Source organism: Symphodus melops, assembly GCF_947650265.1.
Source record: "Symphodus melops genome assembly, chromosome: 10".
Taxonomy (NCBI): domain Eukaryota; kingdom Metazoa; phylum Chordata; class Actinopteri; order Labriformes; family Labridae; genus Symphodus; species Symphodus melops.
The window spans coordinates 25418036-25485795 of NC_136700.1; the positions used below are offsets into that span (position 1 = coordinate 25418036).

Below are 67760 nucleotides of genomic sequence, written 5' to 3' on the forward strand. Positions count from 1 at the left end.
GATTCAGACAGGTTAAAGGTGGAAAGGTGGGGTCAGAGGGGACCGGGACCTACCTGTGTGTTCTTGTCTGTGTGTGTGTGTGTGTGTGAAAACACGTATTTGTGTGTACTTGTATGTGTGTGTTCTGTAGGAGGTCCAGGCAGGCTGCATCACTGCTGACACACTGCTGCTGGTAAATCCAGCTTAGTGTGTCTAAAACAGGACTACGAAATCTGCCACAGGGCCCCTAATGCTAGGGCCGCTGTCACCCTCAATCACTCACACACTCCTAATCCCCACGCCGTGACCCAACACACACACTCACACAGACACACACACACACACACACACACACACACTGGCTGGCTACCCGGTGTTCTGGGCCCATTCAGCTTGGCAGGCAGCCCCAGTACCAGGGGACACCAGCCACAGGGTCAGCGTTTCACATCAGGGAGGGGAGTCAGAGGAGTGTGGACAGTGCAGACAGACGTCGGGGTGGGGGGTGGAGGGTGGAGGGGGGGGGGGGGGGGGGAGCACAACAAGGACTCTACGGTGGCTACGGTGCTCTAAGGGTGCAGACTGGTTTTGAGGAGCATGGGTGACTTTGTCAGCAGCCACACTAAACAACAACAACGCGTTCTTTAGCGTTTCATCATGATAACGTTTTTACTTCTGAGGTGTAGTGGAAGTCTGCAGAGACTTCGTTGGGACCTGGAGGGTCTCTGGTTTAAGTCCCGGTCGGATAGATGGATTCTGAAGCCCTTGAGCAAAACACTGAACCCCAAAAAACTGCTTGGGGACGGCGCCAATGGCATAGCGGTTATATGTTTGGCGCCCGGCTGAGGCTTTGAATTTGAACCTGAAGGAAACAATGTGAACAAAACACCTGGATGCGTCCTGATTCTTAAAAAGCATCCGACCAGTCTTCCTCACGTTCTGTTTCCCACAATGCAACGCGGCGTGCAGCACGGTCATCGTTTGATCTAGGTCTTTTTGTTTTCTCGATCGTGTGGGAAGACAAAATCGTCATCGTCATTGAAACTCGATGAATTGGTCGGCACAACCGACTTGAGTTCCCTTTCAGCACGAGTTGTGCAGATGTTGTGATGTCATACCATGTTCCACGCCATTATTAGCACGCCACAGATTCCCCTTCACAGCCGCCACTTTGCCTCCTGACAGAAACGGGAGACACAACGCTCACCTTGAGGAAGACGTCTGTTTAACACTTGCTTGGTTCTTACGGCGTCTCTTTTTCTGTGTCCCTCACAGGTCATCACACAAACGGAGCAGCTGATTGGAGGAGGGAGAGGCGAACGGGAGACGGGTCGAACATCGAGGCATCGAACGCTCAGATCCGTTTGTGGCTCTTGCAGAGCGCTCGCTCGCTCGTGCTCGCTCGCCCTCCTGTGAGGTGCACGTGTGAACAACCAGACCTGGAGGATTTCAGAGGCGGCCCTCCTGAAACTCTCTAAAAAAGATCAGGAGCGCAGCAGGTCAGCAGGTGGCGCTCTAACGTCACGCCATCTTGTCTTTCAATTAATGCGCAATCCACATTAAATTCCAGAGAATGAATTCTCTTAATTTATTTTGCCTCCGCAGCGGGCGTTAAATCTTTCTTCCAAAACGCTGCAGTGTAACACCTCAGCCTGTAAAAAGACAGAGACGAATTAAGTTAAGAGGCCTATCAGTATAACTTGGGATCGTCTTGCACTTGTAGCTTTAAGGAGACTAGCGGGGCTTTTTACTGCTCCGACTGTAAATCACTCTCAGCTCTAAATCCTAATTGTGTCTGCAAACAAACGGAGGATCCACCATCCATCCGTTTCTCCTCTCGGTCCTCAGAAGTCCTTAAATCTGTGCAGTCTGATGAGGATTTTTTAAAATGATCTATAAAATCAATCGGCCTTTTTTATGATGGTTTTATGGAGCGTCGACGCCCGGCCTGCAGAATTACACCACGTTGTATTCGTTATTTTATTTTGCATACATGTTTACACTGTTATCAAGAGATGTGCTTCTCACACACACACACACACACACACACACACACACACACGTACGAACGCGGCCTGTGCACACGCACTAACGACGTCAGAGTGGGGCTGCTATACAGGGAGCGGTTGGGGGTTCACTGCCGTGCTCAAGGGCACTTCTCCAGCCAGCAGGCCAATCTTCATATTTCCGGTTCCCAACAACCCAAGTCCCTCTGAGCTCCTGCCGCTCCCCTTGTTCACGCATGTTTACCAAGTTCAGCGTTCAGTTCAAGGTGACAAGTTGAAATCAAATCAACACTCTGAAGGTGAGTAAGAAACAAGCGTGTGTGTTATGTTTCAAAAAGAAAAGCCTGTAAATTAACATTTCTGTACTGCATTTTAAATAAAGCTTAACAGTTGTTCTCCGTCAGTGTGTGTGTGTGTGTGTGTGTGTGTGTGTGTGTGTGTGTGTGTGTGTGTGTGTGCCCATTCATTCACACTGCACTCAACGCTCAGTAATTGGACTGGACAGTGATCCGTCACCTAAGATCTGAGGGTCACTGCTGTGGAAACTCAAGAGCGACGGACACACACGGCCAGAAGCGCACATAACATAAGTCATGCCAGGATCACACACACACACACACACACACACACACACACACACGTAATGTCCGAAGACTCGGAGGCGTTTTTGTTTACAAAGATCAAAATAGTTGTCCGCAAATAGTAAAGTAGGCTACACATAAACAGCAGGTAGGAGGAGGCAGAGACACAGCACTGCCATCTAGTGGTTAATTGGTGTATTTCATGTAAATTCAGAGTGCAGACATTTGAGGACTACAAAGAGCTCACACACTGTGCACAGAGGGATCTACTCTGGAGTATTCCTCATTAAATGATAGCTCTGAGTCAACTCATTGACAAATGACAAATATCCTCTCCAGATAATAATACAGCCCCGAGGAATAACTCTGTTCATCTGCATTATGCCTTAAAACATGTAATAATATCAGGTTCAATAAGATTCGAGGGGGGGGGGGGGGGGGGGGGGGGTTGGTACCCCAGAGGAGGGGGGGCTCTGAATGTGGACCTTGTTTTGTTCGTCTCCTTTTGTTTTGTAAAATCTGTATTTATTTATTTTTTATGAAATGCATCTCGTTAAAAATATCAAACACTTGAGCCTTGAGTTCTCATTAAAGATCGTCAGCTGCGAATCCTTCCTAAAAAATAAAAAATAAAATAAAGCATGGCCTCGTCAGGACTTTCTTGTGTTTTGGTTGAGTCCGTATCAAGAGGAATTATTCAAAGAAACGACGGACACCTGCACAAACACGCAATGCATAAAAACACACAAGTCATTAATCAGGAGAAACCGGCGCAGTAAACGGGAACGACGTGATTGAGGACTTCGTTTTGGTGGGAAGAAATGTTCAAAGATTAAAGTTAAAAACTGTCTCTCATTACCTGCTTGTTTTCATATTTAGCCTTTTGCTTAATTTTGTCTCCTGATTTCAACGTGGTCACTTTAACGTGCTGTCCTGTTTGGATTCTAGTTTACAGTTTATTTAATTCATACTATTTCATATTGTAAACTGTGCCTCGATGTGCCTATTCTTTTGTTATTCACCCTCACGTGCACGCTCTTCTTCTTTTGTCCCTCTGAGGATCAATAAAGGAATATGTTGTCTTTAAATGAGTGCGTTATGTTGAAGTCTTTGAAGGACGGTGCAGCAGAGATCTGTCGTGAGAGGGTCCGAGGAGTGAGGCCTGCTGCAGCCCACGTTACTGTCTCTCTGGCGCCATCTGCTGCTTCATCAGGGGAGTGTTGCTGATTGGATACAGAGTAGGGTACTTTAAGCGGAAGTTTTTTGTCTTTAGTGACAGAAGAGGAAATGCTCCCCTCAGTTAAAAAAAAAAAAAAGAAAATCAGAAAAGACTTTTGTTATATTTTTTATTCAATTCTATTCATGAAAGTCTGAAAATGAGTCGGGATGATTTTATTTATTGCTTCTTCCTGGTTGGTGTTTTTAAAAACATGTCGTATGAATTCAGACCCTCGGGAGACGTTCTTCATCTTTGATCTCTAAAATAAACTTTTGTCCACTTTGAGAAGCACCGAACTTGAATCTGATGCACCGGTTGGGGAAATCAATACTTGAAATAACAATTTAGCTGATCGCGACTGATTTCACGACTGACAGTGAAAACAAGTCAACAGGTGACTTCAGCTGCCCAATAAAAACCCTCTTTTGTGAATCTTTTCATTGATTGGTTGCAGGATGAACATGTGAAACCTTTCTTTTACTTTTGGCTGTTTTTAAAAGACGTGAAATGAAAAAACTGAAGCTCTGAGTTGAGTTTGTGAGGGAACCTTTACTCCCGCTCTGCGATGGCGACCAGGTGAACTTCTATCTCCGCCTCTGACAGCGTCCTGCAGGAGGAAGACAGACGGGTGCGAGGGAAGAGAAGGTCATCATGGGAGTCACAGCGAGGAGATTCGAATGAAACAGAACAAGAGAGAAAATGATCCGAGATCAGATCAAACTGAAATGATTCAAACACAACATAAAGATAAATGTCATGTCTGCAGCCGACTCCTCAATAAATGTTACCTGAACTTTGAGCTCTCCTTTGTGACCAGCCCGACCTCCAGCTCACTGGCCTTGAAGTCCAGGGACAGGACCGAGGACAGACACGAGATGGCCAACTGCAGAGACGGACAGAAAAGAGCGACTCTGGTCAGTAACTGTTCTTCCTGTTCAAGGTGGGTCACACATTTGGAAAAGAGCGCCAAACAGCAAAAGATGCTCGGTGGATACGGGGCTGAAATGACCCCCCCATTAAAACAACTTTATACTGATGATGAATAATGACGTGAAGGTGAAGGCCTTCACTTTCAACCAGGCAGATAAAATTATTTTTTTAAAGAATGAGCCGAGCTCCAACCTGTACGGTCCGGTCATGGGTCAGCTCAGGCTTCTTCTTCAGTTTCTTCTCCAGGTAGCTGTTAGCCTCCGTTTGTTTGGCCCCCACTGACGTCGCTCTGAAGCCACAGAAGTAACCGGCGGGGTCACATTTATACAGGACAGGACCCAGCTGGGGGTCTATGGCCACCATCATCATACCTGCAGAGAGAGCAGAGATAAAGAAGCGGCTCTGAGAGGAGACGGGGCAGAACGGCTCGGAGCGACCCGATGTGCTCAAACTTTGAATTCGAGAGGAGGATGTGAAAAGAGGCCGACTCACAGCAGCCGAGGGGCCTCATCTCTGCGTTCTGCGTGTAGACCTGGGAGATATCAGCCAGCCTGCGACACAACGAGTCCACCGTGATGTCATAACCAAACTTGTACTTCCATTCGCCGGCTTCCACCCGAGCGCGGTGAACCTGAGAACGACTGTCCGCTGCAACGAGCGGAGGAGGAGGAGGAGGAGGAGAGCGGAGCTTTACAACGGTGTCGTATCAAAATCATCAACAAACAGAAAAGTTCATTATTTGTGTCAGGAGAACGACACACGCTACGGTGCGTGTGTGCGTGCTGATAAATACCGTTATGCCCGGTCATCACACAGCCGATGCGAGGGGTGAGTTTGAACATGTTGGTCACGGTTGAAGAGTCCAGCAGCTTGTCCTGCAAAGGAGGGTCACATCCAGGTCAGCACATGAACCCTCAGCGCCAGAGTCAGAGAAGGGAGGACTTGTTTTTGAAATAGAAGTCGCGCAAAGCTTCGCTAGCGGCTTCACAGACGTACAACATGAACGCAGAACATGAGGAGAGTGTACGGGAGGGACGCAGGATGACAGCGGTGAAGAGTTCTCAGGCGTGGAAATGTGAGAGCGTGCTGAGGAGTCCGGACTCCTGCGGGGCTTCACTGTTTCGCTTGAGATCATCTGAGCGAAGGTTTGAGTGTGTGTGTGTGTGTGTGTGTGTGTGTGTGTGTGTGTGTGTGTGTGTGTCATTATCTTACAGGTATCTTCTTTTGCGTGACCACCACGACAGTGTCTAAACCCCGGACGCCCACAGACGTCAGCCCACTCTGGGAGATGGCTTTGAAGGCATACTCTGCAAGATACAGACATTTCACATCAACACTGAACACAACGTACAAAACAAAGGAAACACTCAAAACATGGAGCTAAAGTTTCTGATGGAAGTTTCAATAGAGTACTTTTATATAAATATAAAAAACCTGTGAGTCGTTTGGTAGTTTAAAAGTTATTTTAAATAATTATCAGGCATTTTCCCTCATCATTTTTCATCCCACTAACGTCCTCATGGGGCTGACAAGGTGTGTGTGTGTGTGTGTGTGTCTGCAGGGGACATTTCATGTGCTATATATATTGTTATTTGTTACTTGCTGAGTGATGTATGTTTTTATTAATGTAGTTTTGTTGACTGCAGATGTAAATTAGCCTAAAGCAGGGGAGTCCAAAGTGCGGCCCGGGGGCCATTTGTGGCCCTTGACTTCAAATCGAAGAATCAGAAGATTTTGGCCCCAGGCCTCATCCGATGGCATAATTTGTTCTTTTTCTTTTTCATGTTAGCGAGGGAGACCTATAAAAGCCTGACTATTCTTTCCAAAAAAATTAGAACACAACAGTTTCCCCACTGCAGTTAGTTATTGTGTATTTACATTATTTTTTGAAGAGGTCAAAATACAAAAAGTTCCTTCCAATATTTAAAAAAACAAAATAAAACCCTGTGGCCCGTGAGCGATTCTAACGCGACAATTTTGGCCCGCAAGAAAATAAGTTTGGACACCACTGGCCGAAAGACAACTGGTGCAATGCATCACATGGTCAATTACAAATAAAGTTACATTGACCTGAATGATCATGACCAACTGCTACTTGAACCTTTCAGTCATGCAGGGACTCCACTCTTAGGAGTTCAATAAGGCTGAAGTGTTCTGAACTTCAGGTGTAATGCAAACAGCATTCAATCCAAAAGCTAACCACTTTAGCAACATCATTAGACTACAGTAACATATGTTGCACTGGACCTGCTTGTTCTCTTGTTGTTGCAGAAATGATTGATTGATTGATTGATTGATTGATTGATTCTGTGTTAGAGACAGTGCGCTCCAGCAGCCAGTCTAACACATACCCGCCTGTTCATGAGCGACCCTGTGTGTCTCTTACCGACTTGGTAGAGGCGGCCCTCCGGGGAGAAGATGGTGATGTGTCGGTCGAAACCTGCGTTTGACCCGCGCGACATAGTTCGGCTCCGCTCGTGACCTCAGGTGAACTTCAGGTAAAAGGTGACTTCACGTCTCTTCTTCTAGGTGATCCTTAATCTTGGAGATGATGTTGTCACCTAGTCAGAGAGATAAAGGCCGCTGTTAGACGACATGCAGTGTAATAATGGAGTCACTTCCCTGAAAGGTTCTTTTTTACTTTCTCTTTCGTTGTTGGCTGATGCGCAGCCGAGCGCGCGGCCTCCCTCTCCCTGTTTTATTGGACGGAGGCGGCAACAAGGAACCTTTTGAATATTTAACATGTTCCTTTCCTTTTTCCTTTTTTTTTTTTTTTTTTTTTTTTTTGTGGTTTGAGTGTTATTTAGGTGGTGGGTATTGTAAATGTTGTGTGGTTTAACCTACTACCTTTAACTTTTATAAGTCAGTTGAAATAAACGTTTGTTTTATCTTTAACACATGAATATTGAAAAAAAAAATAAGACTATGACGATATTTGCCAAACAACCACTTTTAAGAAACAAGAAAGGGGTTGGCGTATGAGCCTAAAAAAAAAAAAAAAAAAAAAAAGCAACAAGGAAGTCGAGTGACCCCCCCCCCCCTCTCTCTCCCCACCTGTAGCCGAAAAGTGATCAAAAGCTGTGGAGGAGTGAGGACAGTGAGGGAGGAGGAGGAGGGTTGGATGGAGGGCAGGGAGGCACAGACTGCTCTGACTGAGTGGCTCTGGTGTCATTCGGCTGCTGGTGGCCCCCACACTCACACAGCCCTCTGTGCTCTGACTGAGTGGCTCTGGTGTCATTCGGCTGCTGGTGGCCCCCACACTCACAGCCTCATGTCAGGCCGCAGGGTGGGCTTCTGTCTCAGCCAGAAGAAACGCACGAGGATGAACCTGGACGCGTTTCGAGAATTCTGTGCGTAAGTTGTTGTCTTAATCAGTTACTGGCTATTTCTTTGTGTGTGTGTGTGTGTGTGTGTGTGTGTGTGTGTGTGTTACAGGGGCCCTTGTTTAGTATTTAGTGCATTTTAACTTACACATTCCCACAGTGAAGGATGATGTAACAGTGACTTTTAACACCTGTTATTACAGGTGACTGTGTGCAGCCTTACTCATTGTCTGTGAAATAATCGGCTTTGATAGATAAACATGTTCTGTTTCTCCTGCAGGGAGCACGCGGTGGAAGTGGTGGAGGTATGTGTGTTTGCATTCACTTGAAGTTCTGATAAAAGACATTAGACTTTTAGACTTTTTATTTTGTTGTCCCCGAGGGGAAATTCTTTTCCACAGTGTACAGTTTTAAGGGCAGCGCGCCGACAGAGGGTGAACACAGGCACAGGGAGATACATGTGGGACAACAGGACATACATGTGGGACAACAGGACATACATGTGGGACAACAGGACATACAGTGATAGGGCATACAGTGACAGGACATACAGTGACAGGACATACAGCGACAGGACATACAGTGACAGGACATACAGTGACAGGACATACAGTGACAGGACATACAGCGACAGGACATACAGTGACAGGACATACAGTGCATATGGTTATGCAGGAAGTGTTTGGTTAGAAGTCAGGAGACATCCATGAGTGGAACAAGCTCGGTGCATGTGTGTCATGTTCAGATGTCCACGACAGGTGATCCATGTCACAGCCACCTGCAGCTCCCTCCTCGAACTCAGAGAGCGAAGGCTGCAGCCATGTTTCACAGCATGTAAAGATCAGTGCAGGGAAAACCCTTTCTGTGGACACAGATCAACACAAATTTCACTTCACGTTACATCATAAGAAGTTCGCACAAATATCAGTTATGTTCAAATTACAATAAACTGAAAGATAATCAGACTTCATGCTGTAATATCGGTCTGAACCGCATGGTCACATGTCACAGGAAGCTGCGGCTCTAAATATCGAGAATGGCAAACAGAAAAATGTTTCTTGTTAAAGTCTTACTCAGTGGAGAGTACTAATGAACTCATGTTAAAGTACTGTTACTTTATTAAGATTGTATTTAAGTAGAAATGTACTCTGGTAAAAAGTCACTTGTTTAAAATGTAGTTTTAGTAAAAGTTACTTTTTACACGTCAATGCATGCAAAAAGGACGAGAGGATTTAAATCTCAAAGATTTTTTTTTCAATTAAAACTAACTGAAACTAAATGTGTTTAAATCTCAGTAGGCGACACTGAAGCTTCAAGTCGACTGGTTTTATTTCCACACATCTGAGAGGAGTTCAGTTGCTGCAGCTCATAACATCCATCTTCCTGATGTCTGCTTCAAAATAAAAGCACATCGTAGCGATGGCCTTTGTTGTGTTCTTCTTAAACGTCTGTGAGGGTTCAGGAGGGATTTAAAACAGACTAAAATCCCTTCATGCAGAATATTTTGTATTCTGAGCATCAACATTTGTTGACGATTTGAAGCTTGAATTTATATCCTGCCAGTATACTGCAGTGTCTATATTTACCAAATGTTACCCATGCTTGGATGAGTATTGTTGTACTGCACGATCCTCAACATGGGTGTGAATTGATTTTTTCTCCCTTTGTCAGATTGACCTCACTCAGCCGCTGGCGCCTCAGGGACCCTTCGACGTCATCGTCCACAAGCTGTCGGACGTCATCGTGGAGGCTGAGTATAGCAGCACATCGCAGCAGCTCCTGACCAACTTCCAGGTACCGCTGCGTTCTGCCTGTGCCCGACATCCCACCAGCACAGGACACACGAGTGGAAGTCATCCCTCCTTCTGTCTTTTTACAGACTTATGTGTCAGCTCATCCCACGACAGTTCTCCTGGACCCCCTTCCTGCAATGACTCTGCTTCTAGACCGCTTTGCCTCCTATCAGATCATGAGCAAGCTGCGCAATTCTCTCCGAGGTAAACTGACATGAACTGAACTGCATGTTATAGTTTGTTTTAATTCCTCTCCGTCTTTCTTTGTTGACTTTCATGGCCCCTCTTTGGTTCTCACAGTAAATGAGCATGCACGAGCGAGTGCTGTCACAAGCTGTGCACATTTAGGGCTGCTGCAGCAGTCGAGGGGCCCCCTCCTGGGACGGGGTCCCAAGCAGGTGCCCGCCCTGCCTGTTCACAAGCAGCGCCTCCAGCACAGAGAACAGTCTGCATCTGCTCTTTATCTTAAAGTGTCTTCAGATTACTTTTGATATGAATCGGTGCTCGACACTTAAATATCGATTGATACTCTGAGCTGCACGGTGGTGAATAGATATAGAATATTTATAGATTAGATTCCCTCATTCTTGTTATGAATCGACGCTATACAAATGAATAGCGTCAATTGAACCCGAGTGACCCTGACTCTGAAGATCATCATAACGGATGGATGATTGATTTTGCTCCCTGTGTTCGTTTCCAGTCTTTTCTCTGTTCTGTCCCAACAGACTGGCGTATCTGCAGTCCTCCTCACCTCGAGATCCACAGCCTCAGCGACCTGCCGTCCATTCAGCAGGCTGTGACGACCAAAGGCCTGAGCTTTCCTCTCAGTCAGTTCTCCTCCGTCGTTTAGCTCTCATCCTTCAGTGATACGTTCCTCCCAGGAGCTTTAAAGAAACCCTCACCTCTTCTTCTCTGTTGTCCAGTTTGTAAAACCAAAGTGGCACATGGATCCCTTTCCCATGAGGTGAGAGGTTTGTTTCACTTCTGCTCGTGGTGCGGCTCTTTAGGTACCTTCATGTGTGTGTGTGTGTGTGTGTGTGTGTGTGTGTGTGTGTTGCAGATGTCGCTGATCTTCAGCGCAGGCAGTCTGGCTGATGTGCGTCCTCCCTGTGTGCTCCAGAGCTTCATCAACCATGGAGCAGTCCTGCACAAGGTGTTTGTGGTTGGAGACAGACACTTCTGCGTAGAGAGACCCTCACTCAAGAACTTCCCCTCCGGTCCATGTGGTCAGTCAGAAGTCCCCTTCCTGTCTCGTCTTTTCACTTCCTGTCTCGCCCTGCGTTGTCCTCTGTTATGCCGCCTTATTTTATTTGACTCTATTTTCCCCGACATTCACCCAAACTGTGATTTCTCTTTACCTCCAGACAGAGAGACGATCTTCTTCAACAGCCATCAGGTGTCCAAACCAGAGTCCAGCTCTGACCTTACAGAAGTAAGTGCAGTAACATGTTAATATGACCCCCTCCCCAAAGTGCTAAAACTGCTTGAATAATCGGAGAAGGATCGTTTAAGGTAAGCGTTTAACTTCTTCCCTACTGTTCAAAAAACAGGCTTAATGTGTTACTGTTTTTAAATACGTGAAGAAATGTTGTCTTACAAAGATCACATGTTAAAAAAGGGCTTTAAACACACCTCCGTCCTCGTCCTTGAAGCTGGACGAGCAGATGCCGTGCCTGCCCCCCCCCAGCTCGGAGGCCGTGGCCGCCCTGGTCAGAGAGCTCCGCGTTCAGCTCGGCATGGCCCTGTTCGGCGTGGACGTCATCATCAACATACGCACACACACCCTCACCGTCATCGACATCAACATCTTCCCAGGTACTGTACTTACACACACACACACACACACACACACACACACACAGAGTGATGTTCTGATCCCCGTCTTCTCTCCGTCAGGCTACGAAGGAGTGCCGCAGTTCTTCTCCTCTCTGCTCAGCCTCATCCAGTCGGTGTTGGATGAACAAACCTCCACCGGTCCTCAAGTTACCGACTCTCCTGAGTCGACGCATCTTCTGCCACCTCCAGCCTCGACCACAGCGAGCTGATTCTAGAACCGCTCTGAGGATTATCCGTATATCACGTTCTCTGTGGGAAGTTCTCTTAAAAACGTTCCAATCATGCGCAGTGCATTATCTATACCGCTCATCTTGTTTGGGGTTGTGAAGCGTTGTGACGATCCCAGCCGCCATCGGCCCGAGAGGCGAGGTACATCTACGCACAAGGGGGGGGGGTTGTCTTTGTTGGAACGTTTTAGGACGAACATGTCGAAGTCTGTCGCCTGAAGAGAGCCCCAAAACATCCTTAAAAATATTGCACCTTTGGTAGACGCCAACTTCCCCCAATATAATGCAATGTGCTGACAGAGTTTATTTTGTAATTGCTCACTTAAACGTACCAGTGAATATCAGAGAGAAGTCATTTTTCTCTGTCTGAATCTGTGTAAAATGATGGAACTGGTACGAAATGGAGGTATTACATGTATTTATAAATGTGGGTAATATGTTATGGACTGGCTTTTGTACATCTTCCTGTGTTTTATCCGTGTGGTATAAATAAAAAGCTCCCACATGTTGCACCTAAATGTTTGTTCCTTTTTTTCATAGTGAAGAAAAGTGAAAACTAAGAAGCAAAAACATTTCAAAAAGACGAAAAAGGAAGAATTCCTTGATATGAATAGACGGCGGCGTTGAGGGTGAGGGGATCAGTCCGGAGACTGTCTGCAGACTGTGTGGGGGAAGAAGAGGATGAGGAGGGTGAACTGACGAGGAGAAGAGAAAACCTTCGCTTTAAAACAAATACAAGCCGCCGCGTGGACTCGACCTCAGAGACAAACCAAGCAGGCGACACGTAACGCTTTGATAGAGTTTCAGTTTATTGATTAACAGGAAGCGTAGAAGAAGATACAGCAGGCACAAAAGACAGCACTCTGATTGGTCAGTAATATAACAAATGATGTTGTTTTCCTGTTTGAAAATGTCCTCTGTGCCCGTTATTTCACCACCGCCCCCGTCCCACGAACGCGGACATTTTCAGCATCGTTCTTGCTGGTTTGTCAGAAACACATTTTTCACACTTCTAAAAAAAAAAGAAACAGTTCTTTCTCTGTTTTTATATTTAACAAAGCTTCAGAATATAATGAGCTCCTCTGTGGTGACTGATTATTACTTCCTGTTTACATCAGCTGACTGGATATACCGCCAGCGTAGTTTGGTAAATCTTGGCTGTGTAGAAAAAAGAGACTACACCTGTTCAGAGTACAATAAGATGCTTGTTGATTACATGTTAAAATACATAAAGTTATACAGTATTTGGCTAACGAGTGCATTCACATGTGCTGTAGTCTTTATCGTGTTATTGCATTAAAAAATTGGCCTCCATTTGTAACCCTGTTTACCCTGCATTGCTTGCATTTCTACTCAGTGTCCTCTTGGGGGCGCTGTTGCTTAAAATTTCCAATGACCTTGGCTTACAGACCGTGATAGCTCTACATTTACAAAAATGACACGACAGCCATGAAAAGTGTGACGTAACAACACCGACGATTAATCGACGTTACGGGGAAAAAAGACGGCAGAATGGCTTTAGTGTCTCGCTCTCCTCTCGACTCCTCCTTGGCTTGTTGAGATAAAGAGTGCAAAGCTCGCTGAGAACCCGGAGTGACACTTTTAGACCTTTAAGCTCTAAGCACATCACACCCTGTCGTCACCGCACGCGTAAAGACATCCCTCAACATCTGTCACGTGCGGCGTGTGGTCGTCGGTTTTTGCCGTGTCACCCTGGTTCTTCTCAAACAGTCTGGATATAACAGTGCGTGAGCCAAATGAAACACAATCGTTTGTTTCTACTCTACGTCAAAGAGTAAACAAAGACTCCTGTGGAGAGATATCAGAAGGACGTATCGTATCGTAACAGTCAGCAGGAAACCGCCTACACACAGTTATCAGTTATTGCACAAAATACACAATGAAACACACGTTTAATTCTAGCAGAGAATCTGTGAAGAATACACCTTCAGTGTTTGTACCTGCAGAGTAAAGAAGCACTGATGCTGGATGCTTTACAATCCATGACGACGAGTACAATCAGCTGTCTACGTCACAAACAGTGACGACACTCACAGGGACCCAAACAAGCCGGACTCACGTGTGTGTGCGCACGGACGCCACTCAACTTTAACCCAAAAAAATACCCTGGAAAAATGCTTCTCCTTTCCCTCCACACTCAGGTGGCTTCAGGTGAGCATCGTGGAAAAGGTGAAATCTTTCTCCGGGCGGGAAGTGTGCAGGTTTTTACTAAAGTTTCTACTGAAGACATTTCTCTGAGTGCTGAAGGGATTTAAAGGCTGGTAAATGTGTGTGAGCTGAATGTGTGAATGCAACAGAGGGTTTTGTCTGACAGCGGTGTGTGCGTGTGTGTGTGTGTGTGTGTGTGTGCGTGTGTGTGTGTGTGTGTGTCTCATCCCCTGCGAAGCTCCCTCAGCTCTGCGGCGACTTTGCGCAGCTCTGCTTCGATCTCCAGCAGCTCCTGTGGGAGGAAAAACAAATATTTTAACAGAAACTCCAGATTGAACATTCAGCTCACGCGCGCGCATAAAAAACGAAAAAGAACAGGAGGCGTGGCAGCTTTGGTTCAGCTCAGACTGAAGCCTGATCGTGTTTGAGCGGGCTGTAAGATGGAGTCAGCTACGAGACAGTCAAGTGGCTGTTTGTCTAAAAAAACCCCGAATTAAGATGAAATCATAAACAAATCACAAAAACTGGACAAACAGCTCCGTTAAGGTCTCACTCAGGTCGGGAATCACTTCTTCTTTTAATCTCGATAACGCAAACAATCGTTTCCTACTGCTTCCCATTCACCTGGAACACCTGACGCCCTTCCAGGTGCTTCCACACCTGCAACATTTAAAGGGATCATATCGACCTCAGCGCCCCCTGCTGTTCACAAACACACAACAAATCACTAGAAATGTTCATTATTTATTTATTGTATATTGTTTTTTTATCCATTTACCTTGTATGTAAAGTGTCTTTGAGTCTTTGAAAATAAGTGTGTCATCATCAAAGGGAAAGACAACAGGACGCCTTTATGTGTCCCGCTTTCTGAGTGAAACTTTTTTTAATTTATTTTGACAGACTTTGACTTTTGACATCGTCCTGTATCATGTTTTACAGAATCACATCACTTTGTATCCCGTCATATTTAACCCGTCGCGTCCTAAAGTTCGACACAGTCCTGAAGGGTCCGTTATCTGGACTGGTTCTGCAGCAGCTCTGCTCAGAATCGAATACTCGACAAACACGCGACTTACCTCTCCTTCGTCTTCGTCAGCTTCTCCCTGCTCACCGTCCTCCTCGTCCTGCCCGTCCTCTCTGACGTATTCGTCCTCGTCCTCCTCGTCCTCATCCTTGAGCCTCTCCCGCTCGAACTGCCGCGTGGCTTCGTCGCTCGCCTTCTCCATCACTCTCTTCTGCTGCGGCTGCTTCACCTCCCCGGCGTCCTCCTTCGTCTTGACGTCCTTCTCGGTTTTCTGCCCCGCCTCCTTCTCTTCTTCTCCCGTCTTCTTCTTGCTGGTCTCCTCCGCCGTCCTGTTTCCCGCGCTGTCGTCTTTCTTCACATCCTGCGTCTCCTGCTCCGCCGCCTGCACCTGTTTCATCTTCCTGACGAGTTCTTCCAGCTCCTCCTGTTTCTCCTTCTTCTTCCTCTCCTGCTCTGGCTGGCTTTTGCTGTCCTGCTCTTTGAGCAGCTCATTCAGCTCCTTCTCCACCTTCTCCTTCTCCACCATCAGCTCCACCTCGCTCTTCCTCCTCTCCTCCATCCTCTGCTTCTCCAAGTCCGCCGTTCTTTCTGCCTCCTTCTCTTTGTCCTCCTTAATCTTCATCTCATCCTTCTGCTCTGTTTCAGTGCCTTTGTGGCTCTCCCTCTCCTTCACCGCCTCGTACCGTTTCTTCTTCAGCTCTTTCAGCAGTTCTTTCAGCTCTTCATCGTTCCTTTCCTCCTTTCCTTTCTTCGTGATCTCTTCGGCGAGCAGCTCCTCCAGCTCCTTGGCTCTCTCCTCTTCGGTGTCCCGCCCCGCGTCTTCGCTCGGTTTATCCGCCTTCATCTTCTCCTTGGTGTCATCTTCTTTCTTTTGTGCCAGGTCGGTCACGTCTCCCTCCTCCTCCTCCTCCTCCTCCCCTTCCTCATCTCCACCCTCGAAGTCGCCCTCGTCTTCAGCCAGGTCGTACTCGTCGTCATGTTCTACTTCTCTCTCTGTAACAGATTCCAGGAGTCAGCACCGTGTGATGTTAAAATTCATCCGAGCATGACCCGTCTTTCCTCAGCTTACCATCACCAGCGAGCTTCTGCAGCTCTCTGAGCAGACCCTGATGTCTCTGCACCTCGTCCAGTTCCTCTGCCGAAAACCAACAAAAAACAAACTTCAAATCCAGTCGTGAAAGATGCCTTCAACTTTTTATGAAACACACGTGCCATCTCTAAACTGTCTGTGTCTTTAAAAGAGTTGCACGATGTCGAGGTAGAGCAATCAGAACATTTCTCAGATGTTGTGGGCTAAAACGTTAGCGCTGAATATAAGACTCAAATAAAGAACAGATACGCATGTTGACTTTGTTTCTGTCCACCGCTGCCTTAACCACAGCGTCTTGAAGCTGACGCTGATTCTGTGATAATTCAAAGATATTTAAAATGTGCTCATAAAATGTCCCTCCTGGGCTTCGGTTTGTAGAAGCCGCTCACAAAGATGCAGAATAATTCTCTGTCTCAACATTCAGATTTTTAGAAAACAACGTCCAGACGTGTCACCTGCGAGCCGCGGGCCGCACTCGTGATGTGAGCCGTCGTCATTCAGCGTCTCCTGGATAATACATTCCACCTGAAGACAAAGTCATAAAACACACACACACACACACACACACACACACACGGTTGAAGATTTGTCATTTACTGAGTGATGAGGGAAATGAAAGGCACGTCTTTCTGACCTTTGCATCATCGAGGGGTGAGGTAACCGGCCGGCTTCCCACTGAAAACACACACACACACACACACACACACACACAAAAGTGAGGGAGGATGGGAACACTCATGTCTGAAACACAAATATTTCACAGTGCAGCAGGGTTGAACTAGTTTGTGTAGAAGTGGTTTGTCATGCGCTGGCATGTGCTGAGCCGCTTCCTCATTAAGGTAAGCACCGTGATAAAGCGACACAGCAAAGAAGCTTAAACCTCTCTCTCTCTCTCTCTCTCTCTCTCCAGAGGGCTTTAGCTCACAGGTAGTTTCCCACCTGGGCTAAATCAGTCACGGATCAACGCCAGCCAGTAATTCATTAAAGGCACACTGAACAGAGCCATCTGGGCCTTCTTCTCACAGGGAGGCACTGAAACTAACAAGCTGCTAAAAGTCCAAATAGATCAGCATCCATGTTGGGCCTGCAGACGCCAAACGTTCCTCTTACTGAGTTTGGTGCTGAAAGTCTTTGTGTATGAGAATGAATTAGTGATGTTGATGAAGTCAAAAGTGTTTAAATTCTCCATATAGAAAAGATTCTGCATGCTGGTGCAGTGGTTAGGCCTGACAGGAGCCGCTCTGCGTGGAGTCTGCATGTTCTCGCTGCGGGTTCTCTCTGGTCCAAACACATGTTCGCTACCTGCTGTACGTAGAGTGCTGGAAGGACCTGCCTGTCAGGTAGGAGGCCGTCCTTCAGACTTCATCACTTCACCAAACTCACCATACCATTCTCTGACCATTTAAAAAATCAGATTTAGTTTTTTGTTCTCTCCACGAGAGGAGCTGATTGGAGCTTCTCATCGTGCTGTCGATTAAACGCTGCATCATGTCGCTCCTGCGATTTGTGCAGGTCCCCGTCTTCTTGCAGAAATTGCGCACAGCTTTTGCCTCGCCTGTTTTCGTCTCAAAGGCTGAGCATACATTCAAAAAGATGTCGTCATCATCAGGGTCGTCCTTCTGACTGCAGTGTGTTTACGTGACATCAGTTCAGACAGTTGACAGTCACTGTTATGGTTCAAATTTTAGCAAAAAAAAAGTTGATGTGTAATACATGAATTTATAAAAAAGACATTTTTACAATAACAAAACATATTTTGCGCCACATGGGACGATGATGAAGCACCGAATCAAAGAGTTTCCAAGTGACTGCTCCGACTTGAGCGTGCGTTCGTGTGCATTTCAGAACTCATCTGAATAAAACGTCTGTGCTGTGTTTGGATCCAAATATGAATCAAGCAGCAGAGGAGGTTTGTGACCCTGTAGAAAACGGTCCGTTTTGATGTGTGTGTGTGTGTGTGTGTGTGTGTGTGTGTGTGTCCAGTTTGCCAGTAGACTCCTCACTCCTCTGTAGTGAATAATAATGGTGGACCTGCACACAAGTTTTTCTCCAGGCTGGGGGGGGGGGTGGAGACACCAGGGGAGGGGAGATTTTTCTTTTCTTGAATCCCACTGTGACGTCACAAGGAGAGCACATTTGCGACAGAGCTTTTCCCTCTGTGTTGTAAGACTTATGCAGACCACAAACAAAGGACTGGATGGGTTTATTTCAAATTGTGTGGGTCAGTAACTTAGGCTACCTAAATAAATGTTCAAAAGCACTGAATATATAATCACATGTCACCTTTAATGTTTCTGTCGTTTCAGCCTTTAACATTTTAAAGCTCCATGTGGATCCTCCCGCTGCTCGACACTCCTGCAGACGGATAAAAGCTCTGTCTGTGTGGGTGGAAGATTTCCTCTCAATCTCACACTCTACATTGAAATAACCCACATGCGCTAAAAGTGGCACGCGGACGTCACCTTAAAGAGATCACGCGCATGTCGCCTCCTGTTTCCGCTCACCTGTGAGCCTATTTATTTATTTTTTCTAATTCTCATTTAGCTGTAAAATGAGACAGTTGTAAGTTTGTGTTGAGTAAATGGGCGCCTGTTTAAAATCCCATCCGGTGTGAGAGCAGCATCTTCAGCTCAGGAAGGGAACAAGGTGGGCGAATCATAAATGATGTAACGCTGCTCTCGTTGAGCCTATTAGTCTAAAGCCCTGCACATATTCAGTTCACTCCTGTTTTAATGCATGCACTTTGGTATGTTTTCACCTAAAGACGGTGGCTCAAAGGAATAAAACATGGCATCAGCTGAAGCAGGAGAGTGTGAGAGATGAGGCTGTGCCATCACTCGCATTTTGTACCGTCATGTCACACTGAGCTCCGACAGTCTCCCCAATGAACGACAGAAACACACTCACCTCCGACTGCAGCCCAGAGAAACACTGCGGCGACCAGGTATCCCATAGGATCCGAAAAGAGACGCTCCTGCTGCAGATAACCTTGAAATGACGGGCTGGCTCTTTTCACACAGCCGCGGCGCGAGCTGGAACCGAGGCACCGTGTGTGTGTGTGGGTGTGTGTGCGCGCGCGCGTGTGTGTGTGTGTGTGTGTCAGGTGACCAGGACCAGATCAGACCCTGTTGGGTGCCAGAGATTGTCAGCTTACCGTCCTGCTACCTGCTGTAGATGAGGCTGCAGAATCTGTCCCCTCTTTTAAATGCATCCAGAAAAATCCCTTCAATAAACAATCTTTGATATGTTAATAATAATAAAATAATAATAAATGTTGTTTACTATTATTTTGTTAGTGTTAATCTACACTATTCCTTGACTTTACCCTCAGATTCATTGTGTGGCTCTTACTGCTGTTATTCCTTTCTGTCTCTTTATTAAAGCGTGTATCTCCACTCACATTGATTTTCTCTAACCGCTCGTGTTTTTGTTTTTACAGTTGCTTTCTTTCAGTGTCAGACATCTTAAATCTTTGGCCCTCTTAGTCTCAGCACGTGTGCTTGGGATCTTGTGACGGTTCTTTGATTGGTTCCTAGTTTGGGTCTTTCGAGGTCCTCTTGTGATGAAGGGGTTAAATATGTTCAGAGATTCTTCTTGTTGTTTGGCTTCTTTCCTCTTTGTTGTTTTTCTGTATCAGCTTCATCTCAACACATTTTGTAAACTCCAGTTTTCAAATGGTACGATGTGAATAAATTTATCTTTTGTGTTGATATTAATGCTTCACCAAGCCTGACCTTTTGACCTTTGGCCCATTTGGAGCTCATTATAAAAAAAATGTCAACATATTGTACGTCTCTGTAAATCCACTTTATCCAAATCCCATTGAATTGGGAATTCCCGGGGCCAGTGCACGCTACGGGCAGCAGGATCTGAGACACCATAAAACATCATCCAATAACAATAATATGAACTGTAACAGGTAAACACAGTTTCTATCTCTCGCTGCTGTTCTTCATGTTTGCAACACGTCACTCATGAATCCAAATATTTCTAAATAAGCAGTTTTACTTTGTTAATTAGCACCAAGAAATCTGAGCGTAGCGAGCTTCCTTCATCGGCCTCCAGCATCCTCTGGGTGACATGTAGAGCTGCTGAGTGTTTGTTTATGGTCGTCATCGAACAGTAAACATCTCCTCTCAGGCTCAACACATCGTCTGTGAAACAGTTTGACAAACACAGGATGAGTTATCTTTATTGTCTTCTTTATTTACCCTCATGGGCTTCAACAAGTGATGATATAAATATGTCTTCAGACACAGCAGAACTGATGCTGCGAACATTTAAGGATTTATTTTGTATGAAACGTCATGTGTTGAATGTCTTCCTTTCGTTAGTTCAGCGCAGCGTGCGACTGTTATTCAGAATGTCGTCTCACACTGAACGAGCCGATGGTCGACCTTCAAACGCCCGCTGGACGAGTTCAATTAGTCTCAGATGCACGGCTCAAGTAGACGCTGAATCGTAGCAAACACAACCTGTCGGCTGGAGGTCTGCAGATGTCTTCTGCCAGCAATAACATAGGCATACCCGCTGTCGTCATGGTGATTCTGTACGCTGTCCGTCAGGCTGCGTCAGCAGGAAATAAAGTCTCAGCTCTCACAGTGCGAGTGGAGCAGCTGACCGTGTTCCCGAGCCGTACGACTCCAAAGTCTGGTCTCAACTGGCCTGCAACCGTAGCGTGCACACTTCCCTCGTATTTGGATCATCTGGTCTTCGGAGCAGGCCTGGGGGGTCGGGTGTGCTGGTTAGGTCCGATGTACTTCAGGGGAGCGTACTTTGGCTTCTCAATGACTTCGAGGCCCAAATAAGGCTGCAGAGCTCGGGGGACACGCACCGCTCCCTCCTGAAGACACACGAAGAAGCGTCATAAATAACTCTGTCACAGATCTGCTTCCTCGTGTCGTCTCGGTTTGTGTTTCTGGAAGTAAAGCGTCCTCAGGTCCCTGATCATAATATGATTATTTCTTTATTTTAAGTACAGAACTACGAGCCGGAAGCTGGGTGAAGACTCTTCCCTTCAGAGCAACACTTCTATATTATAACGACCTGCACCAAAGAGTGTGGCGTGTCTTACTTTGGTCTGGTGAGTCTCCAGGATGGCGATGATGGTTCGAGGGATTGCACACGCTGTAGCGTTCACCTGCAGAATAAAAGAAATCCCATCACATCCTTTATTTGATGAAGCCGCTGAAAGCCAAAGCTGTAGCGATGCACAGCACTCACGGTGTGGGCGTACTGCAGGCTGCCGTCCTCTCGCTCGTACAGGATGTTGAGGCGTCTGCTTTGGTAGTCTGTGCAGTTTGACCCACTCGAAATCTGGTGTTAAATATAAAGAGAGAAATGATCAGACTCTGCAGCAGCCTGGTTTTTGTATTTTTCAGATTTATTTCAGGGCTTTTTTGTCTCTAATCAGAAGAGAGAGAGAGAGAGAGAGAGAGAGAGAGAGGATGACATGAAGTAAAATGAGCTGCAGGTCTTTTCTTTCAGACTTGATAATATTATAAAAAGTGGAAGTAGGTATCAGTGATTTAAAGAGACTGACTTCTCCATAGCTGTCCCTTCCAGGCATCCATGCTTCGATGTCATACTTCCTGTGTGCAGGAGGACCCAGCTCCTGCGTCGGCATGTCCAGCACTCTGCAGAAAAACACAAGACAACAAATGATGCACAGCTCGTAGCGAACCTCGTCGAGTCTGAGCCGAGTCCCCACTGCCCGAGTCAGATCCTCAGTTCGAGTCGTCCGTCGTTGATTGTGAGCCGAGTTCTTCACACAGAAACATTCACATGTTCAATCGATGACGTCAAAAGACTCCAATCTGAGCATCACCACCGCACATAAAGTGGCTGATCAAGATGGCATGTGAACACTCGTGCACGCTCGTGCACGTGAACACTCGTGCACGTGAACGCTCGTGTCAGCATTCACTCCAAACTGAATGAATCGTTAGGGCTCTCATTAAGAACAACAACAACAAATGGAAACTTATCAGAAACAGAAGTCTGAGTCCTCCTGCACATCTTCAGAGTCCAAAGTCTCGAGTCCAAGTCAAGGCCTGAGCCGGACTCCAGTCCCAGACTACATCACAGCTGTGCAGCACTGGTGCGTCCACTCACCTGTAGTGCAGCTCGAGAGCAGAGAAAATGTCTTTCTGCAAAGAGACAAAGTCCTCCAGCAGCTGAGCGCTCTCCTCCCCCGTCTCATCAGCCGTCACTCCAAACATCTCCACCTGGACACACACACACACACACACACACACACACACACACCTGTCCATATGTAGATCACAAAGAGCAGAGCTAAACGATGCAGTCCTAACCTATAGATGCATTTATTCTCTGTGTCCAGTGCTACATGACTAACATTTGACTTCTGTCTGCACATTCATCAAAGCTAAACATGTTTTGTGCACAACAGAATGTTTTTGTGCTTGAAAAGGGAGAAGAAGGCCAAATTAAAAACCGTGAAAAAACTATCCTGCAGATATCACAAGAAGACGGGAAACTGCACAAATCGCACGAGCGGCATGATGCAGCATTTAATCGACAGCACGATGAGAAGCTCCAATCAGCTGCTCTCGTTGAGAGAACAAAAAAACTAAATCAGATTTTTTAAATGGTGAGAGAATGGTATGGTGAGTTTGGTGAACGTTACCTTGTTGAAGTGATGAACTCTGTAGAGGCCCCACGTCTCTCGGCCTGTGTCGGTCTCCGCCCTGTAGCAGGTGCTGCTGCACGCCGACCTGCAGCACAGACGACACATCATGGGAGTCTGTGTGACTCGGATATGAAAACATCTGCAGCAGACTGGGACTGAAGGACGGCCTCCTACCTGACAGGCAGGTCCTTCCAGCTCACTGCATGATCCATGAAATAGCCTGAAGAAGAGAGACACACGTCACGTCGTCACTGAACGCACACGTCTGGTGGATTCATCCATTACCTCGAAGACAAAGTCTCTCTTTATGCTTTACTAAACTCATACAACGGGAAGGAGGCAACAGGAAGATATAAAGAGAAGATGAGGAAGAAGGAAGTTTGACCTGCGATGCCGACCTCTCCGGTCCCTGACAGGTTGAGGTCTGGGTAACGGACTGGATCCAGCGCGTAGACCTGAGAGCGATGAGCGTTGGGCTGCATCCCACAACCCTCCTGGACAGGGACGAAGAGACGAGTCAAGTCACATTTATTCAGGAAGCACTTTGAAGAGCAGCAGCAGCTGACCGAAGTGCATTGGGGGGGGGGGGGGGGGGGGGGGGGGGGGGGGGAACACACACGGACGACTGGCTCCTCCCGTGATATAAGAATGACAGTCGTCATGAAGAGGAGACAAAGGCACAAGTCTGAGAGGAGACGTCAGGAGTCTTGTGACTTCAGCCTGAGGTCACCTCGGCCCGAGTGTGGACCAAATCGACCTGTTCACACTGCACCTCCAAATCAGCTTTTTAGCACATCCACATTGTTTATAGTTTTTTTGTCTTTTTTGCCAGTCTGGATACTAGAAGTCACATGAGATCCGATGTTTCCAAATCTGATTCAAACCAGATATAAGTGAGACACGCATTAAGAGTCGGGATCTGGTAAGATACTCACAAACACCGCCCCCTTCAGCATGTCAGGTACAACCATCGGGATGAAGCCCTGCAGGAGGAAAAAAAAAACAACAACAACCAGAGTTTGGGGTTAAAAAAAAGAAGATGCATTTTGAAGACTCTGATTGCATATAATATATTTTTAAGACACAAGCTTACCCGTCGCTGCAGTTTGTCGAGGGCAAAGTTTTGGAGCGCAGTCTGAAGCCTGGCTCCGGCCCCCCTCAGATAGTAGGACCTGTGACCGGACACGTGAGCTAGATGTCTGCAGAAGAGGACATTCAGATCAACAAGGTTAGAGTTCAAAAGACAGCAGAGCAAGTGGACAATCAGGAAACAAGAGGACCTTCTCACCTTTGCCGGATGAGACCCAGCTCCTCCCCCAGCTCCACGTGGCCTTTGGGCTGGAAGTCAAAATCTACAGAAGAAGAAACGGAGATGATGTGTACAAAAGCAGCGTGGTTAATTCATGATCGGATTCTTTGGATAAATGACGCCATCGGTCACGTCCTCACCAGGTTTCTGTCCCACCAGCTCCACAACCCTCGCCTGGCTCTCGTCCCCAACTGGCTAAAAAAATAAAGAGCATTTTTACGTTTCGGAGACTTCAAACAGCACTGATCAAAAAGACAACGTGTGTGTCCTCCTCACCACATCAGGGTGGGAGGTGTTGGGCAGTCTGAGTGCTCGTCCGTAGTGCTCCTGATCCAGCTCCGCCTCTCGAGTGAGGAGCTGATTCAGTCTGATGCGGACCTCCCGACCCGTCTGCAGAGCCTGCGTGTACTCTGGAACCTGTGCGATACGCAGCGGGAGAAACGTGAGGCACCGACGACCAGCGCGAAAACAAACACGGACTCATTCGATAAGAAAGTACTCGCACATGTTGATACAGAAATGCACATTTTAGACTCACACTGGAAAGGACTTTCTTGTTGGTACCGGCCTGTGAAAAGTAAATGAAGAATGCATCAAACCCTCACAGCTTGTTAACACAAATAATAATCTAACCAGGTACAGTGGAACACAAACATGATGTCAGAAAAACAAGAAACAAATTAACTGGGGACCGTGGCCCCAGCTGTAATGACTCGAACTGACCACCAGGGCTTTGACAGTTTCACTGACGTGTTTCTTCTGCTCCTCCAGCACAGAGATCTCCGTCCTCACTGCCTGGAGCTCCTTCCACACACAAACCTACAAACACACAAGAATCAACAGCATCAGCTGAGAGCAAGTCGAATCGTGTCATTTGAAATATTGTCTTTTAGCCTCCTATGTGACGTGGAAGAACAGATCATAACGTTTTAAAAAAAAAACTGGGTTATAAAAGCAGTCAAACAGAAATAAAGCCCTCTCCCTGTTAGTCGTCAGCCCAGAGGAGAAGCCAGCAGAGCTTAGCTAGAGGTTCTCAGAATGTGTTCTGGTTCATAAGGGGTTAAATGCTGTTAAATAAAGGAAGGGGTCCACCCATGGTGTGCCTTAAAAGAAGTAAAAACAATCCTAAAACCAACAGGAGCCAGTGAAGGGATGCTAAAATCAGTAGTTTTTTTTTATTTTTTTTATAAAAGGAGCAATATGTAACCCTGCCCCCTAGAGTTTAAAATGAGTACTGCGGTTTAAATTCTAATCATTACAGAGAGCTGTCTCCCTCCCTCCTCTCTCGAGTGAATGCTCACACAGGTCAGCATGTGGTGGACACTGTAGCTTCAGTGTTTAGCCAGCTCTGCATGTGGTGGACACTGTAGCTTCAGTGTTTAGCCAGCTCTGCATGTGGTGGACACTGTAGCTTCAGTGTTTAGCCAGCTCTGCATGCGGTGGACACTGTAGCTTCAGTGTTTAGCCAGCTCTGCATGCGGTGGACACTGTAGCTTCAGTGTTTAGCCAGCTCTGCATGCGGTGGACACTGTAGCTTCAGTGTTTAGCCAGCTCTGCATGCGGTGGACACTGTAGCTTCAGTGTTTAGCCAGCTCTGCATGCGGTGGACACTGTAGCTTCAGTGTTTAGCCAGCTCTGCATGCGGTGGACACTGTAGCTTCAGTGTTTAGCCAGCTCTGCATGCGGTGGACACTGTAGCTTCAGTGTTTAGTCAGCTCTGCATGCGGTGGACACTGTAGCTTCAGTGTTTAGTCAGCTCTGCATGTGGTGGACACTGTAGCTTCAGTGTTTAGCCAGCTCTGCATGTGGTGGACACTGTAGCTTCAGTGTTTAGCCAGCTCTGCATGTGGTGGACACTGTAGCTTCAGTGTTTAGCCAGCTCTGCATGGGTCTGTAAAGCTTTCTGCGTTCTAACCTCTCTCCATGTTTCATCTCCAACATTGATCCTAGTTTGAGCAGCTTTCTGCTGCTGGAGCTTATTAGAAACATGCAGAGGCTTTTTAGCTCGGGTACAATCACTTCTATCTGAAGCAGTTCCACTGCCCGCTTCCATCGCTGCAACACCTGTTCACCTGATAACTGCTCTCATATCTGGCAAACCCAGGGGCGTCCAAAACAGCCGTGTGTGTGTGTGTGTGTGTGTGTGTGTGTGTGTGTGTGTGTGTGTGTGTGTGTGTGTGTGTGTGTGTGTGTGTGTGTGTGTGTGTGTGTGTGTGTGTGTTTTGAACATCAAAAACACTTACAATCTTTTTGACTTCATCCCCTCGGAGGTCGCCCTTCCTGTTCTCTACGTTCTCGATGACTTTGTCTGTCTCTTCACACACTGTCTTCATGTCCAGCTCGGGTCTGTCGCTGTAACCTTCACGGACATGCTCGTACAAACTGCTCCGGGCTGCGTGAGAAAAGCGAACAAACGTCCCCTGCCTCGCGCACCTCGCGTGCACCATCGCTGTCACTCTTGTGACCACGGTGATGCAGCGGGCTGCCATGTTTTCTCTTTGGGTTGATGTTGCGTTTACGGGGTGTAAGAATATTTGTATTGTACCCTTAGAGAAACCTTTTTGGTCAACGTCTCCCTGTGCACTCCAAAAACAGTTTGTCTATATTAACGTGATGTTCTTAAGATTACGTTAATCTTCGCGTGTACTATTAAAATCAAAATGTATTAACATAAAAGTCGTTGACAGACAGAGAGAGACATAACGCTCGTATCGGTCCTGAATGCAGCATAAATGCGGAAGTTATGTCGCCTTCACGTACTCCCCAGAAATATCGTACGTCCCAGCATTTAGGGGAAAACGAAACAAACAGACATGGAGGCTGGAGGGTAGTTTTAGTTTTTTTTTGGCTAATGCACAGGACAGATCTCCTGTGTATTAAAGTTTTATTGAAGTTTAATAAAACATCATGATGATGAACTGATAGTAGCTGAGGTTTGTTAGCATACTGCGTGTGTGTGTATATGTGTGTGTGTATGTGTGTATCTCCCTGTAACTGTTTAAATTGTAGTCACTGTTTACAAGCTGTCATTTATTTTTATTGCCCTTAAACAAAAACAAAATCTCTCTCTCGTAATTGCGGCTTTTGAGGGCCCATCATCTGCCCATAGTACGTAAATACGATATTTCCAATGAGCTCCTTGAAGGCAGCATTCATATTTTGCGAAATTAAAATAAAAAAATAAAAAAAATAAATCATGATTTGTAATTAAAACGTACATCTAGTTGTTGACACGTATATCAGATCAAGAAATTAGGATTTTAATTTGTTTTCAGAGATTAAAAAAAAAAAACGACGTACTGCGTCTTCCTAAACATTCGTCACGAGGCAAAGGTCAACCAATCAGGTGAGCGGAAGTTTAGTGTTGCAGTAATCCGGTTCAGACGTGACAAGTGCAGGCCGACTGAACCGTAACTCAGGACTCGTTTTCTTTTTTTAAAAACGACACCTTTTATTGTTTTGGTACCGAGCTGGACGCGCATGTGCACTGCCATGGTGGACTGATGCGGGTCCGGACGGGAAGCCTTTCTGCACAGCTGGGGGGGGGGGGAGCTAGTTTGGTCCGTCTGTTTGGTGGTGGGGATGTTATGCTCGGAGCTGCATGAGCAGCGTCTCCCCTAAAGGCCGGGACGAGCCGGAGGACCGGGTCTAGACCCTCATGGGAGCCGGGGCGGTCTGTCGAGGTCTCTGCTGTTAACTGGGATTCGGTCAGCCTGGCCAAAAGTGCCTCACCAAATTCTGTTGAAGGTGGGACCCAAGCAGCCCTCACGGTGGAAACGAGAAGAAGAGCAAAGGTAATGTTGATCGAAAAGTCTGTCCATGTGGTCAGGTGTGTGTCCAGGTCCAGACCCACGTGGGTCACTGACTTATGAAGGGGTCCCCCCCCCCCCCCCCCCCCCTCAAGTCTTAATGGTGGTCAAGTACCCTCCCAAAAAATATGTTGAACTTTGTCTGGAAAATAACGTGGTTCATATCTGTTGTGGTTCCCAAAGTGGGGGTCCCCTGTCACTGCCCCCCCCCCCCCTTCAATTCTTCCTCTCATCATCCTTCTTCTTCTCTAGCTCTCAAGGAAGGCGGACACTTTTCCTGCTCTCTCCCACTCCCTCCCTTATCCCGTCCTTGTGTGTGTTCCCACTGCTTCTGTCTCGTCGGGAGTGTTTCTTTCTCACTGTCGCTGCAGGAATCAAACAAAGCACACATGGAACTAATAAGCTGGTCTTTTCTACAAGATCCACTGGGCCGGAGGAGTCCACTAGATTTATGGAACACATGGAGAGTCATGTGCATGGCAGATTGAAGATGAGGATGTGTACATATTCGGCCTCGTGTTCACCGGTCTTCTGCTGATTGGCCTTGGCGTCGCCCTGATGTGCCCAAAAATTGTGAAGATGGCAGCTGTTTTAGGAGCAGGCTGCCGCTCATGATAATTAAGTTGGGCAAAGCAGTTGGACCACTGACTGTGACGAAATCTCTCCTCCACGGATGGACAAGGACGAAGACACACTCCTCTCGCTACCCCCCCTTCCTGCCCCGCTCCGCTCCACACACACCTGGTGTTTTGCCGGTCGAACCCGGGCCAAGGACATCTCCACTGAGTGGGACTGTTTTATTGCAATGATAGCGATGCCGGGGAAGCCAGACACACACACACACACACACACACACACACATATATATAAACACCTGGACAGACACACACTCATACACACACCCTGCATACACCTCAATCTGTGCCCCCCCCCCCCCCCCCCCCCCCCTCCTCTCATGCGTGCACCGATGGTCACTGATTGTTTCTCACACGATATTCCTGCTAATATTGTCGCACTCGGATTTGCGTCTCACTCTGCGTTTTCCCGTCCCTTCAGATGAACGCGGTGCGCGGGGGCACAGTCACCTGGCGTCCCCAGCCGTGGCAGGATGGGGACGGGGGAGGAGGAGAGCCTCTGTCGGACAGCGACTCGGAGGAGGAGGACTTCCCCGACGACAGCACCACGCCTCTGGGAGACTACATCACACATGGTGAGACGGAGAAACGGAAGGTTTGAGAAGGGGTTTGTTTTGTCTGCTCGCTTGACGTGTCGCTCCGTGTTTCAGGTCTGAAGCAGCTCCTGGATGCCCAGCAGTTGTGTGATGTCACTCTGCTTGTCGAGGGGAAGAAGTTCATGTGTCACAGGTTCGACTGTCCTCTCATTTTTACAAAGAAAAACTCACTCACAAAGTTTGTTTCAAAGGAAGGCGCCAAACGGCTGCAGCTGCTGCACGTACACAGATACAAAAAAAGGACAGCGCCGCGTTCATGCACGTTGTTCACTCCCTCCAGGTGTCAACATTTATAGTTTCTAAGATGCAGACGTGGACGATTCTGCACCGATGATGACAGAACATAATCGATGCAGAATCTTCTACTGATGTCGCTTTTTTTATTTCAACTTTTTTTTTTTTTAGCCCATTGAGGTTAAAAACGTTAAAAAGTTACACTCACAACATACAGACAAAAAAAACCAAGTCACAATTAGAGGAGGTGGTCTCACGCGTCTTCAGCCTGGATTTAAAGGCAAAGAAGTCAGTTGTACGACTGTACGAATCAACACATGACCGTGTCATGACCGTGTGTAGAAGTCCGAGCACCAATCCCACTCGAGAGCACAGTTCACACTGATGGGTAGTGATAAACCTCAGAGAAGCATGATAAAGGCTTTCATATATATCAGGTCTCCATCATCTAAAACAGCAACAAGCTGCTTTTTCACCTCTAAAGAGAAACAACATTTATTTAGGAAGGAGATGTGAAGTGTGGAGCTCGAAGGTGAGGGAGTCTCCTCCACACACATCTTTTATTTATTTACTTTTACAGTGTAAAGACATTTGGTGTTGACTTTGATTTCTAAACGTTAAAAAGGGGCGTTCACTCGTCTTCGCTGACGCCATGTGCAGGGAGAGGATGCATCATGATGTGGAATCATCAGACTGGTGAAGACACACGTGATTTATTACCCCCTCTTTGAGCACGAAGTAAAAACACAGACGAAGCTTGAGTTTACCAAACGACCTCCTGTGAGCAAAGACAAAAACAAAAAGCGGAAATGTCCTCCGCTGTACAAGTGATTTTAAGAATCGTCCAAAAGTTCACTCCTTTGATTCGTCTCTCCTCCCCTCAGAGTCCTCCTGGCAGCCGTGAGCCCGTACTTTCGTGCGATGTTCACCAGCCCTCTGGTCGAGTCGCGCCTCACTGAGATCCGTCTGGAGGAGGTGACGCCGTCCGTCATGGAGACTGTCATTCAGTTTGTGTACACCGGGGAGGCGGGGCTCTCTCTGGAAACGGCCGAGGACCTTTTTGTGGCAGCGAACCGGCTTCAGGTCATGCCTCTTCAAGACCTGTGCTCCAGGTAGACCATCAGGAGCTTACACTTTTGCCTGAGTTTGACACAAAGACGCTGCTCTGTCTTCAGCTTTTTTTTTTCTTCTTCTGACTGTCTGAGATCCTCGCCACTTTTATCTCCTTAATCCTCTTCCCTTGTGTCCTTCGCTCCATCTGTCTTTTATCTTTCCTTATCTCTCCAGGTTCCTGTTTGAGCACCTCTCGGTGGATAACTGCCTGGGAATGTACTCTCTGGCTCGCTCTCATCATGACCAGCTGCTGCTGCGTGCCTCCCTGCGACTGGTAGCCCAGCACTTCCCCCGTGTGGCCCGGCAGAAGGACTTCCTCCTGCTGGACCACGGCACCTTAGGAAGCCTCCTGAGCTCCGACCGCCTCGGGGTGGACTCTGAAGCGGAGGTTTACGATGCGGCACGTCGCTGGGCTGAGCATCAACCCTTGGACCGCTACGCCCACATGCCAGCGCTGCTTCACCACCTGCGACCCGGGCTGCTGTCCCTAGAAGAGAGCAGAAGACTTTGCCAGGAGTTGGGACCTGCTGCCGCGAGCGAGGGCCTCGGGGGGCCTCTGAGACCTCGGGAGGGCATGTTTGAGAAAAAGATCGTCTGCGTGGACCTGACGCCTCGGGAAGATGAGAATTTAGCCAGGAGAGATTACACAGTGGACTGCTTTGATCCTCGGACAGGGAAGTGGGAGAAGTTGGCAGCACTGGGTTCTCTGGTCAGTCCCGGCTGTACGGCTGTCGGGGACCGGCTCTTTGTAGCGGGCGGGATCCTGCGGACAGGCTCTGTGTCAGCAGCTGTGCATGAATACGATGCCGTTCTGGACCGCTGGATGGAGAGGCCTTGCATGTTTCAGCCCCGAGCCATGCTGGGTCTGCTGGGCTGTGGAGACTCGCTCTACGCCCTGGGTGGTAGTAACCGCTCTGCTCTGCTGGACTCCAGTGAAACTCTGGAGCTGTCGACACTACAGTGGGCTCCGGGGCCTCGACTACCGCTCCCTCTGCGCGCCTTTGCCTGTGCGGCATTGCGTGGGCGGCTCTACCTTCTTGGTGGAACGACACTTGAACAGAACCGGGCTGTGGTCCACTCAGGGGTGCTTATTTATCACTGCCTCACAGACTGCTGGACACGCGTGTCTCTGGACTCCGGGGCCACCTGCCTCGCTGGAGGAGTGGCTGTTCGAGGAGGCGTCTGTGCAATTGGAGGATATATGAGAGATACGACCAAGTTCCTAGACGGAAACTACACCAACCTGGAGACTTTAGACGCCACCGGGCGTGTGCTGTTTTTCAGAGAGGGCAGGGGTTCCGGAGTAGAGAGGGAGGTGACGGGGGGAGGAGTCATGGTCAGCGCAGAGCAGCGGGGTGTTGCAGGCGGTGGAAGCGACCGAGCCCCGAGCCCTGTGGTATTCCCAGGGCTGCCTCGGCGGATAGCAGCGGGGGGTGTGGCCAGGTGGAAACGCAGGATTTACGTACTGGGTGGGGAAAATGGCTCACGGTTTTATGACAGCGTGTACTGTTGGAAGCCCGGTTGGCGCAGCTGGGTCCAGAGACGAGAGAAACTTCCCGGGGACACTGGAGGGGTGAGCCAGTTTGGGTGTACCACTTTAAAGTTCCCTAAGAAACACATCCTGTCCAGACTGAGACTAGCCAAAGAAAACTGCAAGAAGGCGGTCGACTAGCCGAACGGAGAGCAGCAGGACGGACGAGGAGGACGTCGTCCACGTGAGACAGAGAAGAGCTCCAGGCGGAGGTTGAATTCATTTTGATCTTCAGATGAAGTAAGAAGGAAGACGAGTGCAGCTACAGAGAAAGCCTGTCATGGTTGCACATGTGATCTTATAGTAATAAAAAGGCAGAGAGAGAGAGTGGAGCCTCAAACTGGCGGTCGGGCATCTTGCACCTGAATGTAACCTTATCCACCGTTGGTCCGAGCAGCAGTCCTTTGAGAAAGAGAAATAAATGCCTTTCATTTCTTTCTTTCTTCAGCTGTTTAATGTTATTTTCAGATTCTCACAGGTGAATTATTTTGAAGTTTGTTCAGTTTAGACACAAGGATGCAGGAAAACCATGGCAGCAGTCAAAGAGTAGTTTTGAGAAGATTCTTTTACACTACACATGGGTGAAGTTACAGCTCACGACTTATCCCAGGATGAGTCTGCAGGGGGCACCACACAGCTCGTCCTGCGATTGACAGAATATTTCCCCTAATATGAAGAATCACGCCACTACGTGAGCCGGTGAAACCTCTAACACAGACTCTCTCTCTCTCTCAGCACTGCTGGAGAGTAGCCCTCCTCTCGCAGCCCTGCAGCGTTCTGCCACCTGTAAGGCTTCCAGAGAGCTGGCCAATCAGAGGAGAGAGGGCACATGGGGAGAGGGGGGGTCTTAAAGAGAGGGGTCTTTACTGACACCAGTATCAGATGAATAAGGAGGTTTTTGAGCTGCAGTTCATGCGAAGCTGCTCTGAAGGTCTCACACTGAAAACATGAGCTGTGATCACGTTAAAGGTAAACCGTGACACCACTGCAGGCTGGTAATCCTTACAGCAGGTGACCTTCAGTATCCTTGTGTCTGAACGAGAACGCTGTCCGGCAGATTTCCAAAACCTTGGATCCAGGTGGATTTGTGTCTTTACTTGATTCTGTAGCTGTGTCAAAAAATACCTTTATATTTCTGTTTGAATTCCTCCAGCCACTGGACATCTGAATGTTTAAAGGCATGGAGTGTACCGATTATCTGACTGACACTTTAGCGTTCTTCTTAATTTATTGAAACGTGTTTTCAGAGGTTATTTTTTTGTTATGAAATGTTGCTTTTTCTTTCCGAGGGAAACAGGAGCGGATGTGTCTGGTAGTCGACGAGGGCGTAAACTCAACTCTTAACTGATGATTTCGATCGAGGTCAGAAAGATGAACTCACAATGTTTTGCTTTTAGCCATTAAAACGTTTTTTTTTTTTCTTTCTTTCCATCGTTTTTCTTCATTTGCTCAAACAAAAGAGACGTCTGCTGGATGACGGGACACTTCAGAACACATTTTGGGGAATATTGAGAATCTGTAGGCAGCACTACACCGCTGGTTAGGACTCCTAACATGACAGAAGCTGAAGGTATACGTTTGGATGTTTGGGTTTCTGCACTCTAAACCTTGAACCTGATAATTGTTCAATAAAGGGATCGCTGCACAATTCTTTTGACTTTCAAAGAAATGGGGTGGAAACTGTAAAACGCAGCAGGAAATGGTGCTGCTACTGAGCCATGTGATTGGTTAACATATCAGCAAGTTTGTGTTTCCTGCAAAACACAAAAATCACACTGCGCTGTTTAAGTCCAGACGCCGTGTTCTGAGTCGTCGCCGTAGAACTTTCAGGTTAGGATTTGTGTGTGTTTGTTTGTGCAGGTGCGCTCACGGTTTGAATGGCGCGTGCAAAGTGATTGTGTTTGCATGCGTGTTTTTTTTTTTTTTTCTATGCTGAGGCGTGCATTTGTTCAACACGCCGACGCTCACACGGTGTGTGTGTGTGTCCATGCACAGGTGAACGGTCTCATGATGAGAGCGATGTTCGGATGAAAAGCTGTCAACTGAATAAAGGACTATTTGCTTACTTTAAATGAACTGTCGGCTTTTTGTTGCTTGAACGTTTGTTGACATTAAGTGCAGCAGTGAACTTTTGTACTTCAGTGGCAAAACAAGCTGTTTGCTTACACTGAAGCCCCGTTTGCACCAAGCGGTCGGCTTCAGTGTCGTTTCTATTGTCAGGAAAGGTACCAACATAAGTGATCTGTACCCTTACACACTGCAGTCCGTTGATTGGTCGAAAGAGTCTTCACTTCCCGTGCGACAGCGGTGATAAAGGACAAACCCAAAACGTGTCGACCTCGGAGACCTTCCCGGGAATCGTTGCTCTTCGTTCATCATGTCGTGCTCTTCTTCTCCGTCTCTCCACTGTGTCGCACCGCTGTGATTTAGTGACGTGGAAGGGTGCGGAACAAGCAAGATCATGGTTCACTGTCGGGAACCAAACCGGAACGCTCAGTGGACACGGGGCTGAAGACAAAGTCTGAATGTCTGCAGGTAAATAGCTGACGCTGAAACTGCTTCCCATCATTTGGTGTTAATAATTAGTGTGATGTGTAAATTGCTGAATGTGCCCATGCTCATCACTGGCCGAAGTTCAAACCTTACCCCTCTTAAATCGACGGAACGCCTCAGTGTCTGGTTTGTCACCGTGATGTTTGCATGTTTTTCTGAGAAAAAAACCCAAACACAGCTGCGGAATAATCACAGGCAGGTGGCCGAGTACTGAAAGTTTGTGGAATTGAATTTAGAGCGATGGAGAAGACCTCATTAAACAAAGGGACCATCAACAACCCAGCAGACATCTGCGTCATCGTTGGATATTTCATCACGGTTATTGGTGTTGGCGTTTGGGTAAGAGTCTACTTATTGAAGGTTGTGTGCAGCTCGTCTTCGCACGTTTTGTGAGAATAACATCCGTGTCCTCTCTGTTCGAGTCCATGTTTCGCTCCAACCGTGGGACCGTTGGAGGATACTTCTTGGCCGGGCGCACCATGACCTGGGGACCGGTGAGTTCAAAAAGAGACAAACTCAGTGACAGTGTCAGCATGTGGCAATTAAACGACGAGGCCGAGGCCAGAGGTGTGGTACAACACTACCATTTTATCACATGTCCACCAGGGGGCACTCAAATTAGTTTCTGTAGATGTCAAAATAAGACCTGAAAGAATATCTTTAATTTATTAATAATCTGGGTTACATCCACAACCTTTGAAAAAAAGTGACACGCACCCCAAAAACAAGATGACGATTTTTTTCTGTGATGTTTATAGTCTCGACTCGGTCTTGATCCCTCCCTCCCTTGGTCTCGGTCTGGTCTCAGAGCACTCGGGATGTCTTGGTCTTGTGCTCTTGACTTAAACGCTAACTCATGTGTCCTGCTCATAGGTCATAATGACTCCTCAAATAAATGTGATTTTGTGTCCTACAATGACAATTTTAAAACGAAAGAGCTGAATCCTTATTTTCACCTCTTGTCGTGTTCTTAGCAGACTTCTCCATGTTCCTCTAACACGTGTCTCTAGTCCGTCTACACACACGGCAATGATGAGAAAAGTCAGACACAGCTCATTTACATATTTAAAGCTACAGACACAGAAACAGCCTGTTCTGAGCAGGGCTGAAATAGAGGGGTTTATAGACATGATCAAATACAGGATCAGAGTGGATTTACAACAACACACTTCACACACGTGATGAAGAGGAGCGAGGACACTGATTCGATATGACAATATGTGACCTCTAAAGCGTTATGATGTCACCGTAGTCCTGTAGTTGTTGATCTATTCGTCTTTGATGTGTCTGACGTTCTTACCCGTCCATTTTCCCGTTAAGGTTGGTGCATCTTTGTTTGCGAGCAACATCGGCAGTGGACACTTTGTGGGCTTGGCTGGAACTGCAGCAGCGAGTGGCATCGCTGTCGGAGGGTTCGAGTGGATCGTAAGTCTCACTCGCTTGCACAGTCCTTCACTCGACACGATTGTACTTGAATTAAATGAGCTGTATTTTGGTTCCACACTGTATGACTGTTTATCTTGTGTGTCAGGCTCTGTTCATCGTGCTGCTCCTCGGCTGGTTGTTTGTACCCGTCTACCTCACAGCCGAGGTAACAAGTCCAGGCTGAACGATCAACGCAACAATGTGAAGCCTCTTGTGAAATCTAATTGTATCTGCATGAATGTGCTGTGTTAGGTGATCACGATGCCCCAGTACCTGAAGAAGAGATTTGGAGGGACAAGGATCAGCCTCTACCTCTCCATTATCTCACTGTTCCTCTACATTTTCACCAAGATCTCAGTGAGTCGTACTGTCGGCGCACTCACAGCCAGTGTGTATTATTTTTCCCTCTTTATGTCTCATCTGTTTGCCCCTCTCTGTGCCTCTGCCTACAGGTGGATATGTTTGCAGGAGCCGTGTTTATCCAGCAGGCGTTGGGGTGGAACATCTACGTGGCCGTCATCAGCCTTTTGTGTATAACAGCCTTGTACACTGTCACTGGTATGTTTGAGGAATGTGAACAACTGAGCCGCATGTCAGGAATATTAAAGGATTATTAAATGTGTCTTACATTTTTGCATAAAATACCGAAAAGGAAAACTTTTACAGACATTGAACAGCTGCATTACTCTAGGATGGACCTGAAGAACAAAGCACAAATAAGACATAACATATCACAACCATATTTCTCCTCCACCAACCAAAAAAAAAAAAAAAAGCCATCTGTTCCTTCAGGGGGCATGGGAGTCCCATCGATGGCGGTCTTGGTGCTAGAAATGCTGGCTGAAGGCCTTGGACCCCCATGGTGGATAGACTAAAGAAGGGAGGGTGAGACGTGCATTTAAAAGCTCATGTGGGTATGTGTGTTACCAGGTGGCCTGGCTGCTCTGATGTACACCGACACAGTTCAGACTTTTGTCATCATAGCCGGAGCCTTCGTCCTCACAGGCTACTGTGAGTAAAACCTAAGCTAAATATTATTACATTGATTTTCATTCACACGACACAGCTCATGTTTTTGTCACTTTTTCAAACACTCTGATCCTGTATTATATTCCAGTCCTGCTCAGAACAGGCTGTTTCTGTGCCTGTAGCTTTAAATATGTAAATGAGCTGTGTCTGACCACGCCCCCTCTCTGGAAGGGCTCGGGTGTACTCGCTGCTTTCTGGCTCCATGTCCTATTGTTTACGGTGAGAAGGCAGACTCAGAGGGCAGAACAAACACCTAGCTGTGGGAGTGTCACCCACCTGGGGGAGGGGCTACTGCCCTTTGTGATGCCATGAAGGGAAAGTCTTCAAACAGCCTGTTTGAGCACACATTTTCTGAAAAGTGGAGCAGGCAGAAGACGGAGAGGACAGACTTTTCTCATCATTGGAGGGTTTGTAGACGGACTAGAGACACATTTTAGAGTCAGAGGAAGATGGGGAAGTGGATTTGCAGAGCATGTGACCTTAAAGTCAAAGCACTCAGATAGGATTGAAGTGTCAGAGAAACCAGTTGAGAAGGGAAAAAAACAACCCCCTCTCTTTGTGAGCTGGTGATGCGTTAAGGAGAAAGTGCCGTCTCAGCACCTGACTCATCTCTTCAGTTGAGACAGTTCGAGCAGCTGTTTTACTTGTGATGATGTTGAAAACCAGATTATCCATATTATCCAATGAATTTAAGGGAGCTGATATGAAGAAGCACGTGAAGCAATGGTTGTTAAACTGCATGGAAACTCAGAATAGTGGTCCAAATTAGCGTTTGGCCTTTCGCTGATTTGTCTGAGAACTCACTCTTTCTCACCTTCTCTCTGCTAGCTTTTGCTGAAGTCGGAGGTTACAGCGCTCTGCTGGACAAATACAGCTCTGCAACGCCAAGTAATGTTTCCTCCATGGATCCTCAGAGCTACAGCATACCGCCCCACTGCTACACACCAAGACAGGACGCCTTCAGCCTGCTGAGGGATCCCATCACGGGGGACCTGCCCTGGCCGGGGGTGTTGTTTGGGATCTCCATAGTGGGAAGTTGGTACTGGTGTACAGACCAGGTGAAAATCCCACTCTGAAAACTCTCATCAGTTAAAATGTGGCCAAATTTGCTCCAGATTTTCACTGTTAAAAAAATTCCATCTTTGCAAATATGAAATAACGTCTTCTCTTGTGTCTTTCTCCAGGTGATTGTTCAGCGGTGCCTCGCCGCTCGGAGTCTGACCCACGTCAAGGCCGGCTGCATCATGTGTGGGTACCTCAAACTGTTGCCGATGTTCCTCATGGTGTTCCCCGGCATGGTCAGCAGAGTCCTCTACCCAGGTCTGATCCTTACCTTCTAAAAACCCTTCGAAACCACAATAAGTGAAAGCTGTCACACAGCTGAGAGAATTAATCTGTATCCTTCAGAGTGTGTTTGTGTGTGTGTGTTTCCGTGCAGATGAGGTGGGCTGTGTGGTCCCCGAGGTCTGCAGACAGGTGTGCGGCACTGCGGTGGGCTGCTCCAACATTGCCTATCCAAAGCTGGTTGTGTCAATCCTGCCAAACGGTGAGGACCAAATACCTGCACCTAAAATTGATCAAATACAGAGCTGTGGCTGAAGCATTATATTCATCTGATCTGATCAATAGAGCTCTTATTGCCCCCCCCCCCCCCCCCCCACCCCACACACACACACTTTGGGGACCATTGCTATAGACTGCTGTGTGAGTTTAAAAACAACTTAACATGAACCCTCTCATGAGGCAGATGGTCTCCCTCTCCCACAGAACACGTTCTCATTGTTGGTAGATATGTTTCTTTTTGCCTCCTCACAGATTTGGATTCGTCTTTCGTTTAGCCTGTTACTTCCTGATACCCTGAATACGACCTTGGCTTGAACCTCACTCGTGTCAGAAAGACTTCTTTTCTTACACATTACCTGAACAGTCCTCTTTCTTGCTCCCGCCTCTGTGCAGGTTTACGAGGTCTGATGCTGGCAGTGATGCTGGCCGCTCTCATGTCCTCTCTGGCCTCCATCTTTAACAGCAGCAGCACGCTGTTCACCATGGATATATGGACCCGCGTCCGACCACAGGCCACAGAGCACGAGCTCATTGTTGTCGGCAGGTGAAGAGAGAACAACTTGAAACATGTTTCTGTAGCCAGGCCGTGGACAAATTTAATGACACACTACTGTGAGGGCAAATGTCTAAATGAACATCAGAGGATACGATACAAGAAGAAAACATCCACTCTTCAAAAAATCAATAAAAGGAAGTCACATACACACCCATTCAAAAAGGCTGTTTTTACAGCAGGCAGTATCATGTTTACAGCCTGCTTCAAAACACCAACAGGTCTGATAAATGTTCAAGTTTGGACGACTCACAAACCTTCCACGTCTATCTTTCTCTCTTTAGAATCTGGGTTCTGTGCATCGTGGCCATCAGCATCTGTTGGATCCCTGTGGTCCAGGCGGCTCAGAGCGGTCAGCTGTTTGATTACATCCAGTCCATTTCAAGCTATCTGGCCCCGCCCATCGCTGCAGTCTTCCTCCTGGCTGTATTTGTTAAGAGGGTCAATGAGACAGTGAGATGACCAATGTGTTTTTATACGTCATTACCACATGTTTACCTCTTGTGAAATGATATCGAGATAAAAGCGTGATTTTCGGTCCCATCCTGCAGGGTGCGTTCTGGGGACTGATAGGCGGGCTGCTCATGGGTCTGTGTCGGATGCTGCCTGAGTTCTGGTTTGGGACCGGCAGCTGTATTTTCCCCTCCAACTGCCCTGTGGTCATTTGTGGGATCCATTACCTTTACTTTGCCATCATGCTCTTCTTCTGTACGTCAGTGCTGGTGCTGGTGGTGAGCTACTGCACCGAGCCGACAGACGATCAACGCGTGAGTGTCTTCTAACTGATCACTCATTCAAATACACAGAACAACCTAAACGTCCAAGTACACAGCCTTCTCGCTGTAAACAATAGAGCACGCAGCCAGAAAACCCGAGCCCTTCCAGAGAGGGGGCGTGGTCAGACACAGCTCATTTACATATTTAAAGCTACAGACACAGAAACAGCCTGTTCTGAGCAGGGCTGAAATAGAGGGATTTATAGACATGATCAGATACAGGATCAGAGTGGATTTACAACAACACACTTCACACACATGATGAAGAGGAGCTCTGACACTGATTTCACCTGAAGAGGAGAATGTGACCTTTAAGTGTTGAACTTGTTGCAAGTCATAAGCATTTGAAGTCCAAACTCAGGCGCATGCTGGAAGGAGGTTTTTACTTTAAGCATTAAAAACCCAGAACCTTCTTTCCTCTGCCTACAAGAGTCTTCAGCTGCTCACTCAGGAGCATCTCCACAACAACTCTTCTTCTCTGAACACCTGCATAAAACTGTTTCTTACTCACAGACACCACCTTGTGGTGTAAACTATGCAACACATCTACATTACATTAAATTCAATTTAAAAAACGTAATTTTTCCCCTGGGGGGCAATTCAAAGGCATGTAAATGAAAAACAGTGCAGGTATACTTCAATTAGACAAAGAAAATAAAGTGTTGATAAAAAGTAAAGTGTCAAACTTTAAATGCAAAATGTAAACAACGTTAAATATATCATATAAGAGTGGAGGTATAAGTGATCGGACTGAAGATGTAAACAGAAATCTATACTGTAATGAACAGATGTAAACAACTATTGTGCAGAAACTGGAAATAAATATAAACACTGTGTGTGTAGATATATATCTACACACACACACACACACATATATATATACACACACACATATATATATATATATACATATATACATATATATATATGTATATATATATGTATATACATACACACAGAGCTATGCGCAAGTAAAACAACAGACTAAATATATACTGAAGCTATGCAAAGGTATGAATACTGATAGAATAAAGTGACCTTAGTACAATAATGGATAAGATAAGAAATAAGAAAAGAAAGTACAATAAAGTGGAGTGGTGCATTAAGATAAAAAAAAAAAAGCATTAGGCGGTTGAGGTGCAGCATGAGGAAAAAAACAAAACAAAATATAACAACAGAGAAAAGTCAACATATCAACATCGCTGCTCGAATAATGGTGCAGTTCAGACACATACATAGACATGAGGTACTTTGTGGTAAAATAGTACCCAAAATAAATAATGCGAGGAAAATGTGTTTGTGGGGTTCCTGATAACCAAACAATGAAAATCAATGTTCTCGATTGACCCGTCACAGAAGCACGTGTGTTTTCGTTGCAGCTCCATCGCCTGGTGTTCAGCCTGCGTCATTCCAAAGAGGAGAGAAAGGATTTGGACTGGGAGCAGCAGGAAAAAGAGAGGATAGCCCGGAGAGAGGCTGAGGCCAGGAGGAGCAGGAATAACACCAGTGAAGGTGAGAAGGGAGCCACGTTAGCAAAGCAGGACACACGTACTTAGACAAACGCTAACCCCTCCCTCTTCCTCTCAGCGGCTGAAGAGGACAATAAGGATGGCTTCTGTGGCCGGCTCAGTCGGGTCTGTGGCAGCTCTCCGGTCCAAGAGCAGGACTCAGTGGACGAACCGGAGCAGCTGCCTGACATTAGCCAAGAGCCGGTGTGGAAGTACACCGTGGACGTTAATGCCCTCGTTATGATGGCTGTGGCATGTTTTCTGTGGGGTTACTATGCTTAACTTTCTAACTTGACCTGATTAAAGGTAGAAGTTGGAATGTGAGTAGATATCTTTTTTTTTCCTTAATTACACTGCAAAGACCAAATACAAGTTTCAAGTACAAGTTACAAGGAAACCTCACAGACATTTTGCCAGTGAGTTCAGATGAGATTATAAAACACAGGAAGTCATCAAGTTACATCACTCTATCCTACATGAGTATCCATGATCCATGTATGTAGCTCCAAAAAACAGTAAAACAGGCAATATAAACAGCATCAATAGCAAAAAAGAAAAACAATGAACAGCTATGAGCCAGTTTACATTAATTAAATAAAGGGGATAAAAAAACAAAGACTAAATAATACAAGGCATCAACACTATGTACACTTTCGCTGGTGGAAAGACAGATCAGGAATGAAAACACACACAGTGTGTAACAGTAATGATGTTGATGATTCTAACACAGAGTCATGTGGTGATGCTGTTAAACAGTCTGACTGCAGATGGGGTGAAGGACCTGCGGTCGCGCTCAGTCTTGCAGGGTGGGTGTCTCAGTCTGCTGCTGAAGGAGCTGCTCAGAGACCCCACAGTGTCATGCAGGGGGGGGGGAGAGGGATTGTCCATGATGGATGTCAGCTTCACTAACATCCTCCTCTCAGCCACCTCCTCTACAGCAGGGGTGTCAAACTCCAGTCCTGGAGGGCCGGCTTCCTCAGACTGTTAGATGGACCGAACCGGCCCTCCTGACCAGTCTGTTCAGTCTCTTCCTGTCTCTCTCTGTACTCCCACCTCCCCAGCAGACCGCTGCATAGAAAAGTGCAGACGCAACCACAGAGTCATAAAGTGTCCAGACCCTGGATGTTCACCGGTGCAGTCTGACTTCCTGCTGAAGTCTATCACCATCTCCTTAGTCCTGCTGGCGTTGAGCTGAAGGTGGTTGAGCTCGCTCCAGTCGATAAAGTCCATGATGACCTGCCTGTACTCCTGCTCGCTCCCCTTAGACACACACCCCACGATGGTGGTGTCATCGGAGAACTTCTGCAGGTGGCAGCTCCCAGAGTTGTAGCAGAAGTCCAAGGTGTACAGGGTGAAGAGAAAGGGGGAGAGCACTGTACCCTGTGGGGCCCCTGTGCTGCAGACCACCACGTCAGACTCTCAGTCCTGGAGCCTCACGTACTGTGGTCTGTTGGACAGGTAGTCAGTCGTCCATGCAGCCAGGTGACCGTCCACTCCAGCTCTTTCAAGCGTCTCCCTGAGCAGTGCGGGCTGGATGGTGTTGAAGGCACTGGAGAAGTCAAAGAACATCACAGTGCTGCCGGGGTTCTCCAGGTGAGTCCAGGATCTGTGCAGCAGGTAGATGACGGCGTCATCCACCCCGATGTCCGGTTGAAATGTGACGTCTGAACAAGAGCAGAGATGGAGGACGTCCGAGAGTGAAGAAACAGACTGATAAAAACATGTTGAAAGAAGAAGAAGAAGAAGACGACGGGGAGGGAACCAACAGCAGAGACACATTAGACTTTACCCGTCTGGATTTATATTCATGTGAAGAATAAACAAGGGTTAAATAATAATCTATAAAGGCTGCAGAAGGATGTATTAAATGAGGCTTTTCCATCTAAACAACAAGTTGGTGTGACAGTGACTGACACATGTAGGACAGGGTCAACACAATACACTTGAGCTTCATATTTATAGATGTAATTATTGATTTATTGATTGATTGGTTTAACACCATTAAAAGTGTCCAGTGTTGCAGGGTGAACCGAAGCGCTCGGAGGAAACCCTGATGTGTAAGCGCTGAGTGTCAAGGTTGGTAAAGAAGTCGATGAGTGGAGGATGTTCACACGTTCCATGGTGGGAGAGCGTCATCTTTATGGTGACGGGGCTTCACGTGGATGTGAGTCATCTGACCCCGTTGATCACAGGATGTGGCGAGAATTAATATAGAACATATAATTGGGTTGTTTGGAGTCTGGTAACTTCTGGATGTTGGCAATTTTTGCGTCTGTAATAGGATGAACGCTGTTGTTTCGCTTGAACACCTTTGTCACACTTCCTGCAACAGTCTGAATGATCGACTTCTTGGTTCCTGACTGTACATGCTTCATTGAGGCTTCAGCTTGACCTCTTTTTAGCTTCTCTATTTCTTCTCTGAGCTGCTTGATGACTACCTCCTGCTCATGGTGGGTCTGCATGAGGAAGTTTCTGTCAGCATCATTTTTTTGATTTATAGAATGCATGTGCTGCTCTTTTCTTTTGATGGTTTTATGCAGATTGGAAATCGTCTTTTCACTGGCCTCCTGCTTTCTTTGGTAAAACGCCATCAGGAACTTTTGGCCCTCTGTGCTGTTTTCGTCCATGCCTACTGTTTTGTCTTTGCTAATGAAGCGCTGATGGAGACCGATGAATGCTTCTTTCAACATTTTTGGCTGATCCAAATGATGCATGCACAAATGTATGTTCACCAGGATGCTCTCGTTTATGGCCTCCACTTTGCGCTTCTCCTCCGTGAGCCGATCCATTTCTGGCTTTATGGTTCTCTCTCTAGATTGCAGGTTTTTAACTTGCTCTCGCAGCTTAATGTTGTCTTTAACTGCTTTTGTTTTCTCCTGATTATTTTGTTCGAGATCGGCCTTCATCTGTTCGTTGTCTTCCTCTAGCTGCTCTTTATCTTTGACAGCAGTGTTATAGTTGTATCGTAATAAATTGTGCCGTGTTGTTTTATTTGACAGATTGACCTCACACTCTCCTAGTTGACTTTTCAAATTTTTGACATCTTCTTTGAGGATTTTAATTGTGGTATTTCTGTCTGCCACTACTTTGTTTAAAACGTTCACCTTCTCAGACTTTTTTTTCCTCGTCCAGTTTCTTTTCCAGCTCTTTAATCTTTGTCTGAGCTTTTAGTCGTTCCATCTGACATTTGTCGTTTTTCACAGATACCTTTGCTTTTCTGTCATTTGTCTCTTTCTCTTGTATGACCTGATTCAACCTCTGCACTTCCTTTTTGTGGTTTTTACGCTGGTTCTCAAGCCGCTCCTCACACTCTTTTGACATTCTCGCCCAGTTTGACTTTTACTTCTTTTTCATACTTCTTCTTAAGTTCAATTAACTCTTTCTTTCGCTGAGCTTCAGCTTCCTCAGATTTACTGAACTGCAACGACTTTAATCGTTCATCTTCCTTCTCTCGTTCCTCATTCTCACGTTGAAACACCTCCTGAATATTTGCCAACTTCTCTGCCATGTCGTTACAGGTCTTCTCGCTGATTTTCAAATCTTTCTTCAGCTCCGTATTCTCCCTCGTCAGGGTGGTGATGATTTCCTGGGCTTTCTTATTTTCCTCCTCCAGGTGAAAAATGCGTACGTTTTTTTGTACATTATCTTCTTCCAGGATCTCTCTTTCCTTATCTTTGTTATAGATTAAATCCTGTAAAGTCCTCTCAGTATAGATTGTCGGCTGTTGGAATTCCATGTTTGTGGTTTGTAGTTTGCGTGTGGCGCAAACGCTGTGGGAGAAGTAGCGTGCCAAAATTTGAGGATATAATAATAACAGCCACCCTATATAAATGAAAGGTCTTTAGTCTCTGATTAGTTAGATTCGATTAGTCTCTGATAGTCTCTAATTTTTGTGGTTTGTAGTTAATAAACTAGACAATTCCAGCAGAAATTGTGAGGGCGGTTGCCTTGTATTTAACATTCAGACTGGGACCAAAGTGGCAATTTTAAAACATGAGTGAAAACTGTGAAATTCTGGAGGTCAGTTAGAGTGAGAGCCCAATGTGTGTGTATGTGGTGCGTCAAACAAATGGCTCCCCTTATGTTTTTACTTTTTGCTTTATGAGTGAGAGGACACTCAGAGCTTTCTTCTGATATATTTTGTTTATATATGCGAGCAACAGTGACTTCAGGATGGCGATTTACAAATATGTCTCCAAAACTGAAGTTTTTGGCAGTTACACTCTAGGATTTGAATTTCTGCCATTCATTTTCAATGGGGCGAATTTTTGTCGTTTAAACTCGATTTGTGTCCAAACCATGTGTCCAAGGTTTCCACAAAGTAAAAGCACCCATGTCATGACCGAGCCGCTCGTTTTGATACCTTTTTTGTGTGCGTGGCGCAAAAGCTTGTTTTCGTCGGAGTGTGTTGCGACCGCGGGAGTGCAGCCGCGACACGTGGCGAAGCAGCAGGCCTTTTTATTTTTTGAAACTTTTGTCAGCCTTTGAGTTGAGTGGTGAACTCCACAGCAGCACATCGTACACCTCCAGGATCCCGCAGCTGCTGCACACTGGAAACCTACAGAGGCAAAGAAAATGGTTTGTTCAGATTGACAGTCTCACTTTTTTTTTTAAAGATTTTTTTTTTGTGGTGAATGAAATGAAAATCTCGATTAAAAAAAACAAACTGGATCGATGTAGTGAACTTCTTCAGTTCTTTTAAACTCCATTTATTTTGGGTTGTTCTCCCCGTTGTCAGTCTGATTCACGTTCAACTGGATCTCATCAAGATCGTCCCCTTGAGCTTCACTGTAGTTTGTGATAACCAGGAAAGCCAAACAACAGACCGAGAAGGAAAAGGCCAGTGTGTCAACTAGATGTTAAGATGTTACTGAGATCACAATTTTAGAAAAAAAGACAAACATATTAAATAAAAAACAAGGAGTTATAAAAAACTGAAACAATCAGTGTGTGTATCCTACCATGGCATTTCCTCCCTATGAGTCTCGTTGTCCATTTTTTTGCATGTACGATAAAAAAAAAAAAAAAAACCCTCTATGGGGAGGCCCTTTTGAAAATCTTCATTCAGTGATTTGAAACGAGTGATGAACTTAAAAAGACAAGTGTGCTCACGGAATTCTCCCAAGCGTGCCTTGAATGACTGCAGGAGATTAGATGTGAAGCCAGCTAGCTGCCGGAGATCAACATGTTGAGCGGCGTCACTTGCTGCGCACGCATCTTTGAATTCTCTCAGTTTCTCAAAGTGCAGCAAACGACCTGTTGCAATATCCACGATAAAGAGCTGCAGCTTGTTTTTTTCCACAAGGGATAAGACTGTATTTCCAATGCCTTGCAGTTTCACACTGAGCTGATTCAGATGTTCTGTCAGGTCCACAAGATAGTAAAACTTCAGCAGCCACTCAGTGTTAGCTCAGGCAAGCCTCAAAACGGCTAAGCACCTTCCCTCTTGACAACCAAAGCACGTTGCTGTTCAAGAGCAGGCCGGGATAATAACTTCCAACTTCATCCAGCAGTTATTTAAACTGACGATCATTTAAAGCTGGTGCAACAATAAAGTTGACAACCCGAATGACCAGCAACATCATGTCAACAAGCTGCTTGACACACATTTAAGTGCAAAGCGCCTCCTGATGTATAATGCAATGAAAACTTTTTTCATTTTCATGAAGAAGCGCCACAAATCCTTTGTTTTCCCTCACCATGCACGGAGCTCCATCGGTACCCGAGTCAGTGACAAATAAGGGTTGGCGAGATGAGAAATCCAAAAACTTTTTAAAGCATTTATCAGGTCTATCAAAATGTACATTTTGTGTTCATGTTGGTTTCATGCCATTTGAAATCACACCGAATGTGCCTGAAAATGTCAAATGGTGTAAGCGAAAAAGAATGATAAATTTTAAATATTTAATCCACCTAGAATGCATATAAATTCAGCCATAAAAATAATTAACTGCCTTTAAAATATCACATGAAAGTAAATTTTATAAGAATTACATCCAAATACAAATGTTATTAATGTTATTGCACTGCAATAGAGGGTTACTTTATATTCCACATTCATTTTTCTGTATATTTTAATATTTTCATGAAAAATACTGGTTACGCCAATTGACACTGTCATGGAAAATTTTACTCCGTGTCTCATATAATCTGTTATATAAAATGTATCTGAAATGTCTCAGAATACTACATAACACAGGGTATTGGGTGTTTTTTGTTTACCATCATTTCTCACCCTTTATTCTCTTTCTCACCGTTTGTAAATGTGGGAAGAGTCACCCAGACTCTTTCTCACTAGATTTCATCTCCTTCTCAGCCTTGGGAGATGGTAAATAGTCACGTAGACTCCCTTTCTCACAGCAGGGAGAAAGACCGGACCCTGCCAGGTGGGCAGGGGCCCCTATGTGGCGTGATGGGGAGTGCTCTGTGTAATGTGTTAGAAATGTATAAGTGTTCATGTTTGCTTTGGTTCGGGGCTTTTGCCTTTCTTTCACTCGAAAGGGAAGGGTCTTCGAACGCACATTTTGCCTTCGAATAAATGTTCACTGTAATAAGAGATTTCTTGGGTTCTTTTCTTGAGTAGATTTTCTCACTCTTTATTCTCACTTTTTGGTATTAGGAAAATTCCACAACAACACTAACCAGTTACACCACCTGACTATGTTGCTTTTATAGTCAAAGGTCACTGTTTCTTGAAAAAATTGACACTAAAATTTAAGAATGACAGTCAAATGAATTCAAGCTTAATTTAATTTATTTTATTTTCAGTGTAGAAAAACATTTGACAAGAACCAGGGAAGCTCTTTAGTTTAAAAGAGACAAAAGCGAGTGAGAGAGAGAGAGAGAGCGAGCATGAGTACATAACTTTGTGTGTTAGAGTGAGAGAACAAGAACTTATTTTATTTCAACTTGTCCCTGTGAAGAAGGAAGAAGAAGACGATGAGAAACCTCAGTACCCACAGCTTCATGAAAACCAAAGTGAAGAGAGCAGAGACACACAGCATATAAAAACAGAAGCTGACGGAGAGGACTGTGGAGGAGCAGAACCAGGCAGAGACTTTAATCCAGACAGTCATTTACAGCCAGATACTCCTCACAAGACTTCAGACTTTTCTGGATCTGATACTGATGACAGAGGTGATTGGGAGGAGAGAGATGAACCTCAGGAAGGTTTAAAACTTCTGCCAAACAAACACATAGCAGATACTCCTGACAACACTTCACTCTCTGATTCAAAGACAAATGACACAAGTTGGGCTTTGGAGGACTCCAGGAATCCTCAGGAAGATTTAAACCCTGTGCAAAACAAAGATGTACCTGTGAGTCATGTGGTATGTAATACAGCTAAAATATCAGTCAGCTCCTCTGAATGTGCTGTTGTGATGCACATGAAGACCCACACAGGGGAGAAACCCTTCAAGTGTTCAGTTTGTGGTAAAAGATTTGCACAAAATGGAGATCTGAGGCGACACACTGCAGTTCACTCAGGAGAGAAACCATTTAGCTGTTCCGTTTGTGGTAAAAGATTTACACAAAATGTACACATCTCCTCCAAACCCACTGCCACCACCCCTCCCACCTCCCTCATCACCTGCATGGAAGACATTCGGAACTGGATGAGCAGGAACTTCCTAAAACTCAACGGCAACAAAACCGAGGCCCTGCTCATCGGTTCCAAACCCACCCTCACCAACTCACAACACACCCCAGTACCACCCATCATCATCGACGGTTTCCCTGTACCCTTCTCCCCCCAAGTCAAAAGCCTCGGCGTCATTCTGGACAGCACCCTCTCATTTGCTCCCCACATTAGAAACATCACCCGGACTGCCCTCTTCCACCTCCGTAACATTTCTAGACTCCGCCCATCACTGTCCCAGTCCAGCACCGAAATCCTAGTTCACTCATTTGTCACTTCCCGCATCGACTACTGCAATGCCCTCCTCACTGGACTCCCCGCCAAACTCATCAACAGACTGCAACTCATCCAGAACTCTGCCGCCCGGATCATTACTCGCACCACATCATCTGATCACATCACCCCCATTCTCATTCAACTTCACTGGCTCCCTGTACAATTTCGCATCAACTACAAAAACCTCCTCCTCACTTACAAAGTTCTTCACCAGCTAGCCCCCACTTACCTCTGCGACCTCCTCCATCACTACAGCCCCTCACGCACCCTCCGCTCAACCTCTGCTGGACTGCTAGTCATCCCCACACCACGCCTCAGTACCATGGGTGCCCGAGCCTTCAGCTGCTCGGCACCCAGACTTTGGAACTCCCTCCCCCCCCACATACGACAGTCAGAGTCCATCTCCACCTTTAAATCCCAACTCAAAACCCACCTGTTTAAACTGGCATACTCACTGTAACTGTTCACTCCACACTACACCTGTCTTTTGTTTGTTTTTATGTTTGGTTTTAACCTAATGTATTGTTTTTATCCACTGTAAGGCGACCTTGGGTGGCTTGAAAGGCGCCATTAAATAAAATGTATTATTATTATTATTATTATGAGGCAACACTCTGCAATTCACTCAGGAGAGAAACCATTTAGCTGTTCAGTTTGTGGTAAAAGATTTGCACAAAATAGAAATCTGAGGCAACACTCTGAAGTTCACTCAGGAGAGAAACCATTTAGCTGTTCAGTTTGTGGTAAAAGATTTACACAAAATAGAAATCTGAGGCGACACTCTGTAGTTCACTCAGGAGAGAAACCATTTAGCTGTTCAGTTTGTGGTAAAAGATTTACACAAAATAGAAATCTGAGGCGACACTCTGTAGTTCACTCAGGAGAGAAACCATTTAGCTGTTCCGTTTCTGGTAAAAGATTTACACTAAATGAAACTCTAAAAGGCCACCTGGCAGTTCACACATTGGGTTATGTGACGATGGCTGGCTGAAGGCTGTGTCTGCACGGGGCTCCCGCTCCTATATTTTTACATCTTAGAGAGCTTTTTTTGCCTGAAATTATACTGACTTGTTTTTAACATGGCGACAAAACCTGGCGGCCAGTCTCAGAGAGAAAGACCTGCTATGTTGATGCAAACAACCCAGTCTAAACTCACAGACCGCACGCCGCTAGCTACAACGCTCTTCTACCGCTAGCTACCTTCTTCTCCCGTCCACATAACTCCCTTTCTAGAATTGACTACTTGTTCACTTCTAGGCAGGCTTTAGACAGGGTTAGGAATTGTAATATTAAAGCAATGGGTCTCTCTGATCACTCTCTTGTTAGGCTGGAATTCATACCCCCTTATTTTGACCCCTCTGTACGACACTGGCGGCTCAACCCCTCCCTGCTTAGTAATCCCACCTTTCTAACTCTTTTAGAGGAACAATTAGCATTCTTTTTCTCTACTAATGATACTCATGATGTCTCGGCTGCTACACTTTGGGAGGCTGCTAAGGCTTATATTAGGGGAGTAGCTAAATCTCACACTCCAATGTTCAGCGCCTCCTTAATGTGATTCAGTATGCACACTCCAGTCGAGAGAGAATCGTATGTGTAGCTTTGGATGCGGCTAAAGCATTTGACAGGGTGGAATTCGAATATCTTTTCGATGTTCTTCAGAGGTTTGGACTTGGTTCCGATTTTATTAAATGGGTGAGACTGCTTTACAGCGCCCCAATGGCTAGAGTGTTGGTAAACGGTTGTGCCTCTGAGGCCTTTCACTTGGAGCGAGGCACAGGACAGGGCTGCCCGCTGTCCCCTCTGTTATTCTCATTGGCTATTGAGCCTCTGGCAGAGGCAATCAGGTGTGCGGACAATGTTTCAGGTGTGACTCTTGGCTGTACTGTACATAAATTGGCCCTCTACGCTGATGATGTAATTCTCTTCCTGACTCGGCCGGAGACATCTATCCCTGCCCTTGTTTCGATTATTGATGCCTTTGGCAGTTTCTCTGGTTACAGGATAAATTATGACAAGTCAGAAGCTTTGCCGCTTGGGGACTTTGGCGATAAAAGTGCCCTGGTTGATTTCCCCTTTAAATGGTCTGACACTGGTTTTGTTTACTTAGGCGTTAAAATCTCTGCCAATCTGAACGATTTATATAAACTTAATTTTGCACCCGTTATATCTGTTATAAAGAGTGACTTACTCAGGTGGTTTGACCTCCCTCTCTCTTTGTTGGGCAGAGTCAATTTAATCAAAATGAACGTCCTTCCAAGGATCCTATACCCAATGCAGATGCTCCCGCTGAGGATTAATAAATTTGTGTTTTCCGATATTGATAAATCTATCTCAAAATTTATTTGGCATGGGAAAAAGCCGCGTCTTAATTTCAAAACATTGCAGTTGCGAAAGAAGAGTGGTGGTGTGTCGATGCCAAACTTTATGTTCTACAACTGGGCATGCCACATGCGCATAGTGTCAGAGTGGCTGAGTCATTTTCTCGTCTCGTGACAGGAGACTCACATTGATTCCTGGCAGTGCCCCTCTCTGTCTCTACTCAGCCTCGTTACGTGCAAATCCTCTTTGCTTCCACTTGAGGTCCAAAGTAGCCCTATTTTAATGAACACAATTAGAAGTTGGGAAAGGATTGTGAAGCTCACCCAGAGGAGGGTCCCCTCTTCGGTTCTGCACCCTATTTTTCAAAACAAAGCCTTTCTTCCTGGACTAGGTGCTAACATATTCCTTCGCTGGTATGATCTCGGTATCAGAGTTATTGCTGATATGTTTGAGGCTGGAAATCTTTTATCATTTGAACAACTTAACTTAATATGGTATTCCTTCTAAACATTTATATGGTTATTTACAGGTCAGACACTTTATTACCAGTCTTGACTTTCCTGAAGCTGAGCCAGTAGCCTCTGCCTTGGACTCACTACTGTTACAGTCTCGCCAAAATAAAAAACATATATCCCACTTTCACGGGAAATTGCAGTCCCTCAATAGATTTAACATTAATAAAATTAAAAGAACATGGGAGAGGGACCTTGGAACTGAATTTGGTGAGGAGGCATGGGCCAATGCTGTGGAGTCACTAGGGAAAACCTTTCTGTGTAACAGACTAACAGAGAGCCAGTTCAGGATCCTTCATCGGCTGCAACGTACGTACGTACGGTAGGTTATGGGAACCATTCTTGAATCATCTCCCTCAAGGCACAGCAGACCTGTTAGGCAGGGGATGCTGTGGAGTTGACTGGCGCCCTTCCTGTGCCTCTGCGGATACTTAATGCTCTATGGGTGTTGCTTTCCACAAGCCTGTCTATGTTTTATATTCCCTGTATTCCTTGTTCCATGCTGAATGTCTGATACCTGTGATATGGATCTGTTCATGTATGGTACTGTTTTGGATGCATTTTGTTTTGTGTCAATTGTCTTATCCCAGGTGATCTGTAACTTGCTCACATGATTGTTCCAAACGTCACATGCTTGTGTATGAAAGAAAATTCTAAATTTCTATTTTGTTCCAAACATTAAATAAAGTCTTGTTTGCATTTACCCTGCCTCTCAAAGGAAAAATCAATGTTTGGAACTTTTGTTGCTTTACATGATCAAAAATTACAAGCAAACTCCTGCAGACTTTCCATTTCACACTTGACACCGAGTGTGTAAAACAGGTCAACTGCAGTCTGATTTTGCCATGTGGCCGGTCACCATGTGGGTGACACTGTAGCTTCAGTGTTTAGCCAGCTCTGCATGGGTCTGATCTGTAGCTGGCTGCGAGATTTCTTTCCGTTTTATTTTATCTTTTTGATAAGTGCACAGTTGTCTGGGAATGTAAATAGCGTGGCATTATAGTTTGTTTTATATGTTTAGTTGTTTTTGCAAGAAAATACCTTGAGCGGATATGACGGGAAGCGAAAATGTGTAACGGACAGCGGGAGAAGACGAGAGAAACTTAAGGAACGGAGGGAGAAAAAAGGGTAATGAGGTCGGAAAAAACATTGAAATAAGACAACGATTCCTACTCTATTGCTGGTCATACAGGCGCACACGGTAAAGTTTTATTTTGTAGTGCTGAATTTGTAATTTATGTAAATAATGACGTGAAGAGTTTAAAACAGTATTTGTCCTTTTTATTTTAGTTTTCACGGTGTTCCTTGACTTCAAAGATATAAAGAAGATAAATAAACGTCTGTGGACATCAGTTCGAAACGTGAAGTCCTTTTCTGAGCTGAGCAGAGTAGCTACATGATCAGATCTTATTTGAGTTTGTAAACTGAGACATTGTGCAGTAGTTTTCTTGCCTTATTTCTCTTCTTTTCACCTGTCTTGTGAAAAAGAAGTTTGAGTACTTTGTGATACTGTCAGTCATTAACACAGCACGTGGTATGAAAGATGTTGACAACATTATCTGCAGGTGAACAGCAACCTTCAGACCAGAGTGAAGGACTTCACCTCTAACAGGACGCCACAGCAGACAGAGAGAGCAGGGGGACCAAATCCTCCTCACCGATCCTCTGCGATCACTGCATGGAGACTCCATCTGTAGCCATCCAGACCTGTCTCACCTGTGATGCCTGGCTGTGTCAGGCCCACGCCCTGCAGCACCAGCAGAGGTCTGCTCTGAGGGAGGTAGGTTGAGAAAGGCATCCACGCATTATGAGCTAAAGCATCCCGTAATACTCCCTAAAGATGGCGCTATTACACAGCTCATTATTGCACACTATCATGACAAGACGCAGCATCAAGGCCAAGGACAAACCTTAAATGAGATCAAAGCTAATGGATTTTGGATTTAGCTGTTCAGTTTGTGGTAAAAGATTTACACGAAATGAAACTCTAAAACGCCACCTGGCAGTTCACACATGAGAGAATCCATTGAGTTAAACGTCACATGCTTGTGTAAGAAAGAAAATTCTACATTTCTGTTTTGTTCCAAACATTAAATAAAGTCTTGAGTGTCAGATCTTCCTGCCCTCTGACCTCACTCTGCAGGTATGGTCGTCATGGTGCCACAACGTTCAACTGTGATATGATTCTTGTAGAAATCAGAAGATGAAGATGCCTGGATTAATAGCAGGAAACCAAAATGGAAGTAAAGGAAAAATCAATGTTTGGAACTTTTGTTGCTTTACATGATCAAAAATTACAAGCAAACTCCTGCAGACTGTTTCCATTTCACACTTGACACCGAGTGTGTAAAACAGGTCAACTGCAGTCTGATTTTGCCATGTGGCCGGTCACCATGTGGGTGACACTGTAGCTTCAGTGTTTAGCCAGCTCTGCATGGGTCTGATCTGTAGCTGGCGCTACAGAGTTGTTCAAAGGTAGGTTATAAAAGTCTGACAATCACATTCCATGGCTCCTTTAAAAGAGTGCAGAGGTCTTGACCAAAATATTTTGAAGTATGATTTAATGTGACTTTTTTTTTTTGTAACAGTGGTTTCTTAATTCTTCTACATTATTAAATTAATAATTAATACTTTACACTTAAAAATAGTTCTACATAGTAAGTAGTTCATATTACAACAGAAATCAGCATCATAAACTATTGATGTATTGATAAAACTGTGTTCAATTTAAAATCAAATTTGACAGGCATTATTATGAACACATATGTACATACACAGCCTTTGTGTGAATATTTCAAACATAATTTTTAAAGTAAATACTCATTTTTACAGTTATGACGATTAATAAATGTTTTCCTGGGGTCATACCATTTGACATGTAACCATAAGCATACCTGACCGTACCCCAAAAATGTAGAATTATCTCAACACACGTTGTCTTCTTGCATCATATTACCAAACTGGCTCCTTGAATGGTGGTTACACCACCTTGACAATTCAGGACTTTGACTTGACAGACAAAATTGCCCAAATAAAATATAATATTCTGAACAACTGTGTTTTATTACTTTTATTTACTATTAAATAAATCTTGTGTAAGATTATGCCAAACTAGTTGATAGCATGTTTTTTTATTTTAACCTTTTTAAGCAAGTTCAAATATTTCGTACGAAGTTTTTAGGGTTACACCACATGACATTTTTGCCATTATCCCCCCAAAATATGAATTTTAAAGTTTTTACGCGAACTTTAAACGGCGGTTGCTAACGAGTAGCTAACTGAAACTACAGTGGTTGTCACAGACATTAAACGTCATCACGCCGGGAACTCTCTCCCTAATCCTCCTTACAGCCTCTAGTCATGTTTTTGTTGTAGGAAAGGTTAACGGGCTGCTCACGGCTTTTGCCCCCAGTTGTGGAAAGTATTTCTGGTAAGATATCCAGAACTGGGTGAGTGTTTTTCACACACGTTTCTGAGCCATCTGCTGCATTGTCTTTAAATGGAAACTGAATCCATGTCTGGTTCCTGCCTTCAGGGTCGAATGTGATGTGAAAAACCATTAAAGCCAGCGTGTGAATGAAACATGATGACCTGTTTTCTTCATTAAATCGGCTTTGATATAAATCACAAAAACTAACATTGTGATGTCGACCTGCTTTATTTAAAATATGGAGACAGATGAGGGTCTTCTTTCAGCATGGCACTGAAAGTAGTGGATCTCTTATCAGCTTCCTCTTTGTGCCTGAAACAAACACACAGATACATGAGGAGATACACACTTTGGTTAGTTTGGAAAAGTGGACGTCCTGGGTTCAGATCTGACCCCCCTTTCTCTCTCTGATATTGCACAAAGCAAACATTTCAGTAAAGATGCTGTCTGTGAGTGTGTGCAGGAATAATAAATCCAGCTGTAGTTTAACACCACTGAATGACGTCACTCTGTAAATCTGTATGCAGTCTTCAGACGGATACAAGTACAAAGGACCGGTTCAATGTCAGACAATATTTTCACGGACCGGCCTCTAAGGTGTGGCGGAAAAATACAACACAATAAAATGATACGATCAACACAAAAAATGTGGCATTTTGTAAAATATAATAATAAACGTGAATCCGCTGTGTAATCACATGGAACTTTATTAACAGCGTTTCATGAAATGCGCCAACAACATAACATCAGTAACATCCTCTCTGTCCCCACGCTCTCGGGTCACTATGGTAACGCTTAAACATGCCTTCACAATAAGATACTCCACAAACAAATCAAAAATAAAGTAAAGTCCATGAAAATATATAACTCACCATAACCCTGAATCAACGAGAGCCCTGAGCTTGTTTCTCTGCAACAAGACTCGCGAACAAGTCCCATCTCGGGGTAATGGGAGACAGTGAAACCCGAAGTGTGTTGCTTAAGTTCAGTCTACTCCGTAATTTTGTTTTCATTGCCGTGACTGCAGAAAACCCAGCTTCGCACAGATATGAAGTCCAAAGGCTTGTTTTTTAATGCAGGGTGCTTGGTCTCCAAGTGACGACGCAGTTTTGAAGGCTTCATTGCCTCATTGGAGAGGCAATGAAGCCGGTCGCCGCATATTATGCAGAGCGGGTTTGGTGCGTGGGAATCACCTGTCGCGATAAATCCATATTTCATGTAGGACTCCTGATATTTCCTGTTAAATGAAGGTTTCTTTTTCTTTGTGGTCCTAGGTTCTTCTTCTGTCTCCTCACTGGGCCTTTTTATTTTTTTCTGTGCAGCCCGGTAGCAAACCATAAAACTAATTTCAAATAGTTTAATAAAAAACTAAAAAATGTCCAGTGCTAAAGGAGCGCTGGGGTTAGTCCTGTTTCGTGTAAACGGGACGAAATCGAGCAGCATGTCCTAACCAGAACCCACCTGTTCACCATTTTATTGGCTCCAGGAAACGTTAGTCATTGGCACAGTCGCGTGTGATTGGCCGAGTATAGATGTGTGGCCCGTCCGTTTGTATATTTTCCTGTATGTGGCCCTCTGTAAAAAAAGTTTGGACACCCCTGGATTAGATATTGAGCTTGCTGCTAAGGAGAAAAGGGCATTTCAAAGAGAGGATCAAATGCTAGACAGGCGACATGAAATGAAATAGCAGCGTCTACCACTGAGCTGACTTCATCTGATTCTGATACCAGCTCAGCAGAAGATAGTGAAAAGATGGAAACTGGGGACAATGAAGGTGAGGGGGCTGTTGGGGACATCACAAGTCATACACCAAAAAGACAGAGGGGGCGACAAACTGTCATTACTCCAGAACTCGCAGTTTGCTGACAGACCGCAAAGCTGTTTTTATCATAGCGGAAACTGCCAAAAGCTTGGGGCAGAACATTGATGAACATTGATGAACTCAATTTGCCGAAACAGAGTAGAATACAGAGAGCTGCAAACATAAAGGCAGATTCTAAGGGAAACGTTCCCCTTGTGGTTCATTGGGATGGCAAACTGATTCCGGATCTAATTGGAAAAGAGAATGTTGATCGTCTGCCAGTATTGGTTTCAGGGAAAGGAATTTCTCAGGTACTTACAGTTGCCAAGCTTCCATCCGGACCAGGTGAGGCCCAGGCTGCTGCTGTCTTCGGAGCCATGCAAGACTGGGGCATAACAGACAGCATCCGAGCTATATGCTTTGACACCACCAGATCAAACTCTGATCGAAATGCTGGTGCCTGTGTCCTTCTAGAGCAGGAGCTTGAGAAAGAGCTTTTGTCACTGGCTTGAAGGCACCACATAATGGAACTGATAATCAGTACAGTGTTTTAAGTATGTATGGGAACCACATCTCCTCCAGAAGTTCCCCTCTTCAAACGGTTCCAGGAATACTGGGGATTTATTGACACCGCCAAGTATGAACCGGGTATTGCAGCTGATGGCAGGTCTTGTAGAAGATCTCTGCTCCTCAGGTTCTCCTTACAGTGATCTACTGAAGTCACTGCGTATGTTCAGCGCTGGACATACCCCCAAACGTTGGCCGGCAAGATGTGACGCCCTGGTCTCCGATGCTTGATGATGCTCCGACGATCTTCCATCGGCTCCGGTCCGGCTCAGTTCCAACGAACAAAGATCCCGATGCTGCCAATCAGCTGTGTCCCTCGCCGCTATTGTGAGTCACGCTGCTCCCCAGTGACAATGAGACGCCGTCCCTAATTAACACGCCGCTTCCAGTGTACAAACGAATGCGTTTCGATCTAATTGTAGGGACTAATTCTTAGCTTAGCCGCTACCGGCAGGTAGTGGGCACGAAGTGTCTGACGTGTACTCAGTTTGAACTAAAATAAAATAAACAAAGTCATAAGTCGCCTTAAATAACTCAAAACGCTCAAAAAATACAAAGAAAATCAGAGCACAGTTGAAACTATTTGCTCCTTCCACTCGAAGGCCGACCGCGGACAGAGCTCCATGAGGCGCTCAGGATCGAATCCGACTCTACCCAAACAAAATGGCCAATATTCATACCAGAATATTTCTCTGTATTGTACACATCTCTTTCATTGCTGCAGTGTTACTTACACTTACTAGTTTGTAGCTATAAACATATTTACAATATCGTCACTTTTTCTTTTCTGCAGCCCATCTGTCCCTTTCAGTGTCGTGAAAGCCAGACTGATGTCATTACTTTAACCATGCCAATAAAATAACATTAATATTACAGTTATTTTCATCAGTGTAAAAATAACATTAACGTTACCGATGTTGTACCACCTTACTCCCTTAGCAAAAAGAAGTCATAGTTTGTGTTTGTCAACACAACTCAACTCAAATAAACGATATAAATGAGGATTGTTCATAAAGTCGATGAAAAAACAAGCCAGACTTACGTTTGAGTAGTTGGATATATGTTATTAAAGTTGTGAAAAAGGTGACGATAAACTGTTGATACGGAGTTCTCTTAACTTTGTGATGAAGATCCTGCACTGACTGTCGGACTGTCACTCAAACCTGAAGAAACGGGTCTCCTTACCTTTACCAAAAGGGTGAAACAGCGCCCCCCAAATCTCCATAGTGGCCAAAAGTATATTACATCCGTAGTGATAAGAACTACCAGAGAGAATGAATGGTAAAAGTTAAGGAAATTAAGGACTGCTATTTCAACATAAGAATGAATTTTAGTATTTTATTGCATTTTCTGCTGAAATTCTCACGACCACAACTCGTCCAGTTCTGACTGAATGTATGTTCTGATTTAAACAGAGTAAAATGAAAATATTCAGGAAAACTTACTTACTCGCTTACTGTCAGAAAAACGTGCTGTGTGCTTTTATTTTGAAATACAGTAAGGCCCTTCTAGTAGATGTACAAAGTTAGGCACAGAAACAGGAAGTGGTTAGGGATCCCAAAGTGAGGTCAAACAGCTCAAAGGAACGGTAACAGAGGTCGATGTGTGACGTCATCAGGTGGATCTGACTTTGTTCAAGTGAATAAAGATTCACAAATACAAGTAGAAACAACAACATGTTATTTAAGAAGCCGGCTTTATTCAGTCACACTCACGAGTGCCTCCCTGCGAGGTTTTTTTTTAACTGACGTCATTACAGCACGAAATCAGTCATCCATTAAAGCTGAGCCTGGATCAACAGCGCCCCCGTGTGGCTGAAAGGAGAATCAGAAACATGACAGGTTAGGGTTCGGATGTTCACAAACATCCAGAGAACTTCAAACATCCCAGAAGAGATTCAGGATCCTTCTCGGAGCGACTCGGAGCCAGGAAGAGACGCAGACCTTATCTTTCGTTTACACCCTAACCGATTCATTCACCAACCCAAACAATCTTCCAATATTAGCACATCCAGTGACTCAGAGCCTCGGACCGTACAGGAGGCTCGTCCTCTGAAACCTTCAGACTCAGAGCCTTGGACCGTACGGGAGGCTCTGAAACCTTCAGACTCAGAGCCTCGGACCGTACGGGAGGCTCGTCCTCTGAAACCTTCAGACTCAGAGCCTTGGACCGTACGGGAGGCTCGTCCTCTGAAACCTTCAGGCTCAGAGTCAAATGGAGCTTTGAACTCGTACCTTGAGTGTGTCTGCAGCATGGCTGGCTGCAGTTGGCTCGATGTTGGGGACGGAGAGTATGGCGCACAGCTGAGCCTTCTTCTTCTCCAGAGTGTTCCTCAGCACCTCCACCTTCCTCTCCAGCACCATCGTCTTCAGCCCAGCCTGCTGCTGTGCATCCAGTAAGGCCGCCGTCTGCTTCCTCTTCAGCTCGTCGCGCTCCTGCTCACCCTGCCGGAAAACAAAAGGCTAACTTTACGGAGAGCTGGCAGGCGGCGTGAAGGGAAAAGTGGTGAGTGTGGTTACCTTCTGGACGGCAAGCTCCAGCTCCAGATGCTCCATGTCCAGCTCATCCAGCTCCTTTTCCATGACCTTCACTCGCCCTCTACTTTTCTGTCACACACATCAGCAGCCTTACTTTGAAACCACTTCATGACATCACAAAGGGCAGTAGCCCCTCCCCTTCATGACATCACAAAGGGCAGTAGCCCCTTTCCTTCATGACATCACAAAGGGCAGTAGCCCCTTCCCTTCATGACATCACAAAGGGCAGTAGCCCCTCCCCTTCATGACATCACAAAGGGCAGTAGCCCCTTCCCTTCATGACATCACAAAGGGCAGTAGCCCCTCCCCTTCATGACATCACAAAGGGCAGTAGCCCCTCCCCCAGCTGGCTGAACGTACCATGATCTGGCTCCACTCCTTGTCCAGTTTTTCCAGATGCTTCTGGAGCTGTGGGAGCTTCTGCTGGGACTCCTGCAGAGCCGTCTGCAGACCATCCTTCTCCTGCCTGTCTGCTGCCAGCTCCCTCTCCTCTTTGTGCACCTCCTTCTTCAGCTGCTCCTGCTCCTCCTAAAGGACCACACACACACACACACACACACACACACACACAGTGTCTCCTCCTGCAGGACCACACACTCTGTCCCACAGCTTCTCAGATTATCAGGGGGCGGGGCCTCCTCGTCGATACAAAGTGGAGGCTTACTACAACACTACTGCAGTGTCCAATCAGAATGATCCTCAGTGGAAAAGGGGGCGTGTCTGTAAATAGAAAGCCTTCTGTGCTAAAATCAGAGACTTGAGACAGGAGGAGCACCCTGACCCGCTGCTCCTGGTCCCATGCTGCTGGATTCTAATAGATAAGAGTCCGTGGTGGATTGTGGGAGATGAGAGCGTGTGGCGTGGGCGGCGTGTTGGGCGGCGTGATGCCTTTGTGTCACCTTGTGTTGCAGCAGCAGGAGCCGTTTCTCCTGAATCTCGGAGAAGATGAGGACGGCCTGTTTACGCTCTCGGTCCTGATCCTCCACCTGAGTGGCGACGCGACTTTTCCATCGCTCGTCCACCTCCTGGATCTCCTCGCTCTTCTCTTTCTCGTGCTCGTCCAGCGCACGCTGCCTTTTCTCATGAAAGTTCACCGCCATGTCTGTTTGGAGAAAAACACGGGGACGGTTTGACGAGACAGGCCGGGGTTTTTGTTCCCAGCTCAGAAAACAGGATGTGTGCTGGTTCACCTGTGATCCTCCGCTGGTAGTCGTTGTTCAGCTCCATCAGCTCCACCTGATGCTTCTGTCCGGACACGGAGAGACGACACCTTCAGAAATACAACACGCCGCAGGAACCAAAGCGTGACAAACAAAACGCCGCCTCACCAGTTTGAGCTCCTTGATGCGGTTTTCGTCGTCTAACTGCTTCTTCCTGTCGCTGGCCCGCAGGCCGCTCAGCTCCCCCCGCAGACCCACCTCCGTCTGCGTGTTCTGGTTCTGGATCAGCGAGGCGGCCGTGACGGCATCCACCTTCAGGCCTGACACGGTGGCGTGCTGTTCGGCCAGGACGTGCTTCAGCTTCTGCTTGTGCACCTGAAGGGGGCGGCGTTCAGGTGTGACATTAAGGACTCACCTCTTTGAAAGGAGCGGTAACAAGAGACCATGCTGCGTAAACAGCTGTTTGGATTCCAACCTGCAGCCATCGCCTCTGTTCACGTGGCGTGCATCATAACCGAGGCTATCAGACTCTGTCAAATTATTCATTCCCCCCCCGCTGAATTTCAACAATTAATCCTGAATAATTCCATTGTTAGTGATTTTATTTTGAAAGGTTGTGCTTTCTTGCTTCACTTTGCTGTCTGATTCAACCCTGCTTTTATTTTGAAATTAAGTAAGGATCTCCTGGTGGAATGAACTGAAAACAGCGACTTTGATTGGACGTTACTTCCTGTTTAAAGAAATGTACTGGTTGCCTGTTCAGACTCCAAACACACTCAAAGATGGTGGAATCACATGTAGCTCAACTGTGTGTCGGTCTGTGCAGCTCACATTGATCTCCACCCGGTGGCGCTCCTTGGCCTCCTCCTTCTCCCTCAGTCTGACCCTCAGCCTCGCCTTCACCTCCTCCAGTCTCATCTTGGAGATTTCCCAGGATGCCTGTTCCTTGTCCCTCTCCAGCTGGGAGTAGATCCTCTCCTCCCGCTCTCTGTCCAGCTCCTCCCGGAGGCGAATGATGTGCTCCTCCAGCTGCCGGGGGGGAGAGAGAGAGAGAGAGAGAGACAGAGAGAGAGAGAGAGAGAGAGAGAGAGAGAGAGAGAGAGAGAGAGAGAGAGAGAGAGAGAGACAGAGAGAGAGAGAGAGAGAGAGAGACAGAGAGAGAGAGAGAGAGAGAGACAGAGAGAGAGAGAGAGAGAGAGAGAGAGAGAGAGACAGAGAGAGAGAGAGAGAGAGAGAGACAGAGAGAGAGAGAGAGAGAGAGAGACAGAGAGAGAGAGAGAGAGAGAGAGAGAGACAGAGAGAGAGAGAGACAGAGAGAGAGAGAGAGAGAGCCGGCCAATCAGAGCAGAATACAAATACTGAGAGTGTGAAGCTCAGAGGGAAGTTCTGGGATCTGTTCACAATGAACCGTGGAGCGGCAGAAGTTCACATCTGCACGGGTTCAATAAAGACAAATAATCAAGTTCTCTTCTCCCCACATGAACCTTCCACTATCACAGCTGCATCTAACCCTAACTGCTGAGGTGCCCTCGAGCAAGGCACCAGAGTGTGTGTGTGTGTGTGTGTGTGTGTGTAAACAGAATTACCCTCAGGAGTTAAATGAAGTATATCCAAATCTAATCTGCTGTATTTTCTACAAAGACACAGGATGGTTCCTGTTTCTGTCAGGACATCATCAGCGTTCTTTGCTCAGCTTACAAGGAGCTGAATTCAGTTCAGTCTGGTCATTCTAACTTGTGACTGTGACCAACAAATGATAGATACCTAAATTCCTCAAGGTGTCTGCTTTCTTTAAGTGAAGATTTCAAGTGTGCGTGATACTTTTACAAAGTGTGACTTAAAGCATCTTTAGAAGCTGCAGAGAGATGAAGTCAGTGTGAAAGGACTGAAAGAAGCTGCAGAGAGAGGAGTTTGGCGTTTCATGCAACTCTTTAAAACCTAACTCTGAAGAAGATGCTAACGTTAGCTTAGCATGCAGCAGCAGCAGCTCTGACCTGATCTTTGGACATCTCTTTGGTTGAAAGTCCGTCCACCACCGCGGGCTGTTTTCCCTTGGAGGCTTTCTTCTTGCGTTCAGCTTTCTTCGGTGGCTGCAAAATGAAACACAGAGCAGCTAACCGTTAGCTGACTCTGACTGATGCTAAGCTAGCACATTGTAAACGCTATTTCTGTAACTTCTCGAGTTTTTCTCACCATCCTGCGGCTTCGTGGATCCTTGTTGTCACTTTAAATCACGTATTTAAATCAGCAGAAAGTACGAGCTGCAGCTTCACGACTCTGTTAACTGCAATAAACAAAAGGGCGTTGTCATGGCAACGGCGTCTCTTGAAAAATGCTTCTTCTTTATTTTAAACAAAATTAAAGGGAACTATATTGTACAATAATATAATACGATTATGGTAAATAGAAAATAAATAATAAGGAATCATTCTGAAATGTAAATTGAAATGAGATTCACGTGGTTCATGATTCTGCCAGTTAAAGGGACGTTTGATTCAGCTGGGCTCTTCAGTAAGGTCATTAATAGTAAACACAACGATGAGCCTGCTCCTTTGTAATGTCAACAGACAAACTGTAGTATCATGAAACCATTGCAATACCATGTCCATAGTGATTCTAAATGTGCATTGTGACATCTAGTTATATAATTACATTTTATAATGAAGACAACAATCTTCTCTAGGGCCGGGAATAGTAGTCTTTAATTTCCTTAACTTTTACCATTCATTCTCTCTGGTAGTTCTTATCACTACGGATGTAATATACTTTTGGCCACTATGGAGATTTGGGGGGCGCTGTTTCCCCCGTTTGGTAAAGGTAAGGCGACCCCGTTTCTTCAGGTTTGAGTGACAGTCCGACAGTCAGTGCAGGATCTTCATCACAAAGTGAAGAGAACTCCGTATCAACAGTTTATCGTCACCTTTTTCACAACTTTAATAACATATATCCAACTACTCAAACGTAAGTCTGGCTTGTTTTTTCATAGACTTTATTAACAATCCTCATTTATATCTTAAAACCTGTTTAATAGTAGTTGAGTTGTGTTGACAAAATACGAACTATGATTTATTTTTGCTAAGGTAGCAAGGTGGTACAATATCGGTAACGTTAATGTTATTTTTACACTGATGAAAATAACTTGTTAACTGTAATATTAATGTTATTTTATTGATTATTGACGACTGTAATAAAACAATTTCTCTCCTGCTGATAGTGACAAAAAAATCCTTTTTGTTTGAACCTTTCACGGTTTTTTACTCATATAATCATTGTGTCAGGTTAATAGTTTTTTTTATACAACAATAGCTTACATGAAAGATTCAATTGAATTGCCATGATACCCTTATAAGGTATCACATCAAATAATGACTCTATCTGGTGTGTAAGTGTTATTACCTCGTCATTAAAAATGCAGGTTATTTTATATACATCAGTAACACTGTTGATATAACAGCTTGATTACGCTTTGATTAATATAACAAATATACATTGTGTTCTGCTGTGCACAGGAGATAATGAAGAAGACAGTTGACTTCTTTCCAGGAAGGGCAACAGTGTCCTTCAGGAAGGGTCCGTCAGGCCATGTTCGCCAGGACCCCTCTGACGAGGCCATGAGGATAAAAAAAATAAATCCCTCCCTTCAGGACAAGTCCCCTCCTCAAAAACAGGACCAGGTGAGAACCAATGCTCTCACTCTGGTTTTTCAACGTGGAGGCGATGTGTCAGACCACCAGGAGGTAATGGGCGAGTAAAACTGGAAAAACAGCAGCATCAGAAAAAGATGAGCAGGAACTGTTCTGCCTGTGGTCAGCCAAAGTCCAGATATGTTGGGGATGGCTGTTCAGTTCATTTCTTTTATCAGTGCCCAGTTGTAAAGTACTTTTATTGTTCAACGAAGGTTTTTAAGATCTATGAACATGAATGCCTTAAGAACCCCAGGATGTCCTTTGAGGACTTTGCTGCGTCTCCGTTTTTTGAGCGGGAGCTGGATGCTGCCAAACAGAGGGGGGCAGAATGGAGAAAGGTGGCAGAGCAGAGGGCAAAGAGGAAGTCGTCATTGCAGCTGCCGACTGGTCGTCTGTGCAGGTTCTGTCACCAGCCACTAAAACAGGGTCCTCATATACATGCATCCTTCCCGGGGGGGCCAGGAAAGTCCATTTACTGCCCCTCCAGAGTGTTCTCCATGTACAGGGCACAGGGCATGGTTAAAGAAATGACCTGGGCAGAGTTTCATCAGTCTGGCTTTCACGACACTGAAAGGGACAGATGGGCTGCAGAAAAGAAAAAGTGACTGCTTTTTGCCCCACTATTGTAAATATGTTTATAGCTACAAACCTTGTATATACTACTGTGTATTTCTCTTTGTGTTCATTTATTGTTCATATCATTTTGTGTGATTTAGAATTCAGAAAGGTTTTTATAATAGATTTTGTATGTATAATAAAATATTGTGAAGGCATTTCTGCTTTACTGTATTTTCTTCATATTGGAACTGAAAAGAAACTCACTAAATTTACTTGTTTCTTGTACATTTCAGGTCATTGTTATTTACAGGACAGGATATTGTCAAACTGAGATGTACAGTATTTGATTAAAATTAAACTTGATATTGTAATTTAGTAAATAACACTGCAGCAGTATTTGAGGATGTTTCTTACCATCATTTAGAGGGAAACAGCTATTTATGAAAGAGATGTGTACAATATAGAGAAATATTCTGGTATGAATATTGGCCATTTTGTTTGGGCAGAGTCGGATTCGATCCTGCACCGTCCCGGTGATTGTAAGAAACATCCTCAAATACTGCTGCAGTGTTATTTACTAAATTACAATATCCAATTATCCAAACAAAGCCCAATTCTAATCAAATACTGTACATTGTTTTTGACAATATCCTGTCCTGTAAATAACAATGACCTGAAATGTACAAGAACAGTCCCTAAGAAAATTTAGTGAATTTCTTTTCAGTTCCAATATGAAGAAAATACAGTAAAGCAGAAATGCCTTGACAATATTTTATTATACACACAAGATATATTATAAAAACCTTTCTGAATTCTAAATCACACAAAATGATATGAACAATAAATGAACACAAAGAGAAATACACAGTAGTATATACAAGGTTTGTAGCTATAAACATATTTACAATAGTGGGGCAAAAAGCAGTCACTTTTTCTTTTCTGCAGCCCATCTGTCCCTTTCAGTGTCGTGAAAGCCAGACTGATGAAACTCTGCCCAGGTCATTTCTTTAACCATGCCCTGTGCCCTGTACATGGAGAACACTCTGGAGGGGCAGTAAATGGACTTTCCTGGCCCCCCCGGGAAGGATGCATGTATATGAGGGCTGCTCGGACCCTGTTTTAGTGGCTGGTGACAGAACCTGCACAGACGACCTGTCGGCAGCTGCAATGATGACTTCCTCTTTGCCCTCTGCTCTGCCACCTTTCTCCATTCTGCCCCCCTCTGTTTGGCAGCATCCAGCTCCCGCTCAAAAAACGGAGACGCAGCAAAGTCCTCAAAGGACATCCTGGGGTTTTTAAGGCCTTCGTGTTTATAGATCTTAAAAACCTTCGTTGAACAGTAAAAGTACTTTACAACTGGGCTCTGATAAAAGAAATGAACTGAAGAGCCATCCCCAAGATATCTGGACTTCGGCTGACCACAAGCAGAACAGTTCCTGGTCATCTTTTTCTGATGCTGTTGTTGATGTTGCTGCTGTTTTTCCAGGATCTCTGTCACAATGTTCTCTACGGTCGTACGGCTCAGTGTCTCCTCCTGGGGAGGGGTCACAGGTGGAGGGTTGACAGCAGCTGGAGGAAGGATTGTGACAGGAACGCTGACTGTCTGGCTGCTTGTGGTCAAACTCTGCCATAGCTGCTGCGTTTCCAAAACTTTCTCTGGGCTGGTGTTGAGGGAGGAGCTGGTGTTTTTTAATTTTGCCAGATGTTTTACGTATCTTGAGATATGCTGGCATGTGGTAGGATGGAGAAGGCTGTTTGGATCAGTGCATGCCCTGTGCACCATGGCAGCATAGTCTCTGTCAACCT

General features: G+C 45.6%; 8 protein-coding genes across 13 annotated transcripts in view; 3 read left to right on the forward strand and 5 right to left on the reverse strand.

The window, feature by feature from the left end:
- Nucleotides 1-3895: 3895 nt before the first annotated feature.
- Nucleotides 3896-7427, reverse strand: psma6l (proteasome 20S subunit alpha 6, like). The gene is made up of 7 exons (XM_079354553.1): nt 7099-7427; nt 5925-6019; nt 5506-5587; nt 5205-5360; nt 4905-5083; nt 4571-4665; nt 3896-4389 (listed from the first exon to the last, which is right to left on the reverse strand). The coding sequence occupies exons 1-7, from the start codon at nt 7172-7174 to the stop codon at nt 4332-4334; spliced, it is 741 nt and encodes a 246-aa protein (XP_079210679.1). The 5' UTR covers nt 7175-7427; the 3' UTR covers nt 3896-4331.
- A 393-nt stretch (nt 7428-7820) lies between these two features.
- Nucleotides 7821-11961, forward strand: LOC306830470 (inositol-tetrakisphosphate 1-kinase-like). Its single transcript, XM_079354004.1, has 10 exons — nt 7821-8066; nt 8316-8340; nt 9707-9829; nt 9915-10032; nt 10557-10658; nt 10755-10795; nt 10892-11057; nt 11196-11263; nt 11484-11646; nt 11728-11961. The coding sequence occupies exons 1-10, from the start codon at nt 7834-7836 to the stop codon at nt 11874-11876; spliced, it is 1188 nt and encodes a 395-aa protein (XP_079210130.1). The 5' UTR covers nt 7821-7833; the 3' UTR covers nt 11877-11961.
- Nucleotides 11962-14013: 2052 nt separating this feature from the next.
- On the reverse strand, nt 14014-19264 carry LOC306830471 (uncharacterized protein). Its single transcript, XM_079354005.1, has 6 exons — nt 19085-19264; nt 16812-16852; nt 16633-16702; nt 16157-16222; nt 15140-16080; nt 14014-14355 (listed from the first exon to the last, which is right to left on the reverse strand). The coding sequence occupies exons 1-6, from the start codon at nt 19128-19130 to the stop codon at nt 14287-14289; spliced, it is 1233 nt and encodes a 410-aa protein (XP_079210131.1). The 5' UTR covers nt 19131-19264; the 3' UTR covers nt 14014-14286.
- A 1100-nt stretch (nt 19265-20364) lies between these two features.
- On the reverse strand, nt 20365-26913 carry sars2 (seryl-tRNA synthetase 2, mitochondrial). Its single transcript, XM_079353836.1, has 16 exons — nt 26385-26913; nt 24865-24960; nt 24680-24709; nt 24418-24558; nt 24282-24336; nt 24121-24184; nt 23926-24031; nt 23768-23815; nt 23218-23326; nt 23007-23052; nt 22830-22917; nt 22292-22404; nt 21720-21813; nt 21401-21493; nt 21252-21317; nt 20365-21020 (listed from the first exon to the last, which is right to left on the reverse strand). The coding sequence occupies exons 1-16, from the start codon at nt 26628-26630 to the stop codon at nt 20880-20882; spliced, it is 1536 nt and encodes a 511-aa protein (XP_079209962.1). The 5' UTR covers nt 26631-26913; the 3' UTR covers nt 20365-20879.
- Nucleotides 26914-27346: 433 nt separating this feature from the next.
- LOC306830378 (kelch repeat and BTB domain-containing protein 8) lies at nt 27347-32400 on the forward strand. 3 transcript variants are annotated; one of them, XM_079353815.1, is made up of 5 exons: nt 27347-27487; nt 29007-29160; nt 29236-29314; nt 30300-30527; nt 30703-32400. In XM_079353815.1, the coding sequence occupies exons 2-5, from the start codon at nt 29007-29009 to the stop codon at nt 32198-32200; spliced, it is 1959 nt and encodes a 652-aa protein (XP_079209941.1). In that variant the 5' UTR covers nt 27347-27487; the 3' UTR covers nt 32201-32400. The 3 variants fall into 3 exon arrangements, with proteins under 3 accessions (XP_079209941.1, XP_079209942.1, XP_079209940.1); XM_079353814.1 differs by lacking the exon at nt 27347-27487 and adding an exon at nt 27494-27935; XM_079353816.1 differs by lacking the exons at nt 29007-29160; nt 29236-29314.
- Nucleotides 32401-34852: 2452 nt separating this feature from the next.
- Nucleotides 34853-41902, forward strand: slc5a2 (solute carrier family 5 member 2; the record flags this gene model as incomplete). The annotated part of the gene is made up of 15 exons (XM_079354721.1): nt 34853-34951; nt 35035-35106; nt 35933-36037; nt 36144-36203; nt 36290-36394; nt 36490-36595; nt 36968-37048; nt 37895-38124; nt 38251-38386; nt 38505-38612; nt 39023-39173; nt 39467-39635; nt 39734-39949; nt 41338-41470; nt 41546-41902. 15 exons carry the CDS (start codon nt 34853-34855, stop codon nt 41746-41748), a joined length of 1974 nt encoding a protein of 657 aa, XP_079210847.1. The 3' UTR covers nt 41749-41902.
- Nucleotides 41903-59779: 17877 nt separating this feature from the next.
- Nucleotides 59780-63989, reverse strand: LOC306830050 (dynein regulatory complex subunit 4-like; the record flags this gene model as incomplete). Its single annotated transcript, XM_079353271.1, has 10 exons — nt 63904-63989; nt 63705-63800; nt 62542-62739; nt 61879-62085; nt 61741-61795; nt 61450-61652; nt 60911-61078; nt 60533-60619; nt 60248-60457; nt 59780-59827 (listed from the first exon to the last, which is right to left on the reverse strand). The coding sequence occupies exons 1-10, from the start codon at nt 63904-63906 to the stop codon at nt 59780-59782; spliced, it is 1275 nt and encodes a 424-aa protein (XP_079209397.1). The 5' UTR covers nt 63907-63989.
- Nucleotides 63990-66790: 2801 nt separating this feature from the next.
- Nucleotides 66791-67760, reverse strand: part of LOC306830846 (uncharacterized protein) — a 2946-nt gene continuing 1976 nt past the window's right edge. For 3 of the 4 annotated variants that reach the window (XM_079354556.1, XM_079354555.1, XM_079354557.1), the window contains exon 4: nt 67671-67760. This exon is cut by the window's right edge and continues 171 nt beyond it. Coding sequence is in view for 1 of the 4 variants with exons in the window: in XM_079354554.1 (XP_079210680.1) it covers nt 66880-67760 (881 nt within the window). In the remaining 3 variants the exon portion in view is untranslated. The other variant, XM_079354554.1, reaches the window with a different exon arrangement.

Coding starts and splice junctions, on each gene's coding strand:
- sars2 (XM_079353836.1), bottom strand. CDS start 26,630: ATGGCAGCCCGCTGCATCACCGTGGTCACAAGAGTGACAGCGATGGTG. Junction 22,918..23,006: donor TGGAAGGACCTGCCTGTCAG/GTAGGAGGCCGT, acceptor TCTGTGCTGCAG/GTCGGCGTGCAGCAGCACCT. Junction 21,021..21,251: donor TGGAGACTCACCAGACCAAA/GTAAGACACGCC, acceptor GTGTGTCTTCAG/GAGGGAGCGGTGCGTGTCCC.
- LOC306830378 (XM_079353815.1), top strand. CDS start 29,007: ATGAACGCGGTGCGCGGGGGCACAGTCACCTGGCGTCCCCAGCCGTGG. Junction 29,161..29,235: donor GGGAGACTACATCACACATG/GTGAGACGGAGA, acceptor TCCGTGTTTCAG/GTCTGAAGCAGCTCCTGGAT. Junction 29,315..30,299: donor AAGAAGTTCATGTGTCACAG/GTTCGACTGTCC, acceptor TCCTCCCCTCAG/AGTCCTCCTGGCAGCCGTGA.
- psma6l (XM_079354553.1), bottom strand. CDS start 7,174: ATGTCGCGCGGGTCAAACGCAGGTTTCGACCGACACATCACCATCTTC. Junction 5,361..5,505: donor TGTGATGACCGGGCATAACG/GTATTTATCAGC, acceptor CGCTCGTTGCAG/CGGACAGTCGTTCTCAGGTT. Junction 4,390..4,570: donor AAGGAGAGCTCAAAGTTCAG/GTAACATTTATT, acceptor TTCCTCCTGCAG/GACGCTGTCAGAGGCGGAGA.
- LOC306830471 (XM_079354005.1), bottom strand. CDS start 19,130: ATGGGATACCTGGTCGCCGCAGTGTTTCTCTGGGCTGCAGTCGGAG. Junction 16,853..19,084: donor TCTCTGGGCTGCAGTCGGAG/GTGAGTGTGTTT, acceptor GTGTGTTTTCAG/TGGGAAGCCGGCCGGTTACC. Junction 16,703..16,811: donor CACCCCTCGATGATGCAAAG/GTCAGAAAGACG, acceptor CTTTGTCTTCAG/GTGGAATGTATTATCCAGGA.
- LOC306830470 (XM_079354004.1), top strand. CDS start 7,834: ATGGAGGGCAGGGAGGCACAGACTGCTCTGACTGAGTGGCTCTGGTGT. Junction 10,659..10,754: donor AGGCCTGAGCTTTCCTCTCA/GTCAGTTCTCCT, acceptor TCTGTTGTCCAG/TTTGTAAAACCAAAGTGGCA. Junction 11,058..11,195: donor CTTCCCCTCCGGTCCATGTG/GTCAGTCAGAAG, acceptor CTTTACCTCCAG/ACAGAGAGACGATCTTCTTC.